This window comes from Gavia stellata, chromosome 6, assembly GCF_030936135.1.
Source record: "Gavia stellata isolate bGavSte3 chromosome 6, bGavSte3.hap2, whole genome shotgun sequence".
Taxonomy (NCBI): domain Eukaryota; kingdom Metazoa; phylum Chordata; class Aves; order Gaviiformes; family Gaviidae; genus Gavia; species Gavia stellata.
Genome location: NC_082599.1, coordinates 41,049,170 through 41,113,902, shown reverse-complemented (window position 1 = coordinate 41,113,902; position 64,733 = coordinate 41,049,170). Strand labels below are relative to the sequence as shown.

Genomic DNA, 64,733 nt, shown 5'->3' with positions numbered 1-64,733 from the left:
CCTGTTTTTCTTCTTGCCATTCAATGCAAATGTGAAAAGCGGATCTCTTGCCCCTCCAGGGAATTCCTCTGAGTATAAAATCCTATTGTGTCCTTTCATTAGTGCATTCCTTGTGGGTGAAGTGGCCTCCCTCTTGGCCACCACACATTCAGGACTGCTATCAATATTTTATGAATCACTGGAAGTATTAACAGTCCAAAAGTTTTGTTCATTATGCCGTCTCTAGCATCTTGCTAGCTTCCCATGGTGCTTACATGTGACTTTAATAATGCACATGGCAGACCTTCCCACTAGGCCTTTGTCTGTTGTAGGGAACCTCACACCCCAATTACGCAGTTTTTAAAAGAAAAAAATGCAAAAAAAAAAAAAAAAAGAGAAAATGTCATTGCAACACTCATGGCTGTTTTAGTAACACAAACTTCTTGTTAGTGATGGAGCACTTAGCAGTTTTTACTCACTTCTTACCCAGAGGATGCTCTTCTTGACTGCAGACAGAGTTTTAATTTAACACAAACCAAGTGAGAAAACTAAAGACTGGGCTCAGGCAGCACAGGACATTTATTGCCTTTGCCAGTACAATGCGAAGCGTGTGTGCCAAGTTCAGAAGCTGCTTGTTAAAGTTATTTAGCAGTCTGCAGTCACTATGTAGGCTTACACTGTGTTATTTCGTGGTAGTGAGAGCTCTAGATTGCTTCATGCAGACATGGGATGTATTATCTGTATTTCCCTTACCTTTTCTTTCTTCTGCCTCCCCACAATTTTTTTTTTGTTTATTCCTTTCTCTAACATCTTTTTCTCTTCTTCCTGCAACTTAATACACGGCAGAGATCCCTGCAATTCCCTGGGACCCCGCTCAGCTTACTTTGCCTGTGCTTTGGCAGTTTTGCTAGCCACCCCATCCCTGTGTAGGGCAGGTCGGTGGGAGCTGGTAGCCTTACAGACCCCTGGGCGACTGGCACAGGCTCAGCTGGCAGCGGGCGGGAGGGAAGGGGCCTCCTTTGTGCTAGCTGCACCTGAGTAGCTGCTGACTAGCACCCTTGATATGACGCTGATTTAGACAATAAAACTCCACATAAAAAATCCCTTTTACTTCTGTAAGATGAAGTTACAGTGGCCTGAACACACGCGACTGCGCAAGCCCACTCCTGGGCCTTCCCCGTATCTGTGTGGGAGAGCACCAGGAAATCCTAAGAGCTAGGGACACAACTGCAAGCACCATGGCTACCTGCTTGGCTAAACCACAGAAACTAAACAGGTTAAAAACCTCCATTTAGACCAGCTATAACTGTGGTGTCTACAACTGGAAAAAGCGGAGGAACCGCAGGAGTACAGCAGGAACCCCAGATGTGGATTTGTGGGGTGAGGGAGGCAGGGTGTTGCTGGGAGGAGAGTACAGGAGGCACAGTTACATTGTCTTCACCCTTCTTCCACTTCTGCCACAGGTTTCTCCTCGTGGATCCCCAAAACCTCACGCTGAGTCTGCTGTGCCTCCCCTCCCGTGCCCAGCCCAGCAGTCTTGCCCTCCCCACTCGATGCTTCGCAGCCTCTCTGCCCCACGCAGGCACTCGGTGGGTTACCAACCGCCGCCTCTGCCCCACCCAGACAGACCCCGTTACCGGGAAGAAGTGCAAAATATCTAGGGTGTCGGAAGAGCTATTTCTGCCAATTTTTTGCTGCTCCCATTTCCTAGGTCAATGCCTCCTCCCAGCTGAGGAGCTGCACCTCTGCCCAAGCAGACAGTGTCACAAATTATAACTCTCACCTAAGAAGACCTAACGATGGGGACTGTTTCCACTTTATAGGATGACACAAAACCAGTGGGCCTGGAATCCCAAGATTCCAGTTTTGGACAACACTTAAGAAGATAAATAACAAGACTAACTATCTTAATTTATTCCATAATTATTTTAATTATTAATCACGTCCTTCTTCCTTGCCTATTATCAGGTCTAGAGGTGGGAGTGTTCCCAAGTCCTGAAGGCAGGCTCTGCCCCCGGCATGCTCTCGTGACTCACCAGGTTCATTTTTATCTCTTCCCACACCTTTCATAACAAGACTTCCTTGAAGCTGCATCATTGCTTCTGGGGATACAGTAAGTAGGCTACTACGCACACCTATGTTGACTCACTTGGGAGAAGATGTCTTGTTCCTTCTGCATCAGTCCCTCTGCAGGTGATTTCGGAGAATGAGAGGGCCAGCTCTGCTAAAACGGGTGGAAGGTGTACAGGATGGCTGCTGGGTTTGCAAATGAGTTCATCTTTTCAGGTGAAGAGTTTTTCAGAGGTCTTACATGAGTTTAAGAAAGGCTACATAAAGACTTTCACGTAAGATATTAGCTCTTTGCTGCTTTGGCCAAAGGTGACTATGTAAAACTGGGACCTGGTAAAGCAGCCCCTGCACAGGGGACAGTGCTTGCCTGCACCCTGGCTCGGGCTGTGCCACAGGGCACGCGCTGCACAGCACTGTCAAGCTGCACCACAGCAAATCCTACAGCCCCACTGGCCACCCGTGGTGGCTCCTTGGCAGAGGCCAGCCCCAGCGATGCCCTCGAGAGTCCCCGACACAGTTTCTGTATGCGGATATGATGCATTCACTAACAATTTTCCAGGGGAGGTGCCACTACCAAACTGTGTGACAGGTGGAGGGAAGGGAAATCAGTCGGGAGGAGAGGAGCAGGGCTGAACGCATGGAGGCAACGGGAGCCATATCGTGGCATCACAGGCACGTGGGAAAGGGGGGACCAAGAGGGAAGCGCTGGCTGAGGCATGAGCAGAGGAAAGAGACGGCCAGAAGTAAAGTAGGGAAGAAGAAAAAAGAGAGGCAGGGAAGCTGGTGCTCATTCAGCAAGAATTTGCAGCAGTGAGGCCTATTTATACATATTAGCTGATAATCGTGTGATGAAAAGCTCAGGGAGACTGTGACCTCCATTTTAGATCACACAGCCCTTCTCTTCCTTCTGTCATCTTCCCAGTGCTGGTTTCAGCATCAATAATAGTCAGTTTTCTAAGGCCAAAAGTATGTAGCAAATAATAATAATAAAAAACCCAAATCTCACGGAGGAAGGAGTTCAGGACTAGAGATTGTGTAAATTAAGTGCTGACTGTGACAAAAGTAAGTGAGGAAGAAGCACGCTCTGGGTGGAGACAGGAATGACATGTGTCAGAGGGAGATGACTGCATATGGAACTCTTCTGTTTGGATACAAATCAGATCCTGGATCCTCGAAGCTCAATTACCGACATTTTAACTTAATTAAAAAGTGAGACTGTAGTGCCAAACTGCAGAAACAGAAAATAATCTCGCCTTGCTATACGAACAGCAAGCAACTCCAAGTGCCACAGCTAGAGAGGGTTGCCAGAAACACGAGGTTTATGGAGGTGATGGTATCCTCTGCCATACAAGCCCCTGACCTGCTATCTCGTGTTCTGCCCCTCTTACAGACAGGGCAGCATACAGCAGAAAGGTGAAGCAGCCTCCCTTTCCTAGTAGCAAGACTAAGCACTGACCAAGAGGCTCTTTGCTGTGACACAGACAGTAAATAGGACTTTTGCCCTTGAAAATGCATACACACAATCTCAAACTGTGGTTCCCTCCCCATTCTATATATTCTAACTTTTTTTTTTTTAATCTGCTTCTATTTTCAGCTCAGAACATTAAACAGTGCTGGGTTTTGGCTCCCTAAATAGGCACAGGGAAACTGCAGTGAGCTAGAAAGCTGAATTTTATCTCTCGCTCTCTGAGGCTGAGAGCGCTTTAGCTTCGTGTGTCATGTTGTCAGTATCTCACTGTTATCCTTTAGTGTGACTGCAAAAAACCTGTGAGTCTGTATCTGTTCCTGATGAGGGAAATGCAAGGAGAGAAGGAAATACAGATTAATCTTTCTACTTCATCAGAGATCAATAAAGGAAATGTTTCCTTTTTTATTTAATTTTTACAAGGTTTTCAGCTACTAACATAAGCAGTGTACGCATACTATAAAAAATTAACATCAGGGCTGCACTTTTAATAATTATGAGCAAAATGATTGCAACTGAAGAGTTATAGCATATCTTGTTGTTCTACGTGAATTATTATGTGTATTATCCTGGTTATTTACACATTGTAATAAAGTGGGACTGTTTTGGTGCTCTGAAATTGTGGTTTGTTAGCACTTACACCCACTTACTGAGATATAAACATCTATAAAGTATTTAAGAATTAAGTTTACTGAGGTCAAACTAACATTTTGTTGAAAGTTCTTAATTTCCTGTCTCTAATCCAAGCGGCTTTTACATACACTAAATGTAAAATATGTTCATATTTAAAAGGCTGACAAAAAGCAGCTTACCAGATTTTCTGTATATATTAGCCCTAATTTTTCTCATGCCTGAATGCATCATCATGATGACAGCAGTGAACAGGCTTGTGCAACTTCCCAGTCTCAAATTCAAACTCTGCAGAATAAAGGAAAGGGGATCTGCGCAAGCGTATCTTTTGCTGACATTTTAATCACATACCTCCTTAACTTGCCCCGCTTAAGTGGTGAAGCATTTCTAAAGGAGGCTGATGCTCACCTCTTGTGGAGAGACGGACTTCCCCATAAACGAGTCCTGCAGCAGATTGAGAGGTGTAGCCACCTGCAAGCTCAACTCTGCAGGGACAAGGTAAACTACAGTATCATAAGGGTTTTTTAAGTGGCTCTGCTAATACTTTAGTCAGTATCACTTTCTACAGGATATATTTTCTTTTAAAAAATTTAGAATTGATCTGCCTCAGCTGATCAGAGGCACTTGATTCTGGAGGAGGTTGCGGCTTTGTCTTTCAAGGCTCCTGTAATTCTCAAACAGTTGAAGGAATTCTGTCAAATGACTGTCACCACAGGAGAAAAGTGCATGCCTTGAAAAACAAATAATGGAAATGCTTATAACCCAGAGGTGATGAACAGAAATAGTGAGGGAGAAGAAAACGTACTTCCCAGCTGAAATCCTGGAAGAGACAACAGTTGCAAAATAGTTACTTTAAGGTGTGGCTGTATCAAGTTTAAAGAGAGAGCCCCAGAAAATGGATGAGGTTGAAGCAGGATGAAATTACCAAAGGCTACTCTTGTAATGCAGCTGTGGGATATTACCGCTGTTAAACCACCGCTGTTTGCCCTGGTGGTGGATTAACAGCGGTAACAGTTTTAAACTAAAAAAGGGTACATTTAGGTTAGATATTAGGAAGAAATTCCTTACTGTGAGGGTGGTGAGACACTGGAACAGGTTGCCCAGAGAAGTTGTGGATGCTCCCTCCCTGGAAGTGTTCAAGGCCAGGTTGGACAGGGCTTTGAGCCCCCTGGTCTAATGGAAGGTGTCCCTGCCCATGGCAGGGGGGTTGGAACTAGATGATCTTTGAGGTCCCTTCCAACCCAAACCATTCTACGATTCTAACAAAGGTTAACTGAAAGTCAGAAATCTCAGAAGAGAGAATATAATAAAAATCTATAAAAAAGTAATTTTTGTCTGATTTCTCATCCACACACACATAAATACTAAACACTAAATAAAATAAACACAATTAACAAATGTAAACACTATGTTTTCATACTTAGTAGAGAGATGATGTGTAGGCTGGCAAGCTGAGCTTCTCACATGGTGTCAGGATTTTGTATGTTATTATGGCGTCTGTACATGTATGCTATGTGCTGATCTCGGGGGAGAGGATGTTACGCAACAGGGCTTAGCTGCACATCACTTTATAGGACACAGTAGTCGTTCAAACAATTAATTTCATCTACTGCCTAAACGATATTGATATTTACATGGTTTCTCACTAATTTCAAGTTGTAGGCTGAATTATTAGTGCTGCTACCCATAGGGTTGCCTCATGTTTTCAATAACTTAAAACTCTGCCAAACATCAACTGTTCATACTGAAATTTTCCAAGCCTGGAGCAGAATACTTGAAAAAGTTCCAGGTAATATGGTTTAGCTGATAATGTGATTTGAAAAATATGTTGGTTTGCATGTATTAAACCAAAATTCTAATAACTATCTTATAGAGAAATCTCCAAGATTGTCAGGTTTTAAACTAGGGCTTGGAAATTTGGGTGAGATGGTGTCAGGGGTGCACCTTCAGTCATTCTTATAAATTTACCCAAATCAGAGCAAGTTAAAGTATTTAAAGAGAAGCATGAGTTTGCCAGTGCTGAGTGGAGAACATGCCAGTGTGTAGGTGCTGAATTCAGGCAGTCCCCTCTGCACCGGCTGGCCTCTATCAGGGAGTGTCTCACTAGGACTTACTCTACAGCTCTGACACTTGGGTTTGTAGCACCAGGTGCCAGACCTAAGAATAGTAAGACAGCATCAAGGAAGGAGACTGAAGAGAGAGAGACTGAGCTGGTGAGGAGTGGGAGACTGGAGCAAGGAGCTGAAGTGGGAGAAAGGAGATGCATGGGGACAGGAGGAAGATACTAGCTTTGGCTGGAGAACGGGCAGAGAGGTGTGTGCCGACTAGACCCTATGCTGTCCTTGCAGTACCTGGCCTTGGTTCCACATTTTCAGTCTTGCTGCTCTTCCACGAGCTCTCTTGCAGAGTACATCTCCCCTTCCATCCTGATGGCTGGAGAATACAGAGGGCGCATGCTGCTGCTCTCAGGTCTCACAGCTCAAGGAGCAGGGGTGTTTTGCACAGACCTAAAAGCTCAAACACTGCTTGGCCCACTTGATAATGCTTCTGTTCTTCATCATGCTTTCATGATTTAGAAACTGACACATTCAAAATCCACCCTACATTAAAGGAACATGAACATTGCAAAATCTAGCTCTTGTAAGCAAGAAAAACAATAGAATATTGTCCACATAAATGCAATTTATCTTCTGTGTGCCTAAATACAATGGCGTAAAGTAATTTAATTTTTTTCCAGTTGACTCCTAAAGGCTTCACAACTAAAACTGATGGCAATGAGAGTCAGATTTGATTAAGGATGCTTCTGGCCCTGTTTCGCATTTCCCATGCAAGATCGGTAGATATTTTAAATCTTGATCTTGAATATGCTCCCCCCCCCCCCGCCCCCGGTAGGAATTACACTCCATTACCATGTCTAGAATGTGATGAATAGATACAGAAAAGCTGATGAGGAACTATGACGTATTTACATTTCTAACAGTGTGTGATTCAATGCATAGCCTTGTGCCTTCAAGGAGGAAACAACTGACTGAAACCTCACTAGGTACAAAAATAATCTAAATTGTGCGATGAACATTTTCAAACTTTTAAATTCTTGAATTTGTTGTAGTACTGATTTTTAACATAGTTATTAGTTACAATTTTTATGTAATCTCATGGGTTTCCCAGTTTCTTGACCATGTATGCATTAGTACACAATGATGCAATTCAGAGTTTATAATAGAGAGCGAGAACAAGGCATAGGTAAATGTAGTGTTACCTAATATTAAAATATTGAAATATGAAAATACAAAAACTCTTTAACATATTCAACTCCTTTATAGAATGACATGGGAGGAAAAATCTCAGGACCAAGCAAACCCACCTGATTCTGAACTTTCCAGAGATGAGGAAGATCACCTAGAGAAGGTCACAATTGCACTCAAGAACAATGATTGCAAGCACATTTCAATTTTTTGCTCTGCCTGTCAACAAACAATATATCCATACCATCTTTTTTATCACAAAAAAACCCACAAAGCCCTAACTTTGCTGGGCTTTGATAGCCCACAAAGAAAGACTGACAACAAGACACTTTTGGCTCAGAGACAGAAACTAATTTCAAAATTGACCAAGATTCCTCAATGTTCTGAGACACATAGGCAGAAGGTTGATTATTCATTTGAACTCCTTAGGGATAATCACACTCCTACATTATATCATGATCTTGCTAATATTAACAATCCTAGTACTTTTAAGAAAGTAAATAATTCTTTAATAAAAGCATTATCAATTTGCCAAGATAAAAATTCCACATGGCAGGGAGACATGGAAGACAGATTTACTGTGCTCGACAACTATGGAAATAGGTCAGATACATGTTTTCTGGGGTTAGTTGATGGCTCTCACGGTGTGACAGCTGCAGAAACAGTTGCAGCAGAGCTTCCACTTTTATTTCTTGACCAGCTTGCTCAAACAGATTCCTCCTACAAAAAGAGTAAGGATGAAGAGCAAATTCTAGATTCTTTTGCCACAGTAATCAAGGCAGATTACAGGGAAAGAGAGAAGATTTTCTCCAGTAAACCAGGCAATGATGAGACCAACAAGACCAATACTTACGAATGGATTCACAAAGCGTATGCCAAGTCCTTTTGGAGAATGGATAGACTTTTACGACTGGGAAGGAATGAGGTTTCCAAAGTTCGTTGGAGTGGCTGTTCAGCAGTTACCTGTTTGGTGGAAAGAATCCCCAGCAAAGAGTCAGATGGCACTGAGAAAGAAGAAAGAAAACATTCTGAAAACACCACGCATAGTCCATTAGCCAGGACAGCCAAAGGTGTTGCTGGGTTACTGCACATTGCTAATATAGGTATGTACATTCCACACCAGGATATTTGTTTTCTCCACCCAATAAAAAGAGAAACAATAAGCTAATCTAGAGATTTGCTGGCAATAGATATCTGGAGATAAAAACCAGCAACTGTTTTAACTTGACAATGTGAAGGAGACATGATAAATTCACTTGCAACTGATAACTGGTATCAGACAGTAAGTATTAAGCTTCTTAGATAAGTAGCTTCAATATGACATTTGAGTTAAAGCAGTAAAGTCAATTTACTAATGTGAAAGACACAGTTCGGAAGCATTCCATAATACACAAGTGACCTCTGTAAGAGTAGTAAGGACTTTTTTTTGTTTTTAAATCAAGAGGTTTAAGGTGTCATCATTTTAGGGCAGGCAATCACAAATCTTCTCATTTTAGATCTGATAAATCCCTTGTGTCCATGAAACATGCTTAAGATAGTCTCAATGAAACAAATGAATAAAAAGAGTAAGTGCCACCACATTCTGCTACCAGCAAACTGAAAACACGATCTGTGGGAATCATTTGAATTATTAATTTCTGAAGTAGGAATTGGTTGTTACTTATGTTGTTATGGAAGATCTATTCAGACCTGTTTTCTTATGAAGTAGAACCCTGCTTTGCCTTTCTATAGTGTAGAAGATCAGTTAATTAACTACAATCAGAAACACTGATACATTCCTAATGCTTCTTCACACTAGACAAAGCTCTTGCAATTCTTAGCAACTCGCTGTATCTTCCCACTTGGTGATGTTTGTTACCAGTTCAAGTTCTCTTGTGTACATAAGACAGCTCCAAGATTACAAGATGCTTGCTTTCCCATACAGCAGAATTATATAAAAAACAGCTGTTGGGTGAATAGTTTCAAATGGATTTGTGTCTACACTTACATTCTCTCATGTATTTGAGTCTCTGCTTGAAGCACACACCCAGCACTATACTACTTTTATATCACTCTCCCTAGCATTAGTAATGAGTTTGCTAACACTATAACTTTCCATCAACAGGGGCACTCTTTCCTCCTCAGATGAGCGTATTCACAAAACTAGTAAGACTTCTTCAAATTTCTTCATATGATATTTGACTGAAATTAAGCAAGAGGGTCAAAAATCAGTAGGGAAAGAGAAAACCATTTGAGACGCTTAATTTTTTTTTCAGGAGGCAAAAAAAATATTATCATACTCCCCATTTGGAAAAACTGATCCCAGATTTAAAAAAAATTTTGCTTAACAATAATACGCAATCCTCTGCCAGTCGGAGGACCACTATAAACCAATTTGAACATGCACTGACACTGAACTAAGTAACTGTGGTCTGTGCCCCCCTCCCCCTCCTCTATTCTCCCAACACTTGTTGCTATAGCCATGCTTTCTCTACCTCAAACAAGCATTTTTGCAGCTACCTGAACATTACTGTTATGGGTATCAAAAGTGGTAGTTTAGCACTAGCTCAGATATTCTTTCAGGAGATGCAGTCACAGCTTTAATGGAATACAGTATTAACTCACATAAAGTCTGTAATGTTTTCAGATACTTTTTTTTTTTTTTCACCTTACTGGGGAAGAAATCCATTTTTATTACAATGAGCTTGGGAGGTAAGATGAAGGTAAGAAAATCTGGTAGAGAATTCACCCAGCTTAAGTTTTCTGGTTCTAGTTACCTGCCTCCATCCTTCCCTCCCAGATGAGGTTTTATGCTGGGTGCAATTAAAGATACTGTAAACTCAAGCTCTGCTAATGAGTCAAGGCTTGAAGTTGATCAGAGATACTTTAAGCCTTTTATGATTTAAGTCCACATTTTTGAACCACTGCTAAAAACACATTTATTTAATCTAATACACTTAATTTTCCACCAAATGTATCACAAAGAAAAAGATCTGCACAACATCAAACTTTATTTCCCCCCCAGGAATGTGTTCTTACAGAAGTATAGACATGTTCCTGCAGCACCAGGTATGCAACTGAAGAGGATGGTCAGATATGCAGAGCAGGAGATGGTGGCATTGGCCAGCTTTGTCTTCTTCATTTAGTCCCACAGTGATAGGTCAGCTAGTTTTTGTTGATTCTTTTGCCCTGTCTCTGGTTTGCAGACAAAAGACTTACATCCAAAAGCAACTAGATTTTACTCTTTCTTGCAAATTGTTTCACATGGGTTATATTATGCCCTTGTTGGGCTTACAAGTGGTGGTCTTACTCCGAGGGTTCAAAGGAAGTTTTAGACAATCTTCTAGCTCTCTATGGAAATCAGAGGAATGAGGAGGGAGCAAGCACAAGGAAACATTCACACAGCATAATTTAAGGCATCTACATCCTATAATCAATAAAAAAAGGTGTGTCCTTCAGTTTGATATTCTGAATCACCTTTGAGAAACCAGCCTTCACACAGACTGCACTTAGCTGTCTCCTAGACTAGACAATGCCAATACTGCCCAAGAAATACAACTACTGTATAAGCAGTGCCTACTTACAAACACTTTTCAGAGATCTCTGCCCTAGTCTAGCCAGATGATATTAAAAATACAATATAAATGAACACACTGCAACCAGCTTAGTGTCTGGAAAGCTACCATCCCACTCAAGTTCCTTCTGTGTAAGGCATCACTTTTGCCCTTATGCCAACACATAGGAGCAGACCAATAACCTCCTCTAACACAAAAAATGGTCTTCCCCCAGCGCAGCCATGGAGTATCTCAAACAATACATCACTTCATTTCAGAGCTGCTTTCCTTTATGCTCTGCATTCAAGTCTGGCAAGACTAGTCACCTGCAGTGTTGCAATTTCTAACACTTTTCATTCTCACCCTGCAGATTTCAAGTGTTGAGGGAAAGGCAAAGTACCTATTCCTACTAAAGGAAAGAAGTTAGTCCTTGACTTTTCATGATGACTGTGAGACCTCTTGCTCCCTTGGGTCCCTTAACCAAGGAAGAGATTTAAGGCATCATGTTAGTAAACCGTAAATTCTACACGATGTCCAAATTATTTTCAGGTACTAGAAACTTCTTCATGAGTTCATTCAGCCATAATATTTTGAAAGCACACATTTTCCTAGAAAAAAAAGTATTTGAGAAAAATATGCACTCTTGCTTAAAAACCAGTCAAGGTGCAACATTTCTATCAGACTGCAGTTTAAAGCTGAGTGAAATGTCATTTAAGACTCCTCATAAGAGTTTAGTTGACGTCAGAAGAATAAGGTTCTGGAATAGTCTTCCGAATAATGGGAGGGGAAAAACCACAGAAAACTTTGCTGTAAAATAGAACCAGATTAATTGATGGATATATTGTTGCCTGTGGCAGTAGACAATTGAACTATGACCTCAGTTTTTTTTCCCCAATCCCTAGCAAAAGGCCAGCTATTAATGTAACAGCAGTATCTTAAAAAAATCAGTGTGCTATAATGAAAAATATTATCTCATTTCAATTTTAGGTAATGTACATGCAGTCTTATGTAAAAACGGAAAGAGTCACTGCCTCTCAAAAGAGCACAGCACTTCTAATGTAAGCGAGAGAAAACGTATACTTCAGAATGGTGGAAACATCAGCAGTAATGAACCAGACGGGTTAGTAGAGGGGTACCTGAGAACTACAAGGGCGCTTGGACATCATGGAGATCCAGTACTGAAAAGATTTGTTATACCTGTACCTCATACTATCTCTGTCCTTATCGATGATACTTGTCAGTTTCTTATTTTAGCTTCTAATGGGCTTTGGGAGGTTTTGGATTACAACGAAGTACTTGCATTAACTCTAACAATATTCACTCATTATCTGAGAATGTATGAATGTGTTCAACAAAACGGGACTTCTCTGTGTAAGTGTCAGTATTTAATGCCCCTTACTGAAGACAACTTAAATGACTCAAAGGCTATTAATGATCTGCAAGATGGAATAGAGATACTGTATTCCAATAAAGACATTTTTCTCACTGACTCAAAAGGCAACCTGAAACAAGATAAGCCAAAATGTTCTAGGAGGAACTATTTCCAAAGTGAAGGTGGAGTTCCTAAGGAAACTGAGGACCACAAAAATCAAGCTGATCTTGAACAGTCTCTTTTCAGTAACAATGAAGTAAATTCACAGAACAGAGAGATAAACCAGTCTGATTCTAGCATACAAGGTGGCTCTGAAGAACTGAAAGAGTTTGAGGACAGAAAAGTTTATCTACGTAACAGTTTTCAGCCACAGTCACAGACTGCAGAGCAAGGAGAAACAGACACTGATGCTTTCTGTGCGACAGGTCCAAGTCGCACCCATAAACAGCTGCGAGAGAATGTACTGGCAATAGGGTCTAAAGACATGAAACAGCCCCCAAAAGATACAAAAGCATGCCTATCTAATTATGACTCAGGTCCACAACTGGCAGAAAAAATACACTCCAAGATACTTCGTGAAAAACCTGCAAGTTACGCTGGTCAAGAGCTGCTAAAGACTGTATCGTCAGTGAGTTCTAAACCACCACCACAGTTTGAAGAGGACACAAAAACGTACCTGTCCAATTGCGAATCACAAACTGCAGGAAGAGGCAGAGTCACCTCTGAGACACTCTACGACAATGCAGCAAGCTACATTAGTGAACAACTGGTAAAGACTGCATTAGCTGCAGGTTCAAGAGATAATATTACTATTTTGATTGTACTTCTAAATGGATGCGATAACATACCCAATTACCTCAACATTTAAAAATTTATCATAGGATAACTGGAGTGCTGTTACTGAAAATGCCACAGTACATATAGTACATGCTTATATTTAGCTATGTCATGAATTTACTTGTAATCATCTTAAATGCTGACCCATATAGTAAATCAGACATCTGGTCTGGAACTGTGCAAATACAATAAAACCTTCTGAAACTCTCAATAAGAAACAGTAATCAAAAAAAAATATATTTTTTAAACCACTTTATTCAAACCTGAGCACCTCAATATAAAACTAAACACTGGTGAACTGTCATTTTCCTTGCTAAACCCAGATTACTGCAAATTTAAAATCTGCACAAGTAAGCTTCTGCTTTCAGTTCAACATTTAAATAGACTAATTCATCTCTTCTGACACACTTGGTAGATTTCATATAATGAAAATAACTAAAAGAATTAGTGCAATATACCGGACAGATCAAAATAAAATGTACTTTGGAAAACAAAGTTGTAAAGTCCATTACTGACAGACAGCAGTATTTATGTTACAGATACAGGAGCATCATTTATTACTGTTCTAGCCATAAAGGAAGAACTTAGAACCCCCTTTGATTAGAGAGGAAAAAAGTTAGCTTTAAGTAACTGTACATTCTGTATACCTTTAAGCAACTCTTAAATATTACAGAAAGTATTAAACAAACGTAGACTACAATGCAGAGTACCTATTTACAGTACATTAATATCCAAATTTAAAATCAAGTTGATGTACATAATCGTTAGTGCACTATTTTTTTCCTTAGGGGAAAAACATAAACTGTAATGGCCAGCAATGATCAAAAACAAGAAAGAAGTCACAGACACCAAGTTCATTGTGGTTTTACTTGAAGAGCTCTTACAGTTTGTAGAGGAAAAAATAATCCTAAGTCGTAAAGTTGAATTTACTGGTCTGTACCCTCTGAACAGATTAGAAATGAAGTTAAACTTGATTTATCACTAACTCCTTTAGATAACTAACTGGGTTGATATAATTTACATACAGTGTACCAACTAAAACTCCACTTTCCTGCAAGCATAGGTTCTTAAAATTGTTAATGCAAGTATTATTTGTAATTAAATTATTAAACTATGGAATGTATAACTAAACAGTAGATACCTGCAGAAACAACTGGTTGCATCAATACTGTGAATAAGTTTAAGTAATTTTTAGACCCTGTTTCTAAAAAGGTTTTAAAGCACAATTGAGAATTATGAAAAGTCCCAATTCTATTTATTATAACAGTAATCAGTATTGAGGCTACAGGAACTGGCCAATTAGGTCCATGGAAAGCAGTTCTTCTACACCCCTAATGGTAAGCGATTTTTAAAACCTTTCAACTGAAGGAAGTTTATTCTGCTTCCATCTTTCCTCTACTGCTGAAACATTACAGCCTGTGGTGGATACATGCATGTTAAAATTTTAGGTCAAAAGAGAACTCTGTAACTTGACTATTATCATAAGTCTCTTCGCTGTTTGGAAGCTGTACTGGGCCAGGTTAAGCACTCCAATTCCATGGTTATTAACAGTTAGGAAGCAGAAGAATATTCAGAACAGTTTAAAGCAACTGATGTTTTAGTTACTACAACATTGACTCTTGGGTGGTTGCGTGGGTTCAGTAAGGTCTACTCCTCTTCCTCTGGCAGAGCTGGCTCCTGCATTCTGTGGTTCATTCTTGGGCAATTTTTTTGCTATAAAATCAACAAGAAAGAAGAGTTAAAACTGAGATTGTACTAAGATTAAATCACGGGAGTACACAAACAGCACTTTTATTACTCTATAAGCATATCAATATAATCACTATAAAATCAGATTTGATTCAGTGCGTTGGTAATAAAATAAGACATGACACTTCTTAATAGCGATTAACTACCTTATCTATGATTTTCAAGAGTGAAATGCATTAGTATCTTGAGCAGTAAAGGTCTCTGTAGAGGTATGCTACGCCAGTAAGTGATGGCTCTTGTGGGAATCCACCTACACAGAACAGGCTTTAAGATCAGGATGTTTGTGCTAAAAGATGCAGGAAGAATGAAGAGGCACAAAACACAAACAGAAACGGGTCAAACTACTGCCCAGCTATCTAGCCAGAGTAAGTATTTGCATACAACATAGAAAATGGCCCTCAGCACTAGATCAAGTCTCTCCTCTTTTTTTCAAGCTGTCTCTTTTCTCCAGCTCTTACGAGTCAATTGACTGTGATAATCTCTTTGTTGTCCTTGTAGCTCTAGTGTACCTCCTGGGTCCTGACACGGTAAATAAGGGTGACAAATGTTACCCTTCTGAGCAGTAGCTCCTCCTAGCTTTCTCTCCTTCTGAAAATTGCTAAGTTTTACATAAAAGGACTTTCATGGGGTTGTCTTGCCCATATTACCAGGACCCAACAACCATCCCTGTTCCACAGTTTGGCTGCATGCTTCGACTCCAAAGTAATTACTTTGGCCAGCTTTTTAAAGAACAACTTTTCTTAAAAGGAATGAAATGCAAGTATAACAGCCAGAAAACCAGTAGAGTACATATCAACAGGATGTGTTGGGGTGCTAGTTAATCTCAGGGTGCTATGTAATCTCATCTAGGCTCCCTTTCCCACAAAAGGTTGGACCAGATGATCGTCTGAGGTCCCTTCCAACTTGGGCTGTTCTACAATTCTGTGATAGAACCCAAGAGTTCATGTGGTACTAAACTGCTGAGACAGTACAAAGGGACAAAGCACCAGTAGGAAAATGCCTTCAGAGCACTGTCATTTTGGTTTCTAGATACATTCCAGCACTGTAAATTAACATGAATTTTTTAACTGGAAGTTCTGAATGAGCTCTAAAGCAGTCAATTTACAAGCAGCTGTAGCTTGCATCCCTCAATTCTGTCCATGTTCTCATTTTCTCCCATTTTTGAAGATCGTATTTACACATGGTCCCGAGAACTGCATTAATGTTGTGCAAAAGGCCATTCCAAGTTCCATGCAATACTTATATCCCCGTCAAGACTTCCCTTCAGGGTCCACTGCTGCAGAGATCTTGTTCTGATGCACTGACAAAGCTGAATTTCACCCATCAATGTGAAAGAATACTCACATGGACAACCAGCCTTGCAGACAAAACACCCAGGTACTAATTGGGCATTGTTTGCTCAAATTTACTTTGTATACCTCATTAAAATATGGAAAGGTAAGAATTATTGTTGATACAACAAATTACAAAAAAAATTATCAGATTTTGGGGATTATTACTTGTTTTTAAAAACAAGTTGCAAACTGCACCTTTAAACAAATTAATTTTAAATTTTCATCAGAACAATGTAACTGAGCATTTCTGCATCATTAAATGCAGGCCTATTTTGAGCATTTTTGAGAAAAATATACTTTCCACTCATACAGTTATGTGGGGTTTTTTCCCCTCCAAGTATTTAGAGTTAATATGAAGCAAGTACTTGTTATAAAGTGTTGCTATAGTGATAATTTAATTTGCATCTGCTGGAAGTTTGAACCACACCACAAATTACCTTCAGCTTTACTGACTTGGAAAGCGGAAGATAAGGTCTTTAGAAACATTTAATTTTGATAGCAATGCTGTTTTTCACAAAAAGAAGTGGAATAGAGAGGTCACTGTAGGGCAAAATATGCAACAGATTAATAAGATTATTTGACACTATACATTACTATTCCCCTGCAGCAGAGCCACTACCGTGATTAAGGTTATTACTAAATAGGTTGGTGACCAACCTAAAAATGCATACTTTCTTTTTCCTCCACTTTCAAAATGTTATTAACAATGAAATACAATTTTGTGTCTATCAATGGAATTCATAGATTTTCTTAGTAATTTATATTTACTATTACATGGTAGCATTTTTACAGAAATCCCAAAGATTATGTCAGGGCTAAAAATGTATTAGTAAACTTACTTTTCACATAAAGCGTCCTTTACTTATACTTGGACATTAAATTTAAGCACACATTGTCATCTTTGGCACAGCTTCTGGATTTCAGATAGTTGCATTTGGAATTCAAACAAAATTTTAACACAAAAGCATATCTAGCAAATATTTTGTTTAGACTAAAATGAATACTTGACTTTAAGCAAGTCCATTATCATTCTCCCGTTTTGAAATGTTTCCAGCTTCAATTACCACTGTCTCATAAAAGGTACATTATTCCAGGTTCTGCACCTATCCAAGACAGTGTGGAATCTGCTGCAAACAACATACCATCAGAAGGCACACATTTATACACACTTTCACTTACATCCTTACACTAATTTGATTAACAAATGCCAAGTACATCTTACAATTAAGAAAAGCTGTGTAAAGCTTTTTTTATGGTTACCTACACCATTGGAAAGGTGGTTTTTTGTATATAACTACTAAAGCTTAATTTTGCTTGAACTTGAAGCAGTACAAGTTTTCGTTATGGAATCAAAGCAGGTACACGGAACTTGCTGACAGAATTCAAAAGTAACCTAGCTTAGCTATTCCAAGTTAATCCAAGTGTTTTGGTGCTTGACAGAAGACCTGTGCAACTGTGCTTCAAGTAAGTTTATCTAACTTCTGAACATCAAAAAGGATGTGAAAAGGCCTAAGGAAACTTCAGTGCCAGAAATAATTTAGGTGAAAAACAAAGATCTTGGGTTAGGAAGATTGTGATGGTACGAATCTCATGAAAACAATTCCCTTAAATTCTCAGTTTGTCCATAAACTCACCAATTGCCATGAATATTTCATTTACGTTCATAGATGTTTTGGCAGATGTCTCCATGAACAATAAACTGTTATCATCTGCATAAGCCTGTGCTTCCTGAAAGTTAAAATAAGAATGTATTACTTAATTTAAAAAAAAAAAATCATATAATCATTACACATCGTACTTTTATTGCTACTAAAGAACAATTTCTATATCATTTTGAAAGAAAGTCTGTTGAAACACTCATGTGACAATGTAACTTCTTCATAGCTGATGAATAACACAATTCCAGCAAGCAGCTAAACATTTAGAAATGCAATCTTTAAAATCCTTACTCATCTTAAAAATATCCAGACAGAAAAATCTCAGGCAAAACTAAATAATAAATAAAAACATTAAAAAGACAACCCTGATCCAGAACACTATTTGTGATAGCAAGAATGAATAAGCTCCAGAAAGTGCCATCAAATCTCAGAAAGTCTATTATTACCCTGGAAAGGCGGCAGTTTGTGAACTATCTTGAATTTTTCAACCATGGAGGCAGATGGATCAGAACAGTTTCATTATCCTGACAGAAATTCACAATTGTAAAACAAATAAGCAGTATTAAATATCTTGCCATGTTACCTCTTTTTTTACTCTGAATTTTGATCTGAAATACACTGTTTATAAAGGTTCCTATTTTTGCCCCTTCCTGTTAGCTAGTTCAGCTGAGAATCCCCGGCTTCTTATGATTATATAACTGCCTTTGCATTCAATAGGAAATCTGCAAAAAGCCGTACTACAGAATACCTATGATGAAAAAAATCCACAGCATTCTATATTCATTTAAGTGACACCTGCTAAGATCTATGTACCATATTTGAAATAACACATTAACAAATACCTAGAAATCTAAAATGTGCTTTGAAATGAGAACGGATTGTCAAGCCTGTAAGGAGCCCATAAATCCACTTTAATATTTTTCAAATGTTCGTTTTTTTGTTAAGATTGTAAAAAAAATAGTAAAGAGTTCTGCTTTGGTAATTAACTTTTATTAAGTTTTTGACTGCGCACACGCATGAAATTTTTGTTAAATACCACAATTTTTCACAAAACACAAAGGTCTTCTGTCACACAGCTTTATCTTACAATTGACACGACGTATAAAATTAGAAAACCGAGTTGTTGAACTCCGGCAGAAAAATACCTAAAATACTGCTAACCTTCACAGTCCGACTCCTATAGTTGCAAAAGGATTAATTACTATACACAGCAGTATCTCACACAGTGACACCAAATACAGATTAAAACCTTAAGAAAATTCATGACTAATAAATACGATCTTAATTCAAATTCAATCATGAATGGACCAAAACCACCTGCAGGAAGTTTTATTTGCTTTGGAAGCTATTTTCTGATGACTTGGTTAAACTTTCTAGAAGATAAAATATAGCACTGAGAGCACTGATACATCCACTAAACCAAAAAGAATGCCATGAAAAGCACAATTAAAACTCGAACACTGTTTCAACAGTATAACCTAAGCAAGTTAAGCACATCAATCAACTTTGTATCATATGACAATCAAAATCCTTGTGACCAGTCAGAGAGAATGGTTTGCACTGAGAGTTACTGCTGTCTCACCCATTGAAACTTTAGTTACTGGTAATTTTGGGTAGAAGACAGAAAGAAGTCACACCAAAGAACAGAAATTCAATTAGCCTTAAAGATATGCAAATAAATTAATTATTCCTCAAAGTAAAATTTAATTATTCAAAAAAGTCTATTGCTACATATCACTTGTCCAGAAATACATTTTTCAGTAGCATGTGTAATTTAATTAGCCTCAGCTGACATTTACATTTAACAGCATGACCTCTGTAACAACTAGCTAGGCTAGGCATATAAGCTCCTCGTAGGTTTATTTACTTTCTATTCCAACAAAATGCCACTTCTATAAACATAAGTTATGTACATACCTGGAAATCCACAGCTCTTTTGTTAGCTAGATCAGCTTTGTTTCCTGCTAAAGCTATTACAATGTTAGGACTTGCTTGTCGCTGAAGTTCTTTGACCCAATTTTTCGCTCTGGCAAAGGACTCCTGTTAACGATTGCAAAATGATGCAACTGAGTTTTATCATCCTTTTGTACTCACCTATTATCCCAATCTCTGTTATCTATACTTCAAGCAAAAGGCCAACGCAAGGCTGCTACCTTTGTCCAAAGGCACGCTCCAACTTGCAAACTGAGCTTTTAAAATAAAACATTCCTACCCTAGTTCTCAAATGTGCTTAGTTGGGATAATGCTGAAAAAGTAAGTAAAGATAGGAAGATCTTTATGTAGACAGAGTAAGGAAAGAGGAGTGGTTAAGAGACAAAATGGCACTTTTGATTTCTCCTCTCGAAGAATCAAGTTTATGAATAGCGATATTGAAAGGGTCTCAAAACACTTTGATTACTGAGCACTGTTCATTATAGTACAGGGTTTCTGGGTTTTCTGAGGGTTTTGGTTTTCAAGTCTCATTTTACCAAAACCAGGTGAAGCTTATCTGATCTAAGCTCAACTAAAAAGAAATCAAATAACCTTAGGTTTTGGTCTCAATGGTTTGTGCTACCTTTCCAATCCTTACCCATAACTTACAGTAAAACAATGTTAAAATAATGTCTTTCACTATCAGAAACAAACTGCCACCAGCCATGTGGCAAGAGTAACAGCTCAATTGCGGTGAACTGATTTAGAGGTGGGTTTGAAACACTTCTATAATGGAATTTGTTTTCTTTCTCTTTTTTTAATACAATAAAAAACCCATAGAAATGGTCTTTTGGCAAGAAAAGTTAGACACGATTTAACATTACACAGTTCAATATGAAATGAGCAACCTGACCTAGTGAAAGATGTCCCTGCCCATAGCAGGGGTGTTGGACTAGATAACCTTTAAAGGTCCCTTCCAACCCAAACCATTCTATGATTCTATGAAATGATGAATTGATTCACACAAGTCAGAAGAATTGAGGAAAGATTGATGCAAGACTGCTAACTTTCAAATCCCTCTTGTGCCTCCATAATATAGTACTTACCTCATTTGTAATGTCGTATACCACTATAGCTGCTTGTGCTCCTCTGTAGTACATGGGTGCTAAACTGTGGTACCGCTCTTGCCCAGCTGTATCCCAAATTTCAAATTTTACCGTTGTATCGTCAAGACATACAGTCTGGGTTAGAAAAGCAGCTACAAAAAAGATAGAGGTACTGAAACCAGAAGTCTGCTTATATCTCTATATTCGTATAAAATTATGTTCACAAATACATGATTTCCTTAAACAATTCAAGCCTATTATTAAAATATACCAGGTTTGAAGCAAGCATTATCTGATAGACAATAACTCTGAAGCACAATTATTCAAATAACCAGTCTTTCCTCAAGTTAAAGACATAAGAAAGCAATAATCGGGAAGAATTCCCATTATTTTTTTTGTAACCGTCACTCTGAGTAACCACAAGCCTTCTCTTAAGCCTTCTAGATACATTTCACCCTGCTTCCAGAGACTATACAGAGTACCGGTAACAGCAGCCCATCATGCTACAATCCAACAGTTCAGATATTTACAGTTCTATACATTTACATTACTTAAATAGTATCTTAAAGCCTTGATTTTTCAGCTCCTGACAACTCCACCTTAGCTAATGGGTATGGAAGAAAGAATCACTTTTCAGAAGTTCTTGTTCTTAAAGCAGACATATTTTTGACTGTGCAAGTGATCAAGAATTAGTTTCAGCGTAATTTTGACAGCCTGCAGTTTCAGGGAAACCTGCATCCATTGCCACTACAGCTGAATGCATTACCATAAATAATGATCTTCTAATTACAGAAAACACTAAGTAACTTATTCCAAGTCTTCAAACAGTTACTCCTGGTAAAGATTTTCCATTCAGATTAAGGTACGTATTAAAAATACGGAGGGGAGTACCCACGCAATATAGAAACCCATATTACAAAACTAAGCTAGAATCTCAAGAATTTCTTGGGGAAAACAAACAATGAAAAGCAAGATTTCATTCTGCTGAGTTCTCTTAACCCTTAAGAGTTTTAACTCAGCCATCTGTTCTACCTTATCTTTTGAAGTTTAAAAATAAGCACGCAACTATTACAGTGGTCTGACAAGCTGTCTTGATTACCTGCTTTATAGTCACGTTGTTTGCCCAGTTATAGTACATACACAGCAGAAAATGCAACAATTCCAAGAATTTAGATGAAAGCTTGAGCAATCCAGCATAAATGCTTGGAGGTGTTTTTCCAGTCATGACAGACATTTAGTGAAATACTGTGGACCGCCTTGCCCTTGCTCCTTCCACAAACAAACAACAACAAAAAATTAAAAATTTTAAGACCTTCTGCTTGATGAAACACTATGGGAAGCCCCCTACTTGGCTGAACTGGGGACTCTCATCACTAAGCATACTGACAGATTGTGCCCAATTTAAAATCAATAGTCTGAAGAGGCACTGACCCATAACCCTTGCATACCTGGGATGTTACCCTGTCTCATATACTCCAAGACACCATAGCGTATGAATCATTCCAAAACTGCTGCAACTTTCAACTCAACTGATTACAGTAAACCAAAAGCAAGTCAATCTTGCTTTATAAAGGACACTGTAACTACCATACAGAAGCTGACTAGTTAAGTGGTCAGGTGTTCCTGCTTCAGGGGTATTAGCATCCACCACAGATGAGCAGGCAGGCTGGAGAAGGTAAAGGCTTTGATGTTCTAATGTTAAATCACCATAAATGTCTCTAAATGCTAAATATCCAAGCACTGGTAAAACAGGCTCCTCTTGGTAGCTCCCTAAGCAGCCCAGAACCAAAATAAAGAGAAAAAACATACATCCTGCATCAGTCTAAGGGCTTCCGCCTCAGAGTCAGCTTGGTATTATATTTCTCCAAGGTAGATACAAGATGTTAAACAAGTGGAATTTGAAGTTCTTAGAGACATTATTCTCTTAAACAGAAGAATGCACCTACACTGCATAAATGAAGGGGTGTACTCAGAAAGAGAATTAAAACAAGGGTTTTATTCAATGACATCCTCTTTTTTTGTGGAAAGGAACATTTCAACCACCATAAAATGCTACTTAATATCTCCCAACAAGGTAACTTTCTTCTATCTTGCAAGGCCATAGTAAATTGACAATTAACCAGCTGTATTAATTACCTGAAAGTCTATCATCCTTAACAGCCATACTTTTGTCTTAAGCAACTAAAAGGCATTGCTACACTATTCTGAAGTGGCAAAGTCTAGTTATCAAACACACCACCACCATCCAACTCGTCTGACTTTAACTGCACTCTCAGATGTTTTTATTCAGATTCACAATGCACATAAGCCTCTCTTTGTTAAAAGGCCCTTCTGTATAAAAAGAAAATTATGCCTTAGGCAACAACAAGCTACAGGGCTAGACAGCTTTCTCTGTAGAAAACTTTTTCTGAATCCCAACATTGCTACATTTAATACCTCTCAGCTGTATTACATGGCATTTCCTTGTTCCTATTTTATATAGAAGAGGCACAAGTTAATACAGAGATTACACTAAACTCTATATATCTGAACTTGAACTTAAAGTCTTGTTTAACCTTTGTATAGATTTTAAACAGTGTAACAGGGTTTGGGTTATCCCTAGTTCTATCCAGACACTAAAACAAGAAAAAACAAAAAGGACATTAAATGAATTGGAGATCACTGAAACTGAACAGTGAATTTAACTTAATTTTAACAGTGTTTTATTAACTAAAAACCACGGTGACATTGGGAAGTTAATTCACTACAGATCTTTGAGAATGCTCTCCATATTAGCACACACCTGTATGAGATAATACAGAAACCTTTCACACTAACACTTATCCTAAAGCCACTGTAAAACACACAAAGCCAAAAGTGAACATTAGCAAGACTGCTAAAGAAAAAAGTGGTTCTCCATTTATGCTGACAGATATACAAAATATATGTAACAGCTAGAAATAGGGTAAAAAAATGATGCAACGAAATTCAGCTTGTATTTATTTTTGTAAGCTTTGTAGATTTTTTACATTTCAACAACTGTTCATGTGCAAAGACACATGTAGACCACTGAAAGGGCTTCACATGAATATTACAATGAAAGACTAATTCATGCAAGCAGAAACAGGGACTACTAGAGAATATTTATGAATCCATAAAATCCGTATTTTTTTTAAGTCTGTATGCTGTTAGGTAGTTTTAGGATAAGTTTAAATTTATCCAAGGAGGACTACAGCTTAAAGTACAAACAACTTCAACATACAATACAACAGAAGAAATCTGCTGGGGGTGTGGGATAAAATCTGTTCACAGTTAAACAGTTGGGTTTTTTTAATTCTCATAACCAGCACCTGTTTTGTTTGAAGTCCCAAAATGTAAAAAGAGTACATTAAATTCTGTGAATACTAACAAAGAAAGGTATATCCAAAAATGTAGCAAGTTCTCCCAAATCAAAAGCAAAGCCAGCATGCATAAATGAGAACACAACCTTTTTGGAAGATGCAGCACTTTGTTTTCATAGAAACTAAGTTCTTAATTCTTATTAAGCAGTTATTTCATGCAGTAAGCATACAGAACAATTAAAATAGCCAGACATCGACCCACAAAATGTAATGTCAAGCCCAGTTTTCAAAATTATGCAGTTCAGACACACATTTGCTTTCTCCACTTGACATGGATGTTTGCTATAGCCTTGTGCCAACGAAAGCTTTTAGCTTAGAGAGTTATAGTTCACAATTAGAGACACAGGGCTCAGATTTGATCCTTGCTGTCAATGACCCATTCTAGAAGTGCCATTACATTGAAGGTGGTCAAGGGCAAGGACAATATAAACTCAATGGGAAACAAATTAACAGGATAACTTTCTCACCTCCAATCGTACTTTCTTGAAACTCATGAAACTGTCCTTTCACAAAACGAAGCACCAAACTTGATTTGCCAACTGCAGACTCTCCTAAAAGTACAAGTTTGAACTGGCAAATTTTATTTCCAGCATTTGGCCCATTGGGTCTTGTTGCTCCTCGATTAGCCATGCCCAAATTAGAAAGAAGTCCTTTGTTTCACACTCTTGAAAGCAAGTTCCAGGATTCAGATCTCAGTGGTGCTTCTGCCAGTAACAACCTGTTCATGAAAGACAGCGGGTGGTATTAGAATTACAAACCAAATAAGAAAAGTCTAATTAATTAATGCAACATTGATTACATGTAACTTGTCCTAATATTTACCCAAGTCAATAGTCCAGAGTACAGCTACCATCACTGTTAAGATGTCAACTATAGACAAAAATCTATGACAAATGAACCAGCTATCTTCTTCAATACCTAGTCTTCCCATTAAGCCTTCAAATTAGCACATTAAAGTTCAATCATGTTTCTTCTTACAAGACTTCAGTCTCTTATGTTTTAACATATCAGGATTGAAGTATAACACCACAGATTCAGACTTTCACATTATTGGTAAAATATCAAAAGAAATAATAATTTTTCCACAATTTTGCTATTGCTAAGCAATATTCCGAAATCAGCACCACTGAAGGATGCTAAAAAATTGAGCAAATTGGGAAAACTCAATTACCACATCAAGTTCTTTGCAAGTATACTTCATCAATTCACTTCTATCACGTATATCAAATGCATTTCCCTTAAAGATCTTGACATACAAATCAGTAATACCTTCTCTAGTTAACAATTGTACTTTGAGAAGGAAAAATACAATACAAAGCCTTCCATATGTAGAAAAATTAATTGTCTTGACCAGTAAGAATTCCAGATCACTTTATGCAAGCCACCAGAGAACTACCATAGGATGATAAATTGCTATTTCCAATACTAACACATGTCCTAGCAGATCAATATTCACAATAGAGATAGATCTTTGTTAAGAACAAGTATGAACAGTGTATTCCTTAGTCTACCCACTCTTCTTTCAAACTCCTTAAAAAACCCCATAATATTTATTCATACGGACAGGGAAGCCTTTAGACTCTGCTAGTATCACTTCTGAGCCTAAGATTTATGCTTTTACACACACAACAGTAAAAATGAAATATTTTTGCAGGTAGGCATTGCTGTATGGAAGACTGGCATAATAATTTTCTGTATTCTCTTCTATACCAGTTCCCAAAACAAAATTCTGAGTGAGCCCACAGGAAATATACCTAAGTGATGGTCACTCAGCTCTCAATGAGCAAAACATCTGCTTCTGTATTTCTGCTACAACACACAAAAAAAACCCAACCAAAACCCAGCCTATAACTTTGTCTTACTCCAGTTGATTATTTACTTGAATTGTGCACACTTTGTGCGGATACGGCTTTTCTAGCATCTAGGATGCAAGCTAGTTAGTTTAGAGCACATTCTCCTAATGCAGAAAATGGCTTTAATACATCTGTTGCAAAAAGGTAAGCAAATCTACTACTTTCAAATGACTTCTTGCTCTTTCTTCTTTATGGTAAAGCAACTACATTTTAAACGAAGCAGTAGTCTTTAGCCATCTTCCCACCACTTAGCACATGTATCAGGCACTTGAGCATTCCAGTTTGCTGCACACCTAGCTCAGACCCTTCACTCTCCTTCCTAACTCTCCCTTTTGTAGAGTAAACACAAGTCCTGAAGAATCTTCTTTTCTGGAAAGTGCATCTAGCGCTGTAGCAGAACCCAGCCCTCCACTAAGATACTCCCTTACAAACTAATTTCCATGCAATAAATGAGAAAAATCTTAGCATTATTTATTCATTAACATAACAGTTGAAAAACTGGTATTTTATTTCTCACTGTAAATAGAACTTGAATATAGGTCTTAGAAAAAAATATTTTCAACATCTTAAAGACACTCCTATTTGCTCATGTTTCTCCTTTTCCCATACCTCTCAAAATAGCCTCACAAGGCTATAGCTTCTTCCAGGTAGGACATTCCAATCCCATATTCATTCCTGTCTGTCCTGAGTTTGTGTCCTGTTTGACTATCATGACATCCTTGAATCAACAGATTTTTTAATTTTAGTTGTACAACATGATCTAATAAATATCAACTTCTACATATATGTTCTTACAAACATGTGAAAGTGTACCACAGTGAAAGAATTTTTATGAAGCAAAAAAGCCCCTGCATAACCCACCATTATTATTAAGTACCATGATAATTACATACTAAAATTCTTACTCATTGAATTAATTTTGGGTCACTATTTTAGAATACAGGTGTATTAGGTTTGCATGGCAAGCTTTTGGTAGCAGGGGGGGCTACAGGGGTGGCTTCTGTGAGAAGCTGCTAGAAGCTTCCCCTATGTCTGATAGAGCCAATACCAGCCAGCTCCAAGACGGACCTGCCACTGGCCAAGGCTGAGCCCATCAGCGACAGTGGTAGCACCTCTGTGATAACATATTTAAGAAGGAGGAAAAACAACTGCACAACAGCAGCCGGAGAAGAGGGGAGTGAGAATATGTGAGAGAAACAACTCTGCAGACATCAAGGTCAGTGAAGGAGGAGGGGGAGGAGGAGGTTCTCCAAGCACCAGAGCAGAGATTCCCCCGCAGCCCGTGGTGAAGACCATGGTGAGGCAGACTGTCCCCCTGCAGCCCATGGAGGTCCACGGTGGAGCAGATATCTACGCGCAGCCCATGGAGGATCCCACACCAGAGCAGGTAGATGTGCCTGAAGGAGGCTGTGACCCTGTGGGAAGCCTGTGCTGGAGCAGGCCCCTGGCAGGACCTGCGGCCCCATGGGAAGAGGAGCCCATGCTGGAGCAGGTTTGCTGGCAGGACTTGTGACCCCTTGGGGGACCCATGCTGAAGCAGTCTGTTCCTGAAGGACTGTACCCTGTGGAAAGGACCCATGCTGGAGCAGTTTGTGAAGAACTGCAGCCTGGGGGAAGGACGCACGTTGCAGAAGTTCACAGAGGACTGTCTCCTGTAGGAGGGACCGCACACTGGAGCAGGGGAAGAGTGTGAGGAGTCCTTCCCCTGAGGGGGAAGGAGCAGCAGAAACAACGTGTGATGAACTGACCTCAACCCCATTCCCGCTGGCATGCACCACTGGCAGGGAGGATGCATGGAAATCAGGAGTGAAGTTAAGCCTGGGAAGAAGTGAGAGGTGGGGGGCAAGGTGTTTTAAGATTTAGTTCTTATTTCTGATTACCTTACCCTGATTTGACTGGTAATAAATTAAACTAATTTCCCCAAGTCAAGTCTGTTTTGCCCATGACTGTAATTGCTGAGTGATCCCCGTGTCCTTATCTTGACCCATGAGCCTTTCGTTGTATTTTCTCTTCCCTGTGCAGTTGAGGAGGGGAATGATAGAGAGGCTTTGGTGGGTACCTGGTCTCCAGCTAGGGTCAACCCACCACAACAGGAATGGATCCAGTTATTTAAAAATACCAGACCTTTCATCCTTACAGCATAAAACAATTCATGCACAGCTGGTATGCTGGTTCTCAGGCAAGACTCTTCCCCCCAACATGTGCTGCTGAAATATGCTTCAGAAGTTGTGGAGCAATTTGGATAAAAATGGATCAGTGACAATAGTTAATCTCTCCCTAATTATACTACAAGAGAGAAAGCAGCGAGGCATAGCCAAAATATAGGTAGCTCAAAATACTGTTAGCCACTTGTTTATCTTTTCCTTAGGAAAAGTAACGAAGACAATTAAGTTATTTCTGTTTTAAAATGAAATACATCTGTTTGCTGTGGCATTCTAGTGTGTTTGGATAACCGTGAAATAATTTACAACCCTTTAATCTTAATTGACCCCATGTTTTTCTAGACTCTGCAGCATTAATGAAGACATAAGGACTACATCCAATGACCACATGAGTTAGTACCCTTTGGATCAAGTGACACATGGTGAGGAAATCAACGCACTACACTGGTTACTCACTATGACTACTTTTTTGCTTGCTGTTTCCCATATTGAGAGCAAAAGGAGGTATGATAGAAAAACAGGCAAGAGTAATTTAACTCGCATAATATCTACTTGTTTCAACTGGCCATATACAGCTTTTAGTTATTCAGATTTATATCACTTACAAAACTGTAATTACTACCCCTTGCAAAACTCCTTCAGAACCAAAAGCTGAAACAGGTTGTCAAGAAAAGTACCTAATTCAATTTTTATAGGTGCCCAAGCTACAGAAGCTGTAATTAGACAACTTCAAAGTTTACACCCTTATAACACCCCTTCCCCCTCACCAGCAATCATTCTAGAGACTCAGATACCACCTACAAAAATAACCAGCTGTATTTGAAAGTAACCTGAGAGGAAGGCCATCAAGTCCCAGAAACATACTGCAAACATCATTCATTCAATAGTCACATCAATGCATCTAATAACTTAATAATAAAGCCTACTACAGTCATACCACCCACTTTTTAACAGCTCAGGATAAAAGAAAAATTGCAAGACTGAAAACCTGATAGAGCACATCCAGATGATTTTGATATATTAGAAGTCACTAGCACCTTCTATAAGTGTATATGGAAATCATCATCTTTTGAAGTTTCAGATGATACTGAAACTGTTAGGTAAGTTCACAGCACAGCAGCATACAAACACGAAAACTGAGGAAAATATTTTCTTGATCTGAAGAAAAGCAGTACTAGAGTTTGACATAGCCATTACAGAATGTTTTTGGCGTGTTCTTTTCACATTTTGTGAACATAGTGCCTCACAAGGATTTAAAAGTAGATTTCAATGCTACAGACCCCATGCATGCTCCAAGCCTCAGGTCACATTCATTCTCCAGTTCTTTAAGTAATCTGTAAAATACCAGCCTCGAGAACTGTAAAAAGAAGCACGACTCAAGAGAGTGATACCACATTCAGTACCCTACACACACACACTGCCAATTCAAGTCTTTTTTGACAAATCACTTTCAAGACAATTCTGCACACTTACTTCAAGGGCTTAGCAGCCATACCTTTTTTACCCTTAGCTTTGGTGAAAATTTCCAGGAAAAGACCCACTAACACCACACCCCACCACACCCCCATTTTTGTATGCTAAGCAAACTTTGTAATCAGTATGTTTGGAACACGTGATGAAAGAAAACCTTGGTAAGACATTTTCATTCATCTACACAAAAGCAAGTACACAACTCTGACTTGAACCAAGCTCTTAAACTGATACGTATGGAAGTTACGTAAGGGAATTACTTATACAAATCTGCTAAGGAAAATACTATGAAAGTTTCTTAGATGGATGGCTTCATATGAATAGAATTGAGGGAGATTTTCTTACTTTTAGGGAGTTTAATGTGAGAATTCCATCATATATTAAAAAGCAAGCCCCATTTGCAGTCTTGGGCACTACAAATACATAGGTACTTCCGGTAAGTAGAAACTTTCACTCTTCTCATGAATATCCCCCAAAGGCACAGCAGCTCCATGCTGAAATGCCAGAACAAAGTTTAGAGCATACTGTTAGGAAATACTCCACTTAATCCTACCAAGTAGTTTACCAGATGCTGGCTGTTCTCATCACTCTAGAAGAGAAATTTATATGCTGCTAAATAGTCTATGTTATGAGTTTTATTTATGAAAGAGAAGAGTCATAAGTATTTTAATAGATCACCACACAAATATTATGTTGGAGTCTGTATACAAAATGTCAACAGTCCTAGCCAATACCTACAAACTCACAATTCAATGTTATAATTCACAGTCATGTAAGCGTTCAGATCAGTGCCTATTTTAAACTACAAGAAAGCTAATACAGAAGTATCAAAATAACACTAGTGACAAAAGCCAGCCTACCAAAGAGATTAAAACAGCCAATGCTGTTCCTACATTCAATGTGATTAAGTGCATTATCAAATACAAAGACCACAACAAAAATTCACGATAAATTTAAAACTGGAACATTCCACCACTTTTATATTTCAGAGCAGATGACAGTGTTTCTTACCGTGAACACACTTACTATTGTAGTAATTTCTAATAAACTTTTTCACACTTCACAAACAGAGACAGATCATACAATGCTGAGGTTGCAACCATTATCTACTTTAAATTTGTTTATACTGGACTATTTTGAATGTTTTAAAAAGCAGTATCTAAAAAGCCTTATTTATTAGGCACTCCTACTAACCAAGTTTTTTTTTATTCCCTTCCAGGTTTGGCAGAATTAATATGGCATCTTACTGCAGTGTTCAAGACAGCGATACGAACAACTATCAAAATGCTTGTCACATGTAAGCCAGTTTATATTGAAACACAATGAGACAGTAAGTTAAACAAGTGAATCAACACAGTCACTGCGAAAAAATCATAGCCTTCCAATTAAAGATAATAACCATCTCATAAGCTCATATGAATGATGTATAGTACCAATTGCTTTCAAATAAACTGGTTTATCATACAGGAAATGTAAGTAATGATGACTACTATCATTGTCTCTAGCCACCTCACTTCAGCCAACATCTACCTTTTTCCTGACATTTCTTATTACAGAATAACAATACACACATGCAATCTAGCCTGCCTGCAACTCTGAAATGTCACTACCAAATTGGAAAAAACAAAGATGCCGTGCTTTTTACTTGGTCTGAACATTACATGGGAGAAGCTGATTAATTTCAGCTGCTTAATTAGGTGTTCAGCCTCTCTTTTCCATCCCCAGGCATAAGGTAGAAAAAAAAAATCATTGAAAATGCTGAGAAAATAGCCTTTCATGACTCTATTACTTGGAACATTTTGATAGTTCTTAAACAATTTATCTCTCATCTCAAACATATGAGGGCATAGGTTTGTTCCTCCACCATACTCTAGCTTTATATCTAGTCCCAATTAAGTCTTACGTAGAGCATACTCAGTATACTAGGCCTGTCGTGATAGCCCGGATTGCGACGTGTTGTCTGAGCATTTTACTTCCCACCTTATTCACCGTCCCTCCTCCAGCCGCAAGTAAAAGGGAAAGCAAGAGACCCATCACCCAACCTTCCCTTCCATATCTCACAAGCAGCTCGAAGGGAACAACCCTACCCTTGCAGCTGGACCCAGACAGTGATAACTCACTGCAGGAGAGCCCGCACGCAGGGAAGGATGCCCGCTCCCCTCTTCTCGCCGCGGTCCCGGGCCCAGCCCCTCCAACCCCCGCCGCCGCCGCCGCCGCCGCCGCCGCCGCCGCCACCACCACCACCACCTCCCCTCCCCCGCAGCTCCCTTCCAAGCAGAGGAATAAGGGGAAGTGGGAAAATCGGGGGCGCCATTTTGAGACGGGAAGGGAGAGACCAGCCTCTCCTCCCCTCACGGCGGGCTGCCCACCTCGGCAGCCCGCACCACGGCCCAACGTTCCCGCAGGGCTCGGCGGTGGCGCCCGGGGAGGCGGCCGCCGGCAGGAGCCCGAACAACAGACGCCTCCCTCTCCCCCGCCTCGCCGCCAGCGCCCCACCGCCCCGCGAGCGCGGCCCCTCGCCCCGCCAGCCCCGCCACCTCACCTGGCCAGGCCGCGGCGGCGCGCGCAGGGGAGGGGGAGCTGGGGGAGACGGGCGGCGGCGCAGCGACGTCTCTCCGTCCGGCGGGGCTGGCGGGTGAGCCGGGGCAGGGTGGGCGGTGGAGGAGGGGGGGGGAAGAGGGGAGGCGGCTCCTCGGCGGGGCGCGGGAGAGGAGTGGGGGTGAGGGGCGGGGGCGCAGCCGTGCCTCACCCAGCCCGCCGCCGACTTCCGCCACCGCCTCTGCCCCGACCAAAACACACACACACGCGCACACACACACACACACGTACTTCCGCCGCCACGTCACAGCCCGCACACGGCATGCGCTTCCGGTTCGTCCGCCCGTCACGTGATCTCATTTATTTCCCACCTTTTTCTCCCTCCGCCGTTTGTTCCCTCTTCCCCTCCTCCCGCCCGGCCGTTACCATGGCAACGCCAGGGGCCTGGAACCCTTTCCATAACCCCCGCTCCCGCAAGGGGTGCCACGTGCCAGCCTGCTCGGAGGCCTCTGGCAGAGGTGCGAGGCGGGCCAGCCCCCCCCGCCGCCCGCTGGCCCGCGGCACTTGGGTCCCGCATCCCCGCCGCCGCCGCTACCTGAGGGAGCACAGGTGTGTCGCGGGGATTGAGGGAGCGGTGTTCCCGTCTCGCTGCCTGTGTTTTGTGGCCGGGTAAGCCCTGAGGAGTGACTAGTCACTGCAAAGGCGGCCTGTCAGCAGGGTGGGAATTTCGTCCCATTGATCTGCAGGGTGAAGAAGAGTCTCTGGGAGTAACCAAGCATCTTCAGTGCCTGTTCTCTAGGGAGTGCGGGTGCAGTGCAGCTTGCGGGGCCATTGAGGTGTCTGGGATGGGAGCTAGGTATCACACAGGCAGAAAAGTCCCGGTTTAATGCTTTTAAAGAACCAGTTTCCAAAGCTGTTAGTCAAATGAGTTGAAAGAAGGAGCTGCACAGGAAAACCTGAATTACACTTCGGAGTTTAGCTAACTTTTTTTTTTAAGTGAGCAACCACTGATAAAGCCTTAGAGATACACTCATTATTGGGAGAGTGCTAAAACTTAAGAGAACAGGTTGCTAACGCAGAACAAGTCTTGATGGCTTCGTAGGTGGATACAAACAATCTGACTTAATACATGCAAATATTAAATAACACACCTTGCTCTAGAGATTGTTGGACATACATCATTGATTTTCTGTATTACTGGTGTATTTTGTGAAGCCTTTGTAATCCTGTGTGCCTTTTTTATGTTTATAACTGAGGAAGAATGCTGAAAAATTTGAGGATAATTTAGGGATGGCCTTTAAGAATGGTTAAAAGGCTGGAAAACTTGCCTCATGGTGGAAGATGTGAAGTGATTGTGCCCCTGTACTCAGCGCTGGTGAGGCCGCACCTCAAATCCTGTGTTCAGTTTTGGGCCCCTCACTACAAGAAGGACATTGAGGTGCTGGAGTGTGTCCAGAGAAGGGCAACAAAGCTGATGAGGGGTCTGGAGCACAAGTCTTATGAGGAGCGGCTGAGAGAGCTGGGGTTGTTTAGCCTGGAGAGGAGGAGGCTGAGGGGAGACCTCATCGCTCTCTACAATTCCCTGAAAGGGGGTTGCAGAGAGGTGGGTGTTGGTCTCTTCTCCCAAGTGACTAGCAACAGGACAAGAGAAAATGGCCTCAAGTTGCACGAGGGGAGGTTCAGGCTGGATATTAGGAAATATTTCTTTACTGAGAGAGTGGTCAAACATTGGAACAGGCTGCCCAGGGAGGTGGTGGAGTCACTATCACTGGAGATGTTCAAGGAATGTGTGGACGAGGCATTGCGGGACATGGTTTAGTGGGCATAGTGGTGTGGGGTTGATGGTTGGACTTGATGATCTTACAAGTCTTTTCTGACCTTAATGATTCAAAACTCGCCTGGACGCATTCCTGTGCAATCTGCTCTAGGTGAACCTGCTCTGGCAGGGGATTGGACTAGATGATCTCCAGAGGTTCCTTCCAACCCCAGTTATTCTGTGATTCTGTGTGACCTGCTGACCTTGTAAGAGAGAAGGGCCAGGATCTCTTGGTCACAGACTGTAAGTGAGCTGTATAGGAAACAACACAGTGATGGTAACTGTTTCTTCAGTCTAGCAGATTTAACAAGGTCTAATAGTTGGCATTTGAAGGAAATAAAAAACAGAACCATTTAATAGGTTTAACAGACATTTAATAAGTTTATCAATAATGGTATTTAATCATGGGTACAATTTAATGAAGATTGTTTAGATACTCCATCACTGGAAATACTGAATCAAGATTTGATGTTGCTGTCTTCTCAAAATATGCTTTAGTTCAACCACATGTATTTAATTGAAGCAAAAATTAAGTTAGGGAGAGCCTATGGCCAGTGTTATACTAGAGCCGAGGCTCCATTATGCCATTCATTCATAAAATATGACTTCAGTGTTAGTTGTCCAGTCAGTCCTCTTTCAATGCAGATTTATCTTCTCCTATTGTTGCTGCTACTTTAAAAATACGCTGAGAACAGAAAGAAAGGTATAAACAATCATGTTACAGCCTTTTTTTTTAATCATCTCCACTCTTTAGTGTTGCTTTAGAAATACCTCACTACTTGTAAAATACTATAGCCGATGGCCTTGTAGAGTGAGAGGGAAATCAACAAATCTCGTATCTGCTTTTGTGTTTTCCTTTTTCTTTGTCTTTTTTTCCCTTGCTAGTATGGACATATCAATACTATAAGAATTGCTGAAATGAATGGAATAAAACCAGACTGTTCTTTTTCTTTTCATCTTCAATTCTTCTTTTCCATGTACTTTTCCATTGTTAGCAGATTGGTCTCAGAGTAATAATTTCACCGTTCTGCTTTACTAAGTAGAAGTTAATCACTTACCTACATACTGGCCTTACAAAAAGCATTTAACTTAAAAAAAGTAAAAAAGACTTTGAGTTCACCAGTGGTGTAGCATGCCAGACTAGCTCCAGAGAAACATGTTTGAAAGTACGCAAGTTTTCTGAGCTCTGAGTTTGCTGAAGCTTACAGTAAAGACTTCCTTTTAGAATATTTCTAAGACTTGCCCTTTAAATCAGGTACTCCTGCCCTAACGCACTGCTTGTTTGCCATAACTGTCTGAGTGGTTTCAGTATGTTCAACTGGACTGCAGGATTTGTTGAGCAAAACATCAGAATCCTAATAAACAAATGTTTTTTACTATATACATTATGGGCATAAATCCAAGCACCAGCCAGCATCCAACCAAGCTGGCAGCTGCTTGCTCATTCACTCACTCACCTCCCTGCAGTGGGACAGAGAGTGGAATAGGAAGAACAAAAGCAAGAAAACTTGTGGGTCAAGATGAAGACAGTTTAATAGATGAAGGGAAGAGGAGGGGCAAAAGGCAATACAAAGGAAATCACCTCCCACCACCAGACCAATGTCCAAACAGCCTCCAAGCAGTAGCCATCTTGGAAGCCAGCTCCTTCTTCCTGTACCTCCAATTTTTGTTGCTGAGCATGATGCTATGTGATATGGAATATCCCTTTGATCAATTTGGGTCATCTGTCCTGGCTGTGTTCCCCTCCCACGTTTCATGCCCACCCCGAGCATACCCCCTGGGCGGGGACAATGACAAAGTGGGACAAGGAGAAAGCCTTGATCCTGTGCAAGGACTGTTCAGCAGTAGGTGAAGTATTGCTGTGTTATCAGCACCGGTTTAGTCACAAATCCAAAACACAGCACCATATGGGCTGCTATGAAGAAAATTAACTCCATCCCAACCAGACCCGGTACGTACATGAACAGTATGGCATGAAAAAATGAAAACATTACACTGTGAATCTTTAGAATGACTTGAACTTAAATTCAATTTAGAGATTAAATGCTCATGTCACACATGGCATTTCACGTTTCACTTAAGCCAATTAGATGAAGAGCCACTGATGGAAGGTATGGTCCTAGTCCATTTCCATTTGCAACTGCAAGCTTGCACCTCCTGAGTAAGTCCTGATACCCTACAGCTGCAGAGTGAATTGGATCAACCACTGATGTCATGCAAAAATTATTTGCTAAAAGAGATGGTTTTCTACTGGCTCAGCTGACTGAACCAACTCATCTGTGGCTGCAGGCTGACTAGGTCTGGTGCAGATGAGAGTAAAGAGTGTGAGTTCAGAGAAGACAAAGAGCCGAGAACCACCTGTTTCACAGTAAGCTTTGCTTAGGTGTAATGTGAAACCACATGCTCAGTTTACACAAGATGAATGAGAGAAAATACATATTGCAGCAATGTTCCGAAAAGAAGAACTGTGACATTCCATATGAAGGGATCAGATATTCTCTACTTCTAATATAAATAAATAAATACTTTCTAAATCCAGAATAATCTTTCAGATTAACAAATATATCTGAAATTCAAGGCTGAATGGAATTTTTGATGCAGGAATTATATTAATCTGATATAATTGCACTAATAAAAAGGGGGCGAAAGTGATAAAGTATTATTTTCTCATGAGAGAGAATTTTTCTCTTCAAAATCCTTTGAGCAGACTTAAGATATGTAGGCCATTTTGCTGAAACTGCTAGCATGAATGCAAATCTCACATGCTTTTTGTCTGTTAAGTATATAGGTGGTCCATGTTTTGGATTACGTGATGGATACACTCCCAGACTCTGATGCTACAACAGCAGAGCTACGATACTGGTGTGCTGCTAGAAAGCATGTGTTATACGCCTGAGGTTCCTACTAGCTAACTTACTCCCTGACAGAAACACAGAGCTATAGTATGTCTCTTTTTCTTTGTGAAGCTCCCAAATTGTTCATAGCTGGTTGACGCAAAGATTCAGTGTGAATGTATGAAATAGAGGCAGGAGAGCATGCGGTGGTAATGAAATGACTGAGTTCCAGTTATTGTATTTTGGGCTTGACAGGTCTCTGTGAATGTTAGTGATGAAGAAGAGTTTCTTCTGTTGTAGTCTGGACAAATAGCTGTTCAAGAAAAGCTCTGAAATCACCCAGATAGCCCTAGCAGTGATCATGTTTTCATATTTTATGTCATCTTGGGTCATATGTCAAATACCAAAAGTGAAACTGGTTGGATGATGTTAACAAAAAAATTTATGTTAGTGCGTCATGGTTTCACCAGAAGGTTGTCTATTTCAGCATTTCTCTGCAGAGTTTAATAATGTGCTCTGTTCATTCTTTTTGTGTTTAAATCTGACTCTAGATGTGTAATAATAAATGGAGTTGACTTTAGAGTACGTGCAGAATCTCTTTATTCTCTTTGAACTTCCCAAAATTTTTTTTCATGTGCTATAATATCCTTTTTTCTGTCTGTCTGCTATCTCTGCTTGTATACATTGTCTCTGTACATCTATTGGTTTGGTCATACCATAGCATATAGAATGTGTGCAGCACAGAGAAGGCAGTAATTTTCTATCCGTAAATGAGATTAATAAACCCCATGAAAGTAACCAGGCAATAACAACAGCAAAGTGTATCAGCATGGCTAATGTCCTTCAAGAGTTTGACAATATTTGCAGCATTTTACATCAAGTACTCTGGCCTTCAAGGACCTTAAGGAATTTACAAACTTAGTGCTTTGACTGCTATCTATGCCAGGGCCATAGTCAGAATGAGAACTGTGTTGCAGAACATGGGGTCTTTGTGCTTCATGATAAAGAAAGTAAAATGCAGGGTTTTAGGCAGTTTCCATTCCTCAGTTTTAGCCTGGAAAAGGCACTACATTGTGGGAATTGGATGTCAGCAAATAGTGGTAACTTCCAAACGACAAGTACTGTTAAGTGAAAAAGTACTGCTGTAGAAGGGAATATTTTGTACAACTTTTTCCAAGAGAGATTTCTCTAGAGATCTGATTTTTTTAACACAAGAGATGACAAATACATGCTGAAGTCAAGAAAGTTTTGATCTTTTTTTCTAAAATGGAGTTTGGTTTGGTTTTTGTTAATTCATCAGCTTATCTTTAAAATTTACAGATCCTTCCTACCCTACAAATATTCTTCCTGTACACCAACTAACTTTCAATCTAAGGAAGAATGAATATGACATTGATTCCTAAAATGAGCATAATTATAGGGAGAAGGGGTGGCTCTTTCATTGGATACATCTACATGGAACTTCAAGTTCACATTTTGTATCTGCACTGTGGACTTAAGAAAACACCTAGAAAATAGAGCTAAGAAACTCTAGCTTTTACTACCCTTTCTTGTATTGTGTATCCACCCATAATATGCTGAGGATGCACTTAGGCTGGCTTTTACCATGCTGAATCCTATCTACTTTTAATGCAATTCATATGAAGGGAAAATCTTTCCAAATTAATCCACTACTATTTTAGTTTCATTTCTGTGACTTCAAGATTCACTTTTTTAAGAGTATTATTTTTTTTCTGATAGGGCATGAAAAAATGGATGCAGTTTTTACAGCTTAATAGTAGGGTATTTTTTATATAAGTGAAAGAGATGCATTCTTCTCTGCCTTTTTAACTGGCCAGTTTTCTACAGTATCCACCCTCCTATAGTAATTTATAATAGAAGCAGCTCCTGCAGGTAAAAATGTTTTCCTGCTTTCTCCGGCACCTGGATGCACCTCTCATGGAAAGCAGCCAGTGAGGCATCTCCCTCTTCCACAACAAAGCTAGCAAATAAGAGCATTTCTAAGAGCAGGTTTTTGGTCTGAGGGGGTTTAGGGTCTGCTTCGAAGAGATGTGTGAAAGATAGCTAAGAGAAGCATGTATATTGTTAGTAGGTTTCAAATTGATTTATAGGGTCCTGCAGCTCTACTGAAAAAAAGAGGGGCAAAACAGAGAAGGCTGAGGACTTCTGCTCTACTTGTTTCTGCAAAAGGCATTCTTTTTACACGGCCAGGTCCTATTTTTCTGCCTTTGACGCAACCCACTCCATCAGGACTGAGTGGATTCTTTCAGTTAGCAAGTGTGGCCACCTACTGGGGAAAAAACAACGTAAAAATAAATCAGAAATAACATCATATACAAAGTGGTAATACCTTGAGCACAGATAGATAGCCAGCTAGAAATGCAACAAACACAAGAATAAAAATTCAAGCCCCCATTTCCAGTGCTGTACTCTAACCATATAATTTTTGTCATGTTGTACTTTGCTCTTCCTCTGTATAAATAGTTCCCTCTTCTGACAGCTTTATCCTTACCCAGTTATTCCTCTCAATCAGATGAAATTCATCCCTGATTTCAAATACCTGCAGTTTTGTTCAAATCACAATTTAGCCTTTACTAGATAGAAATTGCACCTGACAGAAGAACCGATCAGAAGGCAAGATCTAACCTATCATTTTATTTTATTTATTAAACTATCAACAATTATTACTTTATTTGGCAGGAGCACTCTAAAATTTAAGTAACAAAAATTATGATTGAAGGAAGTATAAATGAACTGAATATATTAAGAGTTTACAAGAGCTTCTTTAGTTCCCAAGTGGTAATGGATGTTCTATATTAGCGGTGTTGCACAGCCACGTCTACAGCAGAAAAACACATGTACTTTTGAAAAAGGGCACCAGCAATGGCCACAGCTAGATAATAGCTGAAGGTAACATGTTACCTGGAGAAGATTAAGCTACGTTCACGTGTGCTAGAAGCTAGCTGATCATAGTACTGACATGTACCGTTGATGCCTCTGACAGCTGGAGCAGGTAGTCAGGCACCCCTACCGACCGGTGGCCCGGTCAGCAGAGAGCAAGCGCTGCCTGAGCCTCTCATCTTCCATTTGTAGGAAAGGGTCCTGAGAATTCAGTTTTAATTTAGCTTCCTTAATTTTAAATCCTTTTCAAACAAATGTTGGAGCTGAGAATAAAATGGCAACAGCTGGTAATGTTTGTTAATTAATTATGGTAAAGGTCTGTATGTTTCTCTAAAATTGGTTTTGCCATTGTAGGACTATAGAGAATGGAGCAGGATGTGATTAAATTTAGATGTTTTGCTGGGAAGAAAGGAGGGAGTTTACTAAGTGTTACCTGAGAGTAAAAGACTTTGTAAGAGCTGAGGGGCTTTTAAACAGCAGTGAAACTTGTTCAGTCTTACCCATGCTGCTTTTCTGAAATAGTCCACATCTGTGTCTAAAAGGCAAATACAGTGGTTTAGATAGACGATGTGTTGACTCATTTAAGACAAACAGTAAGAGCATTCACATGTCCTGATATATGGGTAGTGCTGACAGGCTTCTCACCCACCTCTGTGTGGCTGCGTAGATGGGAGTTGCACTTTTCTCTAGAGGAACAGTCTCAGTATAAAATGTTATTAACACATTCATACATGTGACAACATTTGTGAAAGGCGCTGTATTTTTTATCAGACCAATTAATAAAAATTTAAAGTATGATCAGACTTTTGACCATGTAAGACCTTCTTTTAACCCAAAGATGACTCAACCCGCCTGTCTGAAGGCTGGTGGATTTTCAAGTACTTTAATTGGTCTAACAAACATACATCTGCAGTTGAACCTTGATTATTTCTTTATATCATGATGGTTACAAAATAGCCTGAGTGCAATTTCCAGGCTTTCTTCAGTGGGTGTGAGGAGGGACGATAATGGTGGGTGCTGGGTGTGAGGGAGATGGCGGGAGGACGGTGGGTGCTGGGTGTGAGGGAGATGGCGGGAGGACGGTGGGTGCTGGGTGTGAGGGAGATGGCGAGAGGACGGTGGGTGCTGGGTGTGAGGGAGATGGTGGGAGGACAGTGGGTGCTGGGTATGAGGGAGATGGCAGGACGGTGGGTGCTGGGTGTGAGGGAGATGGCGGGAGGACAGTGGATGCTGGGTATGAGGGAGATGGCGGGAGGACGGTGGGTGCTGGGTGTGAGGGAGATGGCGGGAGGACGGTGGGTGCTGGGTGTGAGGGAGATGGTGGGAGGACGGTGGGTGCTGGGTGTGAGGGAGATGGCGGGAGGACGGTGGGTGCTGGGTGTGAGGGAGATGGCGGGAGGATGGTGGGTGCTGGGTGTGAGGGAGATGGCGAGAGGACGGTGGGTGCTGGGTGTGAGGGAGATGGCGGGAGGACGGTGGGTGCTGGGTGTGAGGGAGATGGCAGGACGGTGGGTGCTGGGTGTGAGGGAGATGGTGGGAGGACAGTGGGTGCTGGGTGTGAGGGAGATGGCGGGAGGGCTGTGATGGTGGCGGCACAGGCCGCCCCTCACGAGTGCTCCCATAGCTCCCTCTCGGAGGCGCAGTGGCGCCGCCTGCCGCCGTTACCAAGCAAGCGGGGTGAACGGCTGGCGCGGCCCCGTGCCGCCATGGTGGGGCAGCTGCGGTCCGTCTACGAGGGGAAGTTCACCGTCAGGTTTCCCGAGCTGCCGGCCGTGAGTGCCGTCATCGAAGGGGGTCCCACTGTTGCCTCAGAGCCACCCGCCCACTCTCTGTGCCTTTTTGAGTTCGGGTTCTCACCTTAGACAGGTGCACTCTTCGCTGGGTAAAAAACTGTGTGGACAGCCGAGCCCAGAGAGTTGTGGTGAATGGAGTTAAATCCAGTTGGTGGCCGGTCACAAGTGGTGTTCCCCAGGGCTCAGTTTTGGGGCCAGTCTTCTTTAATATCTTTGTTGATGATCTGGATGAGGGGATTGAGTACTCCCTCAACAAGGTTGCAGATGACACCAAGTTGCGTGGGAGTGTTGATCTGCTCGAGGACAGGAAGGCTCTGCAGAGGGATCTGGACAGGCTGGATCGATGGGTCCAGGCCAATGGTATGAGGTTCAACAAGGCCAAGTGCTGAGTCCTACACTTGGGTCGCAACAACCCCATGCAGTGCTACAGCCTGGGGAAGAGTGGCTGGAAAGCTGTCCTGTGGAAAAGGACCTGGGGGTGCTGGTTGATAGACGGCTAATATGAGCCAGCAGTGTGCCCAGGTGGCCAAGAAGGCCAACAGCACCCTGGCCTGTATCAGAAACAGTGTGGCCAGCAGGAGCAGGGAAGTGATCGTGCCCCTGTACTCGGCGCTGGTGAGGCCGCACCTCGAATCCTGTGTTCAGTTTTGGGCCCCTCACTGCAAGAAGGACATTGAGGTGCTGGAGCGTGTCCAGAGAAGGGCGACGAAGCTGGTGAGGGGTCTGGAGCACAAGTCTGATGAGGAGCGGCTGAGGGAACTGGGGTTGTTCAGTCTGGAGAGGAGGAGGCTGAGGGGAGACCTTATTGCTCTCTAGAATTCCCTGAAAGGGGGTTGCAGAGAGGCGGGTGTTGGTCTCTTCTCCCAAGTGACAAGTGATAGGACAAGAGGAAATGGCCTCAAAGTGCGCCAGGGGAGGTTCAGGCTGGATATTAGGAAATATTTCTTTACTGAGAGAGTGGTGAAGCATTGGAACAGACTGCCCAGGGAGGTGGTGGAGTCACCATCACTGGAGGTGTTCAAGGAATGTGTGGACGTGGCATTGCGGGACATGGTTTAGTGGGCGTGGTGGTGTGGGGTTGATGGTTGGACTTGATGATCTTACAGGTCTTTTCCAACCTTAATGATTCTGTGATTCTGTGGAGGAGGGGTAGTGTGTGGGGCGGGCAGGCATATCTTGCTGCGGTTCCCCCTCTCTCCTCCAAAAAATGCATATGGCTCCTTTTTTTCCCCCTTTTATCAAAACAGGGACAAGTAGACAACATCTCGTGCAAGGTGTCAGATCCGAATTTGACTAGTTGTGCTTGTTAGTACAATGGGTTTGGTTATGCCTTATTTTTTGACTGTATTATTTAGGATGGAAAGTTGCTTCCCACTGGTGATACAGCTGTGAGTTGCCTCACCAAGGTTTTACCCGGGGTGAGTTAGTTTTTCAGATGCTCTTTGTGATACTTTTGTAATGATTTCCCATCAGTGATTGTGCTTTGAGACTAGCCCTAAAAAAAACCCCAAATAATTGAAACCTTGGTCATTTCTGCTACATTCCTCCTCTTTAGAAACTACTATTTTTTTTTCGATGTTAGTTTTTGTCACATGGGATCATAGAGAACAGCTGGTAGGATTGTAAAACACTTCTGGCAGTTCTTTTTCACTCTGCGTGTTTCCAAAATTCACCACGCCTGCTTAGATGGGACTAAATAGAATTGGTTTAGACAGTTTTTGTCTGGTGATACAATTACACTGATTATATTAGGAATTACTATTACTTCTGATGGACGTCCTTCTTCTTTATCAAGGATGCCCCTCAGAATTGTGCTTCCTACTGGCCCTTCCCCATGCTCCTGATGAGTCAGAGGGTACTGAGACACAAACAGATACCTTAAATAGCAGCTCTTTCTTTAAACGGGTAATTAAAAAAACCCAAAACTGTGATTAAAATAATTTCTGAAATTGCTGCGCTGATGGTGGAATTGTTGTAAATCAGGTTAAAGGTTTCTGAAGGTGATAAATGTAACATGTACATTTGATGAAGTATACATAAGAAGCTGTTACGCATCTTCAAGATGGAACCAGATAGTTGAAAGTTAGCAACTCTCTTACTACTTCTCTTGCCGGTTTGATAAAATTTAGGCTGGGCTGTGTTGACTTTATGCTCAGAATATCAGCATCTACAGGAGCGTAAGCATGTGTTACAGCCCTAAAACGTCCTCATATTTTGTTCTTACCTCTGTGGAATCACACCGAAATGGCTGCAGTACATTTTCTTTTCATTAGTATTTTGTGAATATCTGGTGTAAAATTGTTTTTGCTTTGCCTTTTGTATAGCCCATTACTCCAACTACTGTGCGAAAGTTTCAAAATACAACAAATCCAGCTCCTGGTGTTGAAAGAATGTTCTGTGACAGAGCAGATGATCCTGACATTGGAGCTCGCTTGACACATGGCATAGAGTCACGTTCTTCACTCAGTGTAAGAATGTGACTCCTCACTCAGTGTAAGAATATGACTCCTTTACTTTTGTTTAAGAATGGACTGCTTAACAACATCCTTAATAAGAGCAACTGATTTCTTCATAGTCAGGGATAAAGGTAGATAGCTGAGTGATTTACACTGCACCATTTCACCGCTGTTGCGGATTACCTGAATTCTGAGGTCATTTCATAGGATTTAATTAGCATGATTGAAATAGGAAAACACTTGAAGTTCAGTGAGTTTTATCTTATCAGTGACTTAATTTTTGCAATGACTACTGAATTATTAATTTAATTTCAACATTTAAATTAATGAACAGTCTTCTACCCACAAATGTTGCTGTTTTCTTCTTAGCAAAGGAAGAGTTCTCCTAGTTCAAGAGAACTGCTATCTGAGAATGTGCTTATAGTTCAGTGTAATTATTACATATTCTTTCTTACCTTTGAGTTGAAACTGATTTTGTTAGCTAAAAAGTGATGTTTTGAATATGTCAGACTATTTTGTGTGTATTCTTTACTTCAGAAATCATTTTTGTAACCTGTAATCAGACAACTGAAGAGATCATTGGTGATTTCGTCACATAATTATTGTTCAAATCTCTAAAATTAAGTTGTGTTAGTCAAATACACTTTTATGAAGAAGTTGAGGCAAAGAGGAGTTCAGATCTCAAAAATAAGTCTTCAGGTTGAAACACATAAGTCCTGATATTAGAGGATGTTGAGTAGGAGATTTATTAGGCATATCCAAAATGAAAAAAAAATCAGTTCTTGATGTCCCTCCTCAGAAGCTTTATGTTGAATGGATTGCTTTGTTTAGCCTGTACTGTCTGTTGAAGACTGTTTCACTTTGCATTGTTAATTAAATATTAACTGGAGGAATAGTTGGAATCTTAGTGAGTTCTCCAAGTGTGCGTTTTGATCAACTGTATTTAGTACTACTTTTTTCAATAATTCTTTGTATAACATTCAACAAGAGTCTAATAATAAACCCTCTCTAGAGTTCCCATTACTTTGATGGGTAGCCTGAAAAATCAAATTACTTGGGAAGATCAATATACCTTGTTTTGACATTTTTCAAACTTTTTTTTTTTGAGATTTTTTTTTCCCCTTGAAGTTGCCCTAATTTTATAAGTAACTTCTATTGTCCCAAGCCCAGTGTGTATATGGAAAAAAAAATTGTCCAACCTAGTGCTAAGCTTTGAAAACCCTGGTGAAGTAATTTCTCTTGGTATGTTGTTTTAGGATGCAATATTAGTGTATATCTTGAAATATTATCTTTAAATTCTGCATCGGCAGAATTGGGAGTAGCTGTTTAGAGAATAGATAGTCTTAACTGCTAGATAATAGATGTTTTTAATCATAAGCACCAGGAGTCTTTGTTCCAAAGATGTTGTAGCTATAATCATGTTCACACTAAAGTTTTGGTCATGTTATAATTTGACTATAGTTTCTAATATACGCTAAGAGCAAAACTCACGTAAAAATAAAAAGTTCTGTCTCACAGTATGTATTTAATTTAGCTGGAGATTTAACATAGCATTGGTTATTAGTGGTCTTCTTTCAAAATACAGTTTTGTTTTGCAACTTGGTAGATAAAATTACATCAGTGTAATCATATAAGATCTCATTAGAATACTTATGATCAAACTTTTGTTTATGTGTGTGTGAGGGGATAGCCATATAGATGTGTGAATGATTGAAATTTGCTGGTTTTCCTGCCTCTTGTGTTGTTTGTGATTTGTTTAGGCAGCTTCATTGATAAATCCACTTCCTAAAACTAATTTTCAACAAAAAATACAAGACAAAAAAGAAGCAATCTACTTTAGTAATCGTCAAGCATCCTTGGGCAGATCACATAACCAAGCTTCTATGTTACCTAAGGGCTTGGATATAATTAATACTACATTTGGAACAAAGGTCATCCAAGGTAGGAAAATTTAACATTAAAACATATTTCTTCTAAATACAAGATAATCTGCAATTTAGTGTCTAGCACCTATTCTGTTTCCAACAATTCCAGCTTAATAGAAAAGTTACTATTACAGCATTTATTGAAAGGCATAAAAATGTACTAGTATTTTTTAGTTACAATGAAGAAACAAGCAGCTGAGAACATTTGGTAACTAGTAGGGCTTTTGGCTCTGTTCCAGATCTGTAGATTTCCCTGGAGAACTGTTTAGGTAGCTGACAACTTACCTCCCTTTTCCCAACTATTCTAATACGCCTAATACAAGGTATTACCTTGACCTCTGAATCTTTCCTCCATAGATTGGAGCAAATCACATATGTGTTGACTATGTAGCTCTCTTGCAACAGTTATGTTAATCTCAGTTTCTGTGATATTTTTTTTTTCCCTAGTCCCATGTCATTGTGCTGTAAGATTCCTATAGATTGATTAGAAATGTGGTAAGAAATATTCTTCTTCCACAGTATTAGCATCTTCTCTAACAAGATACTGTTTAAAATTAAGAACCAACGAAACAAAACCCTTACCTCCCCCAACCATATATTTATTTCTTACTTTCCAGATGTATCAGCTGGACACCTCATAAATCTGCCAAAAACTTTTGAGGAAGTGGATAAAGAAGCCAGAGAAGGACATGATCTGTACGTTGTGTCACACAATGATTATCATGTGGGTAAGTTCAAAGGCTAAGAAACCACATAAAAGGTTCTAAAATAAAAAAAGGTAATTGTTCCTCTTTGTGTCTTCAATGCATATTGTATGCTATTTTTTGAGATATAATCTATTACTTTTTACTACTGTATTAATATAATACAAATTCTTTTTAAAAGTAATGATGTGAAAAAAATACTTACATGCGACTGAGAGAGCATGACCTGTTTCTAGAACTGTAGATCACTGTGGTGGGTGTATTATTAGACAGTATAAGAACTTAATGAAGAAGTTGGAAGCCTGATTTCTTTTGGGTGCTATTTGGAAAGCAAAGTGTATCCAGGAAACTAGAAACTCGTAGATGCCCTGGTTGCTTATTGAGTTTGGCATTGTCTATGCCACTGACAGCAATCTCGGGCTGAAAGCCACAGACTCAGAGCCCAACCCATTCCAGTACTTTCACCTCTGGTACCTCTCTTTTATCAGGATCCAAACAGAATTTCAGGGCAGTTAGACTTTCTGATGGGGAGCTCAGCATCAAGCTCTGGTTACAAGGAATTTCAGGCTGCTGACTGGCTCCCTGGAATGCAGGTTCCTCAACCTACAGCATCCTGCCTGTGAGTCTGTCCCACAGCCTCTGTCTCTGTCCTTCCAGTGGGCTGTGCCTCCACTGCTTCAGCCTCTGGGGGCTGTACTTGTGTGAAGTGGTCTGCGCAGGGATGGTTACCCTTTATCTCATAGATCTGCACAGGATCAGAGTGACAAATAGCACTCTGAAATGCAGTGCACATATTATTTTTGCAGCCACTTCTATTTTTCCCAGTTCCATCATTTCCACTTAGGCTGAGAGACTTACATTGCTGCTCTGTAAGGTTAGCAGTATGATAAAATTGCTCATTGTGCTAGTACCAACAGTTTTGTAGGTGTAGGCCAAATATGTAAGAAACTGCAATACAGATATTCAGTTGTAATAATGTAAATTTTACATGGAGGCAGTCACATAGAAGTCAAAATATAGTACTGTGTTCTCTCACTGAGAAATTCTAGTACAAGTACTACTGGTATAAATTGGCCAAACTTCTAATTTTATTTCCCCTCTTCCCCACCGTTCTTAGGTGTTCTAGTGGAATTATTCATTATCTGTTTCCGTCTCCTTTGTAACTTCCATCCACAAGATCATGGAGAGGCCAAGCCAAAAACAGACAGACAGCAAAAAAGAGTCAACTATGTGCCCCAGTTTTGAACAATAACACAAAAATTCCATGCTGCCATACAGTGAGAGGAAGCCCTTATTAGAAAGCATGGAGTGAATAATATTTTTTGAAAGTTCTATTTGCCATTCTCTTCAAAAGGTGATTGAAAAGAGCTTGAAGAAACAGAATGACATTTTTTTCTGTGACAAGAAACATGCGCTTGCAGCTCACTTACATAGAGTAGTCTATGTGATATTCTTGTATGTGGAACTTTATTTTATAGGCAAGACTGGATTAACAGATTAATGAACAAGTAGGGTAATATCTTGTTTACAGTGAAGTCAGTGGCAAAATTTCCATTGAAGTCAACATAGCAGGAGTATATCTGGAAGTGCAACACCTCAAAAACATTTTTTTTCCTTTTAGCATTTTCTTTTAACAAATAGTAAATTAAATGGTACACATCTCTGCTCAGGTACGGACATTATAAAGTGATTTGATTGCATGACCCTCACTACTTAGGCTACCTGGTATTTTTTCATTAAGTCTGTTGGGCTTGTCTTTAGTCAGACATAAAAAGACCTACAACTGTTTTACCCCTGAAGCAGTTTTTGCTTTTTATTTTGTTTTTTATCTTCACTTTTGATACTGAAATTATTCCTATCTATTTAATAAACATGGGCAATGCAAATTAGTTATCTTTAATTGAACAGAATTGTTAAGTAGCTATTTGCTTTTGTTCCTTCATTATTTTGTCTTAAGAATGAAGATACTTAGTACATTTTTCTTCCTGAGGTGTTTTAGACAGCTTGAAACACTTATTTTTCCACAGGGGAATCAATAAATAGGAAGTATGATTCGCCAAACTTCAGCGAGTCTTTTGTTTATAGACTAGAAACCCCTCACTTTAAAGATGGGTGAAGTGTATCCAAATCACAGAATCACAGAATCATTAAGGTTGGAAAAGACCTGTAAGATCATCAAGTCCAACCATCAACCCCACACTACCATGCCCACTAAACCATGTCCCACAATGCCACGTCTACACGTTCCTTGAACACCTCCAGTGATGGTGACTCCACCACTTCCCTGGGCAGCCTGTTCCAATGTTTGACCACTCTCTCAGTAAAGAACTATTTCCTAATATCCAGCCTAAACCTCCCCTGGTGCAACTTGAGGCCATTTCTTCTTGTCCTGTCGCTAGTCACTTGGGAGAAGAGACCAACACCCACCTCTCTGCAACCCCCTTTCAGGGAATTCTAGAGAGCAATAAGGTCTCCCCTCAGCCTCCTCCTCTCCAGACTGAACAACCCCAGCTCTCTCAGCCGCTCCTCATAAGGCTTGTGCTCCAGACCCCTCACCAGCTTTGTTGCCCTTCTCTGGACACGCTCCAGCAACTCAATGTCCTCCTTGCAGTGAGGGGCCCAAAACTGAACACAGGATTCGAGGTGCGGCCTCACCAGCGCCGAGTACAGGGGCACGATCACTTCCCTACTCCTGCTGGCCACACTATTTCTGATACAGGCCAGGGTGCTGTTGGCCTTCTTGGCCACCTGGGCACACTGCTGGCTCATATTGAGCCGGCTGTCAACCAGCACCCCCAGGTCCTTTTCTGCAGGGCAGCTTTCCAGCCACTCTTCCCCCAGCCTGTTGCATGGGATTGTTGTGACCCAAGTGCAGGACCCGGCACTTGGCCTTGTTGAACCTCATACCATTGGCCTCAGCCCATCAATCCATCCTGTCCAGATCCCTCTGCAGAGCCTTCCTACCCTCAAGCAGGGTTAAAGGGGCTCTGTGATCTGCAATCGTAAGTTGCAATGAGTTAACTAGTTAATTAGTGGTGTGACTTCTGAAGAAGAGTCTTCCTATTGGAAGATAATTTTACATCTTACAATCCCATCCTTAGCTATATTGAACTGAATAGAAAATGCAAGAAGTAATTTTCAGAATAGTTTATCCAAATCAGTTCTACCGTACTATAACAGCACTTGGCATGTCTTTGGCATGACATAAAGACATCTTTGATTTCAAATAGCAGTATTTTTCAATTACTAAATTTGTGTTTGTCTTGCAGAGGAGTTGCTGTTTCCTTCTAATATATAATAATATTTTTTAATATTATTGAAAAATTGTTGAATATTGTTAAACAAATATGTGTGAGAGTTATTTTCATAATTTGTAGGAGGAGAGCAGCAAAAACTGTAACAAAACGAAGTGATGATTTCAAGGAAAAATTTCAACCTCAACTTGGAAAAGTGCTTGATCCATAAGTAAGCAAAGATACCTTCCAAGAAAAAAATTAATTCACATTTGCCAAGTCTCCAGTATCTTTTTCTGTCCTGGGTAAAAAGATAGAAACTGTGCGCTCAATGCTTCCACTTCAGCACTCAATTACAGAAAGGGACTTTCTACTTGCCTTAATTAGGCTGACAAGTACACAAGTTACTCATGAGGGCTGTATTATGCCTCCATGGTGAAGTTAAGTCTCACTGTTTAAATGGTCTATATCTGAATAGATCAAATTTGCACCAAGCAAATTACAAGCACACTGTAATGCTTCATTTTTTTTCCCCTGTCTTTTTTTCCGTTAGGAAGGTTTGAAAGAACTGAAATGTCTCACCTATCATTTGGGGATTTGACCATTTTACTTACTCTGACACTATTTTTGGTCATCTTTGTTACATCACCTGTGTTCTCACTTCATTACTTCCTTGGAAAAGGACATGGAACTAAATTGTGTTATTATCTAGCAGCATGTATCAATCTCAGTCGAATCATTACAATACTTCATAAACCTCAGGTGATCTGGAACAGCTTTTTAATTTTACATAACAGTGCTTATGAAGGGCTACAGTAGTCCTAAGGTACAGTGCAGTCAGGATCCAGCTGTGCTACAAATCTAGGGTTCCTGAATGTATACATAGATTGTCTTTGCAGATGCTCTGTATTTCTGCAAAATTGTATCTGAAGACTCACAAACAACATTATTGACTTTGGTAGTAAAATTTGATTTTAAGCTCAAGATCACAGGCTTAAGTAACTCTGGAGAACTATGCCTATAGTACCTGTAGGGAGTGAACACAAATGTGGGCCAGTTTTTCCTCTGCCCTTCACTGTGTCCTAGCTTAATGTGAAGTAGACCTGGAGTGTGAGCAACGTGAGGCAGTATGATCAGTCAGGGAATATGGGTTGCAGTGCAAGCTCAAACCCAGCACTAGTATTACAAGGCAGGTACAAGCTAACCTATTTTTTTTTAGTGAATTTTACACTATCCACATTCGATGTGTAATATGCAAATGATAAAAGAAAAATACACATAGTAGTTTTAGTTTACAGTGCTTCCATGTCTGTGTCATTTTTTTTGTTTGTTTGTTTTGTATTTTAGAACAAAGCACTGATTCTCTTTTCAATTTTGATGGACATTTCTGATTTATGTAACAGTTTTAATTATTAAACATAGAGATAAAATGAACATTGCATCTTTTTCAAATTAAGAAATAAACAAACAGTTCTTTAGTGTCACCAACAGCATCTTAATTTTTCTGGTAAATAAAACTGGGCCAAGTTTTCTGGATGGATATTGACTTGGATGCTGGTTTTGGTAGACACAAAATGTGAAGAAGCAGAGATGGGATTCAGTTTTTTGACTTTAGCCAAAAGTAGTTTATTTGGAGACATTATGTTATAAGGACTTTTCTCACTCATTTCTGTCATTGTCTTAGAAAACAAAAAAAATTAGCATAGAATGTTTTTCCTTTTAATGAATATAAATGTTCAAAAAGTTAATGTTTACATTTGGTTGTGTTACATTACAAACAGCAAATGTTCTAAACAGGTTTATAAAGCAATGCTTTTCTGCAATGGCAACTTTGAAGCAAGTGCTGATAAACAAATTCCAGGTGAACTATGTGTATCATCCCTAATTATATAACAGATTATAACTTTTTTTTTTTTAAATACTAGCATAGGGCTTACTTCAGCTATTAATAAACTATTTGACAATTAACAAAGAAATGTACTTATTGACAGGATAGCAGAAACTATGAATGTTCCCCCAGTCCATACATTTGGAATGTTACTCTGTCCAGATGTTCAGGGGCAGAATAAAATCTTATCTTGTTGATGAAACTATGCTGAAGCACTTACTGTTAGTCTTAGAGGCAAGGTACAAAATTTAACAGTGACAGTAAATTTTTGGAGGGAAAATTTGAGAAGAACTGAAGTTGCTAGTAGGAAAAAAATGAATGTCAGAAATAAAGAAACTTTAGTTTTTGGATTATCATGTTGGGGTTTTTTTTGGTTTTTTTACAGCCTCTGTATCTGAATGTAAACAAAATGGGAAACTCATATTGACATCTAAGTGACAAAGTTAAAATGGCTATTTAAATCAATTATGTGTCTTTCCTCTCAATGATTTTTCCAGCACTTTTATGAAAAGATTAAAAATAAAAAGCAATAAATAAGAATAATAAGTTTTTGAAGGTAGCAAGGAGACAGAAAACAGAATGAAAATAAAAAATTATTAATTTTCATTATGACAAAATTTTGAAAGCTAGTCAACTCAAATAGTCAATGTTAGGACTGATGGTGTTTTAACATTATGTTTAATAACTAGGGAATACAGTGAATAGTTAGGCAGCAAAAAATGTAAGTAAGTGGCTCAAAGTTATTTAATTAGTCAAGACCAGAGAAGGCTTGTTCAAATTCTGCATAAGCTTTTTTACATGATTTACTGTGTAGTGTAATAAAGTTAAATATTGTAAATGTGTAGGTATGCTTGTCCCATAAGGAACAGCACAAACAGCAGAAGGAACTGAACAATAAAATTTATTATCAACATGTAGAAAATAATGCATGTACATTGCTGTTAGAAGGGGATTAGGTGAGCTACTCCTGCTTGTTATTTCAGTTTGTTATGAACTACTTGCACTCTAAAAAGTGACCTTGGTGTCTCGGGGACTTGGATGAAGACTTTAGCTCAGTATGCCAAAGTTTTTAAAAATACTAATAAAGTTAGGATATGTAGAAAATGGGAAGAGTAACACAAAAATAGTACATTGTCTTTCTAGAAATCAATGGTATATAATTATCTAAAATATTACATTGACTTTCCCATTGGTTTTTGTAAGTATGCTGAAATATGACAGACTGGAAGTGATAGATTAATAATGTATGTTCTTTTGCTCTCAACTATCTGCACATCGAGTAAGTTTTACTGCTGTCAGAAGCTTTTGGAAGCAGTGGATGGATTTGTGAAGCTATATTAAGATGTTTCAAAATTTTTTATATTAACTGCACGTGAGTAGAGAAATCATCATATGGACCATTTGATCTTTTAATGAATTGGCCGTATCAGATGTTCAGCAGTGATGAAAATCAGCATCTCGAAACTGAAATTCTCCTTTTTTTTAAGACTGTAAGCCATTTTTTTAAAATGTCCGTTTTCTGTATATGCGGATCTAATTGAGGAAGTGTTTATTCTTGTAGGAGTTGGTGATCTTCTTCACTGCCAGGTTCTGTGTGAGTTCCTCTGTGGTAAAGACAGAGAGCTGTCTTGACTGCAGTTCGGCAAAGTTTGAAGAAAGTTAACTATGAGTATTTTGACATGTTACTAGAAGCATTCAGACATTATGATATGGTTAGTGCTTTGAAAAAGTATAAATGTAAAGGAATGTGTGACGTTAGCACTTCTGTGCTATGGAGATACAGACATGAAGAAACATAAGCATAGCAAGGCAAACATAAATGAAGACTATAAAGACATGGTAAATTCATAATTATTGTATGTTTAATCTACTGTGATACGCTATGGAATTAAAGAGAACAGTATTTGGAATATCCAAGTTAACAGTGAGCAAGGGACATCTGAGCAGGAATAATCTTTGCATTATTTGCTCTTCAAAATTTGATATTTCTTCTTAAAATAAAAATTGTTAAAGGGATTATGTTCATATTTTCTTCCAAGCTGTACTTTTTGACTGAGTCACCAATCATCAGAATTTCAGATCTTTTTTTCTTTCTGGAAAAAAAATTATAATTAACATTTCATATATAACATTAATTGTAATGTATACAGAATGATTGATGTCTTACTTTCAAAAGAAATCTTGGCTTTGCCTCCACATTTATGATTAGATTGTTATCTTGTCACTATACCCTGTCATACACTTTTACTCTCAAATCACTGTATTGTTTAAGTTGAAAATTATTTATTGACACTTTTATATTCAGATTTTTAATTTCTAAATTACTTTTTGTACTCAGCATTGTTACTCTTCTGAAATGGTGTGCCTGGTGGTCTACATATATGTGTGTGTGTGTTTATGTATTCCTTTTAGTGGAGCCTTTTTATAATGGCTGTTATAGCAACTGTTTTATTTTATTTATAACAGAATGGTGATGGAACAGTAGACAAGGACAACCTACGAAGGTCCTGTTTTCAGCTTAATCTGAATCTAGATGATGAGCTCCTGGATTCTTTCTTTGACTATTGTGATTTGGATAAAGATGGTCTGATTAATTATCTGGAGTTTGCAAACCTTCTGAACTGGAAAGACAAAATGTCTGTTAAAGAGTTTGAAGAAAAAATAATTACAAATAATTACAAAAGGTAGATGACTTAATATTGCCAAATTGTGGAGATGATCTTATTCTTACAACAGCTTTTGAAAAGGACGTTGCTGTTGTAGACTAGGTGCTTCTTTAGAAGGGTAGGATTTAGAGAGTGCATTTCGTCCTTGCCTGCCACCAGCAGAGCCTCAGATACAAATGTATATCAGAATCCTGGAGTTCTGTGTTACATGTTGAGAATGTCCCATAAATCAGGAGAAAGTAAAAAATCTCATAGTCATTATCAGAAATGCAGATTAATTATGTTACCTACTTTATAGTTTTTCAAGGATTCAAGCAATGGTTTTTACCTCTTAGCCTATAATGTGCTGATAATAAATCCTGGCTGTACCGTAACTTTTGTTTATAGGGAAAAAACTAGATGCTCCAGTTCTGCCTGAAGACACAAAGATTAATGCTGAGCCACTGCTGAAGCAGGAAGATTTTGTGTTAAAAGAACTGTGAAGTTCAGAAAAGACTCCAGAAATGCTTACAAGATCAACAGATCATGTATTTGCAAATTATCAAACAACTTCTCAGTATTATGCTGTAGTCGGTGGTCTCCCAACAACCTGTAAGTACAGTGGACTGTACTTCTCACTTCTGAGCATTATTTAAGACAAAATCAGGAACAAGTTTAAAAAGTATTGCTACAGGTTCTACTAATGTACAACAGTGAATTAATTTATCTAAAATAAGTTTGTTTAGGATTGTGGCTTGGAAGTTGGCATGGCTTGGATGTTTGGCATGGTTAATCCATTCAAAATGTGAAAGTTAATCTAGATGTCTTTGAGAAATTATGCTAGTATTTTTAGGAGAACAGTATCTTCTTAGAATCACCTAAAAATGTTTTCAGCTGGAAGTACTGGATAAGTGCTAGAATATTACTGCAAGATCTCCTGTTGTCATGCTTCATAATGTAGCTGAAGCTAGGAATTCAAAAAAGGTGAAAAAAGAGATGAGGAAGAAAATTATATAACTTCTTACTGAACCTACATGAGACTAAGTATCAAATTTGTTCTTCTTTCATACAAAATGTTTTATCCTCCCTGGCACTATCTTTACATACAGACTTTTCTGTGCTACCCGCTGATTGATTTCCACAGGTTATCCAGTGTGTGGTGTTCCAACTATTCGTTCAGATATTCCTGCTCCTCGAATTCGCTGCATCAGTGACAGAACTAATTATGGTGATGAGGCCAATGCTTATGCATTATTGCTCCCTTCTGTCTTCAGTCAAAAGGGAGTGTGTGAAATAGACTTTTTTAAAACAAGACCAAAGGCAGAGATATAGTGCATTTCCTCAGAATATTCTTCCAAGATAAATGTACCTCTAGCCATGTGGGAGTGGAAAGTCATATTATCAAATAAACAGGTTGTAAAATTCATTGTTGCAACTTTACCATCTTTCTTTACATCCATTCAACTATCTGAAAAATATGTACTCTTCACATTCAAAGTTATTCATAAAGGTGGTAGATAATAATTTTATTGAGATACAACTTCAATAAGTAATATAAGGAAGTACGTCAGGTTGTTGCTGCTCAAATGCTGTGTTGAATGAGGGTTGGTTATTAACCTAGGGCTTAAGGGTCTATGACTCATTATTTCTGCAGTGTGAGAAGAGCAGAGCAGTTGTGAAATTTCCATCCTTGGACATACTTAGATTTCTGAGTCAGGTCCCAAGCAACATGGTTTAATGGTAAAGTTAGCCCTGCTTTGATTATGTGGTTGGATGGATGATGTCCAGACATCTCTTCCAACCTAAGTTATTCTATGACTAGGTGTCTTAAAAAGCCCCACAAGAAGATTTTTACAGGTGTGTAAAACTAGTTTCTATCACAGAGGAATGTTCAGTGGAAAATTTTACCTAAGGTCTCTCTCCTCAAACAAACTTGCAGGTTTTGCTAATGGCAAATTCAGCAACCTGCTTGAATATATCTTTTAAGTGCTCTGCTGAGTTAGGGTTGTAGGCTCAGATCTGCAAAGGACTTGTGCAGTGATAGAGGGTATAGGGAGTCACAGACCAATGCTGTGCCATCTCATGTTTCTGAAGAGGAAGATAGGACATGAGACTGTAGGGACTTACTTGGGGACTCTATGATTTTTCTGTCTGATATCTCTGGGGGCTGCTGCCACTCTGTTATCTCACAGCCCAGAGTTCCTCCCACATAAATGCTACAACAACTTTGCTTCTTCTTCAGTATTGTTTACTCTTGCTTCTACATATGTATGCATTTTCTAGTAAAAAAATATTAAGAGACAACTTCATTACCTGAAATAGAATTTATGGGATAATTGTAACAAATGTGAAATTCCAATCTAAAATGAAAAAAGAAGCCTTGACAACCTCTCCCTCTCTACTAGTCATTATATTCGATATTCAGTCACATTTGAAAATGGATCTGGAACTTGAGTATGTATTTTACAGAAAAGAATGTTGCTAATTAGTGGCAGGGGATGTAAAAGGTGGGGTGTCATGTTGTACACATGTCTATAGAACGGCCTGTCAGAATGTCATGTACATGAGCATTTAGCATTTTATAGTCTAGCTCTGAAGCAGGAAATCCGTGCATGCGGAATATAGCTAACAGTAAATAGAATTCATGCTTCATTGAGAAGCCCATTATACCTGTCAAGCACTAGATAGAACTCTTCTCTGAAGTTATAATGTGGCCTGAGATGTCATACTCCATTGTAGACTATACAGGGTATACAGAGTTCAGTACAGAACCACCTCTGAGTGTGTTAAATCACCCTATACTCATGAAATGGATTGTTTCAGTGTTTTAGTGATGGTTTTTGATTTATTTTCATATGGAGCATTAATATTTTCAAACATGTAATAGCTAATGAAATTATCATATCAAAGCCCAGAGTCATGTAATACTACCAGTTTTTGTATAGGCCTGTAGAAATGAATGTGAATTCTGACTACAAAGCAGTTTCATGAGGTGACTTTTCATGTTATAAAAGAATAAAATAGTTCCAGGGCCTGCTATTTTCTTCACTGGAATGTGTCCTAGTCTATTGAATAGAACAGAAGGTATGTAACTGAGCAATAGTGTGTAATTTATATTCAACATTATCATGTTGATAATAGGTAAGGGTCAGTTTAACCCCACACAGAATCACAGAATCACAGAATCACTACGGTTGGAAAAGACCTGTAAGATCATCAAGTCCAACCTGAAAAAAAAAAAAACAAAAACAAAACACCACCACACAACAACAACAAGCCACAACACACCAAAAACCAACCCACCCACCACCCGTCTGCACACTTGGTAGTCTGGTTTAGTCAGTGATTATTTTATGGCTATTAATGAGCCAGGACAAAGCTGTATTTTAATGTGGTGAAAGTGAGTTATGAGAGCATGTAGTTCTTTATGGTCCCTGCAGTGGTATCCTGTAATGAAATATTGCTTTTAGTTTAACTTTAAAATTTCACTAGCTTATTGAAGACATTAGCTCAAATCTGGTTTGTCTTCCTCATGAGTAATATTATTCATTTAACTGAAACAACACCTATGCTTAAAGAAACAAAATTTAGTCCATGTTTTCCTTCTGTAACTTCAGCTGGCATAAACTGTCATAGATTTATTGGCTAAGATGAAGCTGCAGATTTGCTGTACTATGGATCAGGCCTATATTTATACAAAAGACAGTTTTAGAGAAAGATGACAAACAAGGTGGATTTGACTGTGTTAAAGGTCTTACTTTATCAAAGCATGCATAAAATCTCCAGAGCATAAATATAACACACATGCACACACACGATATAATTGAAGAAGCCAAATGTTTTGCTAATACTAACAAAAGCACGAGTTGTGTCAATATTATTCTAAAGCCACCTTCCTGTAATGAGTCAACAGGTCAGTGTAATGAGGCATGCAGCAGGAAGCATCCAAGTGAGAATATATGGTAAAAAAAAAATTCTGCTGAATTACTTTGGTGTAAAACTATAGCGAGACCCAAAGTTGATGTGAACCATTTCATTGTAGTCACTTCACCCATTTATCTGTACCAACTGAAGATCTTGTGTGTAGTATTCTTGCTGTGAAATGCAGACATGAATATAATGTGATTTATGTCGATAACTGCGAACATTAAAAACACAGTGGATAAACAGGACTTGACTTAGGGCTTTTAAAAAAGTTTACTTTTCCCTGAATTTTCTGTGTTCCATTTTTCCAATGTTGAAGTTGCATCAGCATTATTAACTAAAGACAATTTTGTACACCACAGCTTTCATCCCAATAAGATTTGGACCTACTTAAATAGGAACTTTGGATAAAGATGCAGGATGTGGTCTGTAGTTTTTATTTAAGAGTGGGAAAATATTCTTTGGCAAAGAATAATATTGCTAATATATGTAAAAGCCAGACTTTTTAATATAGTTTGAAGAAAATGCTGACCAGAATTACATGAATTGTATTATTTTGTAGATTGCACGAATTCTCCACAACATTGGCGTGAACATTTCAGATGAAAGGTTTGAAGAGATATGGAAGCAAGCCTGTATGAAATATCAGAAGGAAGAGGTTTGTGTAGAAAGCATCAGGAATGTACTGGATGAAATGCATGTATCACACACAAAAACCAGTTGCTAATTCTAGTCTTCGGGCATTGCATTTACATTTATTTGAATTGACATCAGTCATAATTCTGATGCTGAATACAATAAGCATTTTAAATAAGGTGTGTTTACAGAACTGGAATTCACTGTTTATTGTCTTTCTGAATAGTGGGTTCACCACATATATATGAATCTTTCTGTTATCATTGCAGTTACTAGGAACTGATACCTGTAGGAATAAAAGAGGATACATTATTTTTGTGAATGGAATTCAAATGTTTATCTTACATTCTTTATTTTATCTTTTTTACAGTGTTTCTAAATCTAAATAATAATAATATTTCAAACATGGACACATTTTGCATTTTTGAATTTACTTTTTTTCTCTTATAAACGGAAGGACACTTTTGAAAGTACTTAATATAAATGTTTCTGATATGCAAGACCTCTTAAAGATAATTATTATAGAATGGCATCTTGCCTTGCTTCTAATGTTCCATAATTTCTTGTCAACAAAATGGTAGCTAACAGAGATCTGGTTGTGGTGAATTATTTGATATGTTTAAAAATTTGTGTGAGAAAGTGCTTCACAGGAGGATACTAAGGAAACTACATAGTCGTGGGTGTAGGATCTAAAGTGTTGTTGTGAAATGGACTCCATAAGAACCAATCGATTAAGAAGTGCAAAAATACATGCCCAGTTGTGTGGCAGAGGGCTCATATTCTTTATGCAAGCTTTTGGCTATTAGCTAATAATGTTCCGCTTTCACAAGCAAGAAAAAAGAATGGCTATTTAGAGGTGTATGTGCACATTATATAAAAATACAGGATAGGTAGTCAGAAAAGTTCGGGAGGGCTTTCAGAGAGCTAACTCTTCACTTGTGACCAATGCAATTTCTTGGGAAGAGGGATCTTCACAAATGAAAAACACTTGAGGATCGTTATGGAAATCTCAATGAATACATACGAAATCCAGTAAGAAAAACAATGGAAAGCAAGTAATACTAAAATCTGCAACTGTGAATTGGAATGTTCACTCTTCACCTACAGTACTGAGCTTGGTATACAACAAAAGGAAATTGTTCAGTATTGACAGTGAGAATGATTACTTTTAGACTTTTTCAAATTAATTGAAAAGAAAAATCGTTGCCCAATGTAAGCTTAACATACGGGATTTCAGGAAGGATATAACTTTGTCACCTATCAGTGCTTTAATACCTTAGTAAGATTTGGAGGATTAGATAATGTTCCCAGCCAAAAGTTTTACTGAGTTCTACAACGTAAGTAAAGGTTCTATATATCTTAAATACTAGGAGTGCATGTGTAATGATAGCTTAAAATTTCATTGTAACTCTTTTCTCACTTGGCACTCGTGATTGCTAAGATTCCTCTTTTGCCAGTGTTCTAGGAGCTTGTAATTTACTAGCTTGTTATGTGAGATCCACAAGCCAGACCCTTTTGTACATTATTATTGTAGCATTAATAGTAGCTGTCTTACATCAAGTAGAAAGAATTTGCTTTCTGGTATCTCCAGGGAGCAGGTGGTGGAAATGCTGCTTTATGAAGGCAGCTTCTTTGCTGCTGTGAATGGAAGTTGTTCTGTGCTGTTGTTGCCTTGTCTTCCCATCCTTCTGGAACTCTGTGCATGCACTGGGAAGTATGCAAGAAGCAGCCTGTGACTGTCCCAAGTGAAATCTTGACAGAAAGATGAATGTACTGCTAATTTCAGTTGCATTTATTATGTCAGGATTTCACTACCTGCAGTGAAATTCTCTAAAGCTCCTCTTCTGCTCATACAGGGTGGGGGGGGAAGAATCCTTTACCTTTGTTGCGGTGTGCTTCCAAAAGCGTCAGACAGAATTACTTTAAAAAAATATTGTTTTCCTCCTTCAACAGAAAATTTTAGATGAAAGATTTAAGCTCACTTCAGGGAAAAACAAAAAAAAAATCACATCTCTGTGTGTATATATATGTAGAAATATATATATATAAAAAAGAGATCTGTTGTGTTTGTGCAGCAGCTGAAAATTCTGTGTACCCTATTTTTTGAACCTACTGTAAAGATAACCAGTTTCATTCCTCTACTTCCAGTAGAATCTTTTTCTTTGTCAGTGAAATGGAATTAACATTGTTCTTGGGCAGTCTGCTGAGTAAGTCCAGAATAAAGAAGACTGATAATTCATGGTTTCATTTTTTGCCAGGATGTTTCTAAATGCGGACTAAAGGTTTCCTTTTGAGCTTGGATTTGAAATGAACTGGAAGGGTTGTTCACCTGAATTTACCTCTTCTGAAACTTTAAAGGATTAATCACTGAACAGAGCTGTAAATTCTACTTGTAGGTGCTTGTTTTTCATCACAATATACATATGAGGCCTCTGAAAGATTTAATCACTGTGACACAGACAGTTACTTCTGAGGAGTTTTCCAGTCCCTTTTTTTCTTTTGTTAAATGCTTTATGCACACAGAGTCTTCGTGCAGATTCTTGTATTTCATTTTTGTTTGACTTCCCAACACATGGATTCAGTGACATATTGATAGGCTTTACAGCTGCAAGTTATGTTCTGTGATTTTTGTTTCCCTTGATGTATTACAATTGACAGAAAATAAAAAGTTTTCTTTCTTCTATATTGCAGCGTGATTGCCTTTATCTAGGTATGGAGTTGATTTAACTAGGACAGCACACTACCTTTCACTAACCTGTGGGCTGTATCCAAAGCAATGTTTTCCAGAAAGGGTTAGCAAAACAACCTTCACTATGGCTCAAAAGGCATGTGTTCTAAGAGCAAACATACAAATTTAGCTCCTGAGTTTAACAATTATATTACAAAATCACAGAGATTGTAAATATGTTGACTGAGATTTTGTGGACAAAACTAGTAAATGGCAAATCCTGACAAAGGTAAATGTTTTGGTAAAAATTGGTGAGTTCTAGACATTTGGGACCAAATTGTCTTCATGGAATTTTCATAAAAATAGACACTGGATAAAAGACAGCAGATTCAGATATTTGTGCACTGTTTCTCCATTAATCTCTGTTTCACTACAACAATTATTCCAAAGAATAGCATATTTAATAATTACGCATTTTAATTGGTTCTGTCAAATGAATTGAACTCCTCTTAATGTTCATCTTAGAACAGATGTGTTCCTTTCTACAGAGGCAGAGGCCAGTGTTTTCTTCTCCCCAAAAGCCGTGCCAGGGATACTGACTTTCAATACCTGAAAACACTTACCTGTAAAAGATAAGGCTGAAGATTTGAATGTGCAAAATTATTTGTTATTAATTCTGTATTTCTGGCTTTTAATCTTTAGAATAGCACAGATAAGCATACTGCGAATATGACTTATTTGGCAGTGACTTGTGCTATGTAAGGCAGATGTTGGACTCGATTATTCTTTTTACTGTTGTCTAATGGAAAAATTCATCTGTGCAATGACTTATGTTTGAGATGCTGGAAGATCCATCCCACTATCTTCCATAGAAATGTATGTACAAATAAACGTAGACCTTGCCTTGATATTATTACTACCTAACTTTAATATATGTCTTAAAAAGATTAATTCTTTTCCAGTAAATTAAAATTATTAAGAATTGCTGGTTTTCAGTGATTTACCTGACCCAAGTAAATTTCCAGGTCTGGAACTCATTCTTAAAAGTGAATGGCCAGCTTTGGTTGGTTGTTTTGTTTTGTTTTTTAAACAACTGTATGTAATTATTTGGGTGCTAAATAGAATGCTAATAACCCTTCATGCTAAGAAGAATACTTCAAATGGATGTCTAAGCAGAAAAGGAGGTATTGGGGCAAAGTGCCCAGAAGTATGATTTAAGTCTTCATCTTGCCAACAGGTATGAATACGTAGGATGTTTTTGGAACGGCTTATACAGCCTAATTAGTTGCGTTTTGCCATTAGGAGGTATTTCTTTGGAAATTGGTTATTTGCATTTGACAGTCTATCATTGGGCACCATCCACCTGTGTGGTTTCACCTTGTTGAATGGCCAGAATACTTTTCTAGCAGATGGGTATGAGTTTAGGCATCCCAAAGAACCACTAAATGCTCCATGGTTGAGTAGGATAGGATCTATATTTCTTTATTACTCTTTAAAACTATATTAATTTTGAAAATGACAGCATAGATAATGCAAACCTGTAGGAAAGATTTTGGCATCTTTGATCAGGATTAATCTGCAAAGGGAAAGGTAGGTAAAACAGTCTTCACTGTATTTCGATTTGCTAAGATAGGTACTTGTTGATTTCTGCCAAATGTGTGTGGCCTGTCTGAGCAGACTGGAGTAGATAGAGAAATTGTGCATCCTAGGTCCACATTCCTGACTTCCAAATGTCATAAACATGGAAAATTTATACACAAGTATGTGCAGCTGTGTTCTGAAATTATACTCTGGGAGATTAGGTGGTAAATTCTACAATGCCTAAACAGTAAATCTTTGGCATATTCTGCATGTTTTCAAAGCTCACTCCTTATTCCAGTGCCTAGATGTAAATGAAAATGGCAAAAACAAGACCTCTTCTGAAAAAAAAGAGAAGGGCCTGAGTATCACTGACAGATTTTATTCATGTGGCTTTTGTTGAAAGATCCCTTCCTCTAGTAACAGGGATCATACATTCTGCATCTTAAAAAAAAAAAATCTTATGTGTGGTATATACTTAATAGATAAGTTCTACCACACAATCAGATCAAAAGGAGGCAGAGTAGCTTAAGAACACACACTTTGAGAAAGGGCTTTTCTATAAGCCTTGAAATTTTCTGCAGATTCTAGAAAATGTCAAGTATTTCTTTGAATCTGAGGTGGAACAAAGGACTGAAATAAGAGCAGAAGCGTTTCCAAATGGTACCAGTTAATCATGGGGTGATTTTTGTTTTCCCAGCAGTTTTCAACAGATAATATAAAGAGACATATGCAATCCCATATGAAAACTATACTAAAAGTGTGTCCCCTCAGTGAGTGACAAGGCTGAATGCGTAACAAAATTTAGGGCTCTTTTTTGCTAATGAGCAATGAATATAATGTAAAAATGTAAAGAGCATCTGTACACAGCAGCCCTAAGGTTCTGTCTAGCCCGGTGTTGCAGCTGACAGTGGTCAAACATGATCAGTGAGAAGTAGCAGATCAGGGCAAACGCTAGATGTTTCTTCCTAGCAATCTCTCAGTGCTTCAAGCACTTGAACTTAAAGTGGTTAAAAGGAAGGAAGAGCCTTTCTGAAAAGCATATGTTCTCTTTATGTTCAGTGATCTTAAACACATTTCTCTTCATGAAGTTACCCAATCTGCCCTTGAAAATTTGGGATACTCTAGCCACTGCAACAAGGAACAAGAACTCCGTGGAACAAGGAGTTCCATGGCTTTAGCAATACACCGAGTAGAAAAACTACCTCCTTTGCTTGTTTTAAGCCTTCTTTCTGACATCTTAATATGATGTAAGATAATTATGCTATTTGAAGAAACAACAAACAAATCAAATTTCTAGACACTGTCAGTGACACAAGTATTTATAGACCTTTGTCACATCCCTCCTAAGTCCTGGCCAGGGGCTGCTTGCCTAGCTATTGCCTGTACAGAAATCATTCCAAAGTGTTCTTCCAGCATGTTACTTTTCTCTAAAGTTTT

General features: G+C 39.1%; 3 protein-coding genes across 3 annotated transcripts; 2 read left to right on the top strand and 1 right to left on the bottom strand.

Annotated features, from left to right (window-relative positions):
* The first annotated feature begins 7,468 nt into the window (after positions 1-7,468).
* On the top strand, positions 7,469-13,162 carry PP2D1 (protein phosphatase 2C like domain containing 1). Its single transcript, XM_009811312.2, has 2 exons — positions 7,469-8,492; positions 11,910-13,162. The coding sequence occupies exons 1-2, from the start codon at positions 7,469-7,471 to the stop codon at positions 13,160-13,162; spliced, it is 2,277 nt and encodes a 758-aa protein (XP_009809614.2).
* A 213-nt stretch (positions 13,163-13,375) lies between these two features.
* Positions 13,376-32,344, bottom strand: RAB5A (RAB5A, member RAS oncogene family). The gene is made up of 6 exons (XM_059818539.1): positions 32,297-32,344; positions 24,737-24,987; positions 20,890-21,041; positions 19,790-19,912; positions 17,849-17,942; positions 13,376-14,844 (listed from the first exon to the last, which is right to left on the bottom strand). The coding sequence occupies exons 2-6, from the start codon at positions 24,897-24,899 to the stop codon at positions 14,729-14,731; spliced, it is 648 nt and encodes a 215-aa protein (XP_059674522.1). The 5' UTR covers positions 24,900-24,987; positions 32,297-32,344; the 3' UTR covers positions 13,376-14,728.
* A 9,205-nt stretch (positions 32,345-41,549) lies between these two features.
* On the top strand, positions 41,550-59,138 carry EFHB (EF-hand domain family member B). Its single transcript, XM_059818993.1, is given in 15 exon segments — positions 41,550-41,615; positions 42,992-43,054; positions 43,961-44,104; positions 45,853-46,033; positions 46,635-46,745; positions 48,749-48,873; positions 49,704-49,723; positions 50,099-50,182; positions 51,946-52,006; positions 53,385-53,463; positions 53,466-53,554; positions 54,309-54,514; positions 54,894-55,099; positions 55,632-55,817; positions 58,978-59,138. Coding segments are annotated over 15 exon segments (1,782 nt in total).
* Positions 59,139-64,733: the final 5,595 nt, after the last annotated feature.

Excerpts from the sequence above, each read along its gene's own strand:
- PP2D1 (XM_009811312.2), top strand. The coding sequence starts at position 7,469 with ATGACATGGGAGGAAAAATCTCAGGACCAAGCAAACCCACCTGATTCT. Across the intron at positions 8,493-11,909 it reads ACTGCACATTGCTAATATAG|GTAATGTACATGCAGTCTTA; the intron begins GTATGTACATTC and ends TTTCAATTTTAG.
- RAB5A (XM_059818539.1), bottom strand. The coding sequence starts at position 24,899 with ATGGCTAATCGAGGAGCAACAAGACCCAATGGGCCAAATGCTGGAAAT. Across the intron at positions 19,913-20,889 it reads TATACGACATTACAAATGAG|GAGTCCTTTGCCAGAGCGAA; the intron begins GTAAGTACTATA and ends AATCGTTAACAG. Across the intron at positions 14,845-17,848 it reads TGAAATATTCATGGCAATTG|CAAAAAAATTGCCCAAGAAT; the intron begins GTGAGTTTATGG and ends TTGATTTTATAG.